The 71,835-nt window shown below is 45.5% G+C and overlaps 2 protein-coding genes and 1 pseudogene across 3 annotated transcripts; all 3 read right to left on the minus strand.

The window, feature by feature from the left end:
- Positions 1-10,276: 10,276 nt before the first annotated feature.
- Positions 10,277-21,536, minus strand: GRP (gastrin releasing peptide). Its single transcript, XM_080683926.1, has 3 exons — positions 21,108-21,536; positions 15,799-16,029; positions 10,277-10,613 (listed from the first exon to the last, which is right to left on the minus strand). Exons 1-2 carry the CDS (start codon positions 21,505-21,507, stop codon positions 15,815-15,817), a joined length of 615 nt encoding a protein of 204 aa, XP_080540052.1. The 5' UTR covers positions 21,508-21,536; the 3' UTR covers positions 10,277-10,613; positions 15,799-15,814.
- Positions 21,537-38,950: 17,414 nt separating this feature from the next.
- Positions 38,951-39,694, minus strand: LOC308256547 (small ribosomal subunit protein eS6-like; annotated as a pseudogene). The gene has a single exon. The product of its transcript is annotated as a small ribosomal subunit protein eS6-like (transcript).
- A 13,014-nt stretch (positions 39,695-52,708) lies between these two features.
- Positions 52,709-68,471, minus strand: SEC11C (SEC11 homolog C, signal peptidase complex subunit). Its single transcript, XM_080684539.1, has 6 exons — positions 68,276-68,471; positions 62,858-62,967; positions 59,146-59,295; positions 56,954-57,073; positions 53,812-53,869; positions 52,709-53,215 (listed from the first exon to the last, which is right to left on the minus strand). Exons 1-6 carry the CDS (start codon positions 68,360-68,362, stop codon positions 53,162-53,164), a joined length of 579 nt encoding a protein of 192 aa, XP_080540665.1. The 5' UTR covers positions 68,363-68,471; the 3' UTR covers positions 52,709-53,161.
- Positions 68,472-71,835: the final 3,364 nt, after the last annotated feature.

The following is a 71,835-nucleotide window of genomic DNA, read 5'->3' on the forward strand; positions in this document are numbered from 1 at the left end:
TTCAAGTACTTGCATTGGAATAATTTTTCTAAATACCATTTTCAACGTGTTGCTCTCTTGCCAGGTGAAACTTTTCAAAGTCAATAAAGATGTCATCAATTCAGCTAACATACATTGCATGCCCACTATCTTAGGCAGTGATAAATACATCCACACACTTTTTCTGCCATTTCAAATCTTAACTCCTCTTTCTGCCTTCAAGGCTCATCTGCATGACTCACTCATTTCCTTTCCCATTGGCCTTCTCAGAAATAGAAACCCTCTGCTCTACACAAATGACCTTGACTGTAGCTTGCTCTCCCCGGTTCCTCCTCTATATTATTGCTCAAGGTGGACAACACCTTTTTATCCAAAATAGCAGACCAGCCTAACGCACCAGCTCTCCTGGAAAAGAGGCAATGGCTTAAATTCACACTGTGAGCTTGTTCCTGCTATTTCACCTAGGTGAATACTACATGCCCTCTGTCTAGGTCGCTTTTTCTTCTTTCCTTGAAGTTTTCTATCCCTAGTTCAAAGCACATCTCCTTCCAGAAGCTCTCGTGGTTTTACATACCTAGTCTTTTCTTACTTTTCCCAGACCGCTCTGTGATTCCTTCCTTAATCCCTCCCCCATCTCTCGCTCTTTTGTAGAGCAAACAAGCCTTCAGTAAATGTAACTGCCTGGCAGTCGACCAAAAGTCTGCTCAAGACTCAAGGATTAGCCTGATAAACTTTGAACCCAAACTCAAACAGCAGCTCTCCTGTCTTTTCTATATTTTGTTTCATTTAGGGTAAGGAGCACTGCTGTCAGATTACTGTCATAGAGCCATGATTGGGTTCCTTGTCAGGAGATCACAGGACCCTCAGTTCTGTCACGGACTTGACATGTGGCCTCAGGCAAGGTGGTCTCACTCGGGCAGAAGTTCTTTGCCTGTGAGACCTAAGGGCTGGACCAGAGGACTTGTAATAAATATCCTCTCAGCGCACAATGCTGATGCTCATTCAGTAACTTAGCTGAGGGTGCCACCTGATGGCTACCTTGAGAACTTCACCTGCTGGTTGTTGCCTGGAAATTTTCTGATAAAATGCCTCCTCCCAGAATCGCCAGAAATGAATGAGAAAGGCCTTTCCTCATCCAAGTAACACCCTCCTCTCTGAGTCCTCCCAAGTCCAGGGGCTTGATGATACCCATGGAGTGGAAAGCCTCCCCTTTTCCTTTCAACACCTCCCCCCGCCCCCAACACACACACACACCAGGTCAACCCAGCCAGGGGATTCTTATATCATTAACTACCTTCAGAGAAACTAGGGGGCCCAGAAAGCTTCTGCTTTTATGTTCCCATGCCCTTCCATCATTAAAGTTAGGCAGGAATTGCTTGTAAATTATGTACATGAATCAAACGTGATTTACCTAACCTCTTAAACCTTTCATGAAAAAATACTTGCATTTTAATAGAATAAGCCCTAAAGGATGGCAATTCTTAATTCAAAGTCAATTAATTAAAATAATTATACTAAGGATAGAATTTTATGTGTCTGGGCAGTAAAAATATTTTATACATGGTATCCTCTTCCTGGTATCCTTCCAAACACAGCAACTAGGTAATAAGTTTAGGCCTATCATTAGACATTATATACTACTTAGAGGCCCAGTGCACAAAATTCATGCATGGGGGGGTGTGTGTGTCCCTCAGCCCAGCCTGCACCCTCTCCAATCTGGGACATCCCTCTCACAATCCAGGACTGCTGGCTCCCAACTGCTCGCATGCCTGCCTTCCTGATTGCCCCTAACTGCTTCTGCCTGCCAGCCTGATCGCCCCCTAACCACTCCCCTGCCAGCCTGATTGATGCCTAACTGTTCCCCTGCAGGCCTGGTCACCCCTAACTGCCCTCCCCTGCAGGCCTGGTCCCCCCCAACTGCTCTCCCCTGCAGGCCTGGTCCCTCCCCCCCAACTGCCCTTCCCTGCAGGCCCGGTCGCCCCCAACTTCCCTCCTCTGCCGGCCTGGTCACCCCTAACTGCCCTCCCCTGCAGGCTTGATCACCCCCAACTGCCCTCCCTTGCAGGCTTGGTCCCTCCCAACTGCCCTCCCCTGCTGGCCATCTTGTGGTAGCCATCTTGTGTCCACATGGGGGCAGCTATCTTTGACCACATGGGGGCAGCCATCTTGTGTGTTGGAGTGACAGTCAATTTGCATATTACTCTTTTATTAGATAGGATAGAGGCCTGGTGCACAGGTGGGGGCTAGCTGGTTTGCCCTGAAAGGTGTCCTGGATCAGGGTGGGGGTTCCCTTGGGGCGTGGGGTGGCCTGGGTGAGGGGCCTGTGGTGGTTTGCAGGCTGGCTATGCCCCCCCGGTGACCCAAGCGGAGGCCCTGGTATCTGGGATTTATTGATCTTCTATAATTGAAACTTTGTAGCCTTGAGCGGAGGCCAGAACAGGCCAGGAACTTGGCTTCCTCCATTGCCAGGGAAACCCAAGCCTCCTGCTCTCTCCGTGGCTGCATCCATCTTGGTTGGGTTAATTCGCATACTCGATCCTGATTGGCTGGTGGGCGTGGCTTGTGGATGTGGCAGAGGTACGGTCAATTTGCATATTGCTCTTATATTAGATAGGACTAGTGCCCTGGTGCATGGATTTGTGCATACTGAAAGGAAATTAACTAGAAGGTGGCTGGTGGGGCGGGACTGGGCGAGATGGGCTGGACATGCCCTGAAACCAACCTCCCTCGGTCCCTCCCCTGCCAGCTGCACCTGGGGCACTGTCACGGCTCAAAGGTCATCTGCAGAGTGAGCAGGGTTCCTCCAGCAGGTGGGGTCCCTCAGCCTGGCCTGCAGTAATTGGGCCAAAACCAGCTCTCCAACATCCCCCAAGGTGTCCCGGGTTGCGAGAGGGAAATTCTCAGGTGATGCACCCTGGAATCGGGCTCCCTCCTGTCTGGTTCAGGGTGTGTCACCCCAGAACCACTGCTGCCGCCAAGTCACTGCAGCTCAGCAGCTCCTGCATTGAGCGTCTGCCCCCTGGTGGTCAGTGCGCATCATAGCTACTGGTCAGATAGTCAAAGGGTCACTTAGCTTTTTATATATATATAGATAAGACTTCCACTCCGGTTAGTTTCTAATACCTGGTATTTAATACCAAGGTATAAATGACTTAAATATCCTAGCATACCAGCCATCTAGAAATATTTACATTTTAAAGGTGTATTTCTGGAGATATAATGACCAAACCAAAGTATAAATCTTGAAGAGTAGAATTTAGGTGTGTAAAAAATCAGGTAGGGAGATGCTTTTAGGTTTAGTGACCTTTATGGCCACCCTCCAATTAGCACAAGTGACCAAGATGCTGGTGATACTTAAGGCTCATGGGCAGAAAAGAATATTAGGAACTGCGCTAAGTTCCTAGACGTTCACTGTCCAGGAAGGGAATTATCTTTTTGGTTCTGGGGTATTTGTAGGAAACAATGTGATATAGTAAAGTGGAACTTGCCTTTGAATTAAAAGAATGGGTCTTATTCCTGTTTTCCCCATTTATAGACCAGATGCCCCTGATGTTGTTCTTAAATTATATAACTGAAGTTACTAATCTGTATAGTGTGCATAATATCTATCTTAAGAGTTGCTTTGAAATTCTAAGGAAGATGATCTATTTGGAATTCCCAGGGGTGTCTTCTGCTCATGCTAAAGTGGTATCTGCTCCTCGTGTTATAGGGAAAATCAAAGGCACATCTTTCCATCCTCTTTTTTAAAGAGACCCATGGCATAGTTCAAGGCTAAACATGGTTTTCTGAGACTGCACCTTCTCATTTCCTATCTTCTCTTCCCAGATATTATGCAAAAGAAACAAAACCCTCAAACACCACTGTCAGTGAAACTAGAAGATAGTTGTGACTTGAAGACAAATGTGTAAGTGTGACCCAAAATTGCTGAGATTGGCATGGAAGCTGTGTGGAACAACAGGAGTGAGGGGACTACTCCAGGAGACTCAAGAAAAAAAATTGACTCCAGATGGACTTTCTTTCAGGAATAGAGGCTGTAGACAAGTTACTCTGAACAAAGAAGAATTCAGGGAATAGTATTCCTTCTTACCAAATTATTAGAGGATGAATTTCAGCCAATCGAGAGATGACTAAGGATAATTCAGCAAGAGAACTGCGGGTGAATGCCATCTACAGAACAGAGGGGAAGCAACTGTGGGACTTTGTGTGACAACACAAAGTAAGCGTTATCTGTACCAACAATATAGAAATGATGTAACCATTTAAAGAGAGAGAGAGAGAGAGATAGATAGAGAGAGAGAGAGAGAGAGAGAGAGAGAATGAAGGAAAGGGATAAGAATTAGAGTCAATTTGCTGATTGCCATCTATGTAATAGCTCAAAGTCAAATAACTTTACTAACAAGTAAAAGAAGTCTAAGTGGCCCTAATCGGTTTGGCTCAGAGAGCGTCGGCCTGTGGACTCAGGGGTCCCAGTTTCGATTCCGGTCAAGGGCATGTACCTTGGTTGTGGGCACATCCCCAGTAGGGGGTGTGCAGGAGGCAGCTGATTGATGTTTCTCTCTCATCAATGTTTCTAACGCTCTCTCCCTCTCTGTAAAAAAAATCAATAAAATATATATTAAAAAAGAAGTGTAAGTGTACTTAATAGTACAAAGCTAAATACCAAAAAGAAAGGTAAGCATACTGACTGATATTGGAGGAAACAATATTATCATTGTTCAGAGTAGGAAATGAATAGACTGCCTGTAGAAATAGATGTCCAAAGATACTATGTAAAGGCATACTTTTTCAAGGTAACCACTCAAACAAAACCACAAACTTTTCTAAATATCTGAAAACTATATACACATGGGGAGGAGGAGACAAAAAAAAATGAGGCTCTAGCTTGTTTGCCTCAGTGGATAGAGCGTCAGCCTGCAGACTAAAGGGTCCCAGGTTCGATTCCGGCCAAGGACACATGCCCGGATTGTGGGCTCGATCCCCAGTGGGGGGTGTGCAGGAGGCAGCCTATCAATGATTCTCTCTCATCATTGATGTTTCTATCTCTTTCTCCCTCTCCCTTCCTCTCTGAAATCAATAAAAATATATTAAAAATGAATAAATAAATAAATTAATTAATTAAAAAACAAACAAAATGAGTATCCATAATGCTAAAAAGAGAAATTCACAAAAAGTATATTTTAAAAAATCTTGGTTGAGTTCTACTAGAAAGTAAATCCATAAGTTACCTCAGAAACCATGTCACTGCCATGGACTTTCTTTCCTTGATTATGTTCTGGAAACCTCAGGCCTGCCCAGCAGTGCCAGAAATGAGGCAGACTTGGGGTTACTCTAGTGATGCACCCCAGCCACAACGGGAGTCTTATTGTCACTTGACTTGCTAGGATGCCGTAACACATTTCCTTTACATTTAAAGTAGTAAATTGCTCCTGTTTAAGTAGCAAGTGATTGGGATTTCATATTTTGGTTTTGGTGAACCCCAAGTAAAGAAAGTCAGCCCACATGGTCCAGAGGAGAGGAAATAAATCAAACATGAAGTCCAGCCTCTCAGCAAAGAGGCAAGAGGTAGGAGGGATGGCGGGAGGCCCCTCGCCCTCCACTGCCTCATCAGGGTCGAGATTGGACACAGACATTTATTAGTGTCTTCAAATATTACAAAGAGATATCTATCTATCTATCTATCTATCTATCTATCTATCTATCTATCTCTATCTCTATCTCTATCTCTATCTCTATCATCTCTCTGTCTCTAACATTTCACCTATCAGAATCATATAGGATCTCTTGAAGTCTTCATGCAAGTTCTATCTCTCAATGTCATTATCCAGAGAACAGTGAAAATTTATATTTGTGATGTTAAAGACTCCAGGCAATGATTGGTTGGTTCTATGAGAACTGTTTACTCGGTCAGCTCAGAAATACATAATCAGGTGGAGCAGAGCAGAGAGAGGTCAAACTGGGGCTTGACTACACAGACCCCAGGAGCTCATCAAGATTCTACATAGGGCCTGCTGCTTGACTTGTTTCAAGAGACAGTGGGCACCTCAGCATACGGGTATCTTGGGAACAGATGGTCTGATCCCACACTCTGCACTAGATTCTATTCCGACTCTGTTCACGTAGTAAGAACCGCTCACCAGCAGCATGCCAGAGTGAATGGCATTGCCTAGAAATTTCTCCTCTTTTTTAACAGTCTTCCTTCCTTAATCCAGTGACCAGCAGGGAAGGGGTGAATCTTCAAAGTCGGCCAGGGAAGCAAATATTATGTGGCAAACACCCTTCTAAAACATTGCACACACACCTAGAGAATCACAAATGTGAGCAGGAATTTCAATATATTGTCGAACAAATCATGAAGTAGTTCCCTTACCCCTGGCATATGTAACAGTTAAACGAGGATCACCAACTCAATGCCTAGAATGGGCAGGCAGGTCATGTAAACAAATAAAGCAGGCAGGGGCATACTAGGGTGTGGTGGGGACTGTGGCAAAGTGGAGAAGGTGGGCCGAATCCACAGGGGCACTGTTGGGCACTGGTTGTCTTCAGGGAAAGTAGACCCAAGAGCTGGTCTTCTAACTTTGCAAACCCTTGCAACCTGGATTTGTATGTGAAATCTCTTGGTTTTTTAAATGTCTGTGGCTGGCTAGTTCTAATTTTTAAAAAACTTTCCAGGCAAGCAGCACCTCTACAGGTAGTACCTGACCAGCAGGCTGCCAATTCCTGACTACGAAGTAAATGGTTTTTCACGTTACTCATTTTTCTTGTTTCCCACATCCTCGGAAGTTAAGTGGGAAGAAAGGACTATACTCAGGCTTTATTTTAAATTCAAGTTTATGTCGGTTGTCCATGTGGCTGTCTATAGCTGAGGCATCTTGCGAAGTTGTCGGGCAGAGGAGAGCACAATTTGAAGCTATTTCCTTTTCATTTCTGTTTATTTCAGCAGTAGAGTCAGAGGAACAATTATGTTGTTACAGTAACAGCCACTTGTCTTGCAAGACTAAGGAAGGAGTAATGGATGAGAGAGGCCCAGACCAGAGAGAGGAGCAGCCTGCCAACCGAAATCACAGCATCAGTGCTTCAAGGAAGAGAAACAGATAACTGCTTGCTCTTAAGGACTCCTGGTCTTAAAACTATCAAAAGGACTTTACACGAGCATCTGCGAACGGATAAAACCTCACTTCACATGTTCACACTTAATAGCAGTGACTAATTTTTGAAATTGCTATACTGGGTGAGATCACAAGAAATGACTTTCATGCTGGTTGCAGTTGCGGTTGAAGGACCATCCCAAATCAATTTCACACTCCTGCCTTACTCAGAGAGCCTTGTCAAGTGTCCTTCCTCCCACATGACTCATTGGTAAATCCTAATTGGTGAGGTCAGCGGTCTAGTTCCCTTTCGTTAGTGATAGGTTTAGGGCAAGCCTGTGATTCAGCTGCTCATTGAGGTGTGAGGGATTTAGAGGTTTCTGGGAAAGGACTCAGAGCTATTAATAAGGGGAAGCCTAAAAAGTGATGACCTCCTTGCTTCGTTGCACGTTGTCTCATCCGGATGCGACACCTGGAACTTCGGCAGCCCTCTTGTGGCCATTGAGAGACATCAGCCTAAGGACAAACCTGAACCATGGTGGCAGAGTGGCAAGATGGAAAAACCATCGTACCTGAAGAAATATTGGAGTCACCAAATTAAGTTGAACTAAACAACCCTGAATCCCACCTCCCTCAGGATTTCTTGTATATGAGTGAGTAGGTATTTTAAATCTTTTACACCAATTTTACTAACAGCTAAAGGTATAGAGAGAACTAAAATTCAACAAAGGAAAACAACCCACTTCAAAAATGGGCAAATGACTTCAAAAAACATTTTTTCTAAAAGATATACAAATGGCCAAGAAGCTAAGCACATGAAAACATGGAGCCCCAAGAGGGAACGCTAGGGGTATTTCCAGTGCATGCGATGGCCTCCATCCTGCTCTGGGGATGGCGATCGTTCATCGTTGTAGGTTGCCCTGGAAGTGCTATTTCATTGTCTATAAAGCAGCTGGTGGCTGAGAAGATGAATAATGTAAACCCCATGTTTTACTTCCATGACTCCCTGCACATTAGAGCTGGGTAAAAATGCTCTGGAATGATCAAATATCCCCAGTAGGACCTAAAAGGCAGGCATTGTGGGGCTGGCAATTATACCATGCTGCCTGAAATGCCTGCTTGGCGTGTCATTGAACCTCTGATTGTAAGGTTACCCTGTAGCACTTAACAAAAAAAGACTGTACTTTAAAAAGAACAGATTTGAAGGTGATATTGCTTCCTTCCCTTTTGGATTCTCCCCCCTTACTATCCTGCTTTGCTGCAAGGATTTCTAAGTATTGTTACCTCTTAAAAGCAATTTTCTGCTCTTGCTGTGTGCATACACCTGGCCCTGCTTTCCTGAAATCCCCAGCTGTGTATTAACTGTTCTCCCGAATAGAAACGGGCAGAAACCAACAAGGAAATTCTTTTGAGGGGTAAAAGGGAAAGAAGACACCTGTAATTTGTGGCTGACCAATCTTTTGAACACTATCTCTTCTTTTTGCTAGGGTCCCATAATTTTAGTCCGATCCTACCAAAGTAGAATATTAAAAACTACATTTCCCAGCTTTCCTCACAGCTAGATACAGGCATGTGACCCAGGTTCCACCAATCAGATAATAGACATTGAAGGCTGATTTGGAAGTAAGCCAAGGCTTTGGGGATATAATGCTGTGGGCAGAGATTATGACAGAGGCCTTGAAAGACAGTGCCAACTCAGGCGGTTGTGCGGAATGCGTTAGGGGGAGCAATGTATGCAATTGCCATCTCATTAACACAATCAGAGGTCTGGCTTTGAGCACTGAACCTGCAAGGTGAGCCTTGAGAACGTTTCCCTGGTCTCCCCTGACTACTATCCTCTCATAAAGTTGTCCTTTTCCTACTTAAGCCAAGGTGGTCGATTCTGTTATCTGCAACTAAAAATGGCCTGACCCGACACGCTCACACAGATATGTGACAAGACTTCACTTGCAAACAGGGGTTCCAGAAAGCTCATCAACTAAAAGATTCTAATCATGACCTGGGCTTGGTACAGAGGAAGGTTTGGGTGAGCTATTCTGGTCTCTTGGTCAGAACTCAGAGAGAAAAAATGATTTCAGCTAAACCGTAGGATCACATCTACTCTCACGAGACAACCAAACAAGTGGCAGTCTAGATGGGACTGTTCTCGGGCATTGCCTTCCTCTCCCTGCTGGAAGTGCCAATCATGCATGTCCTTTGGAGGGAGAATCCTTCTGACAGGGCTTAGCTCTCCATCACAACCCACATGGCAGAAATCAGTTGACACCGCTCAGGATTGAGTTCTTGGAAAAGAGACCCAGGTGAGTCCCAGAAGTGAAAGGTGGTAAGACGCTGAAGCACATTTCACATATTTCCCCAGGTCTGGCTCTGTTGTGAATCAGCATGGTTTTAAAATAAATTAAAAAGAACACATTACATCTTATGTGGTTCTTTGACAATCAAAACAGAGCAAGATAAATATCTTTACTGTTTCAAATGCGATTTCCCTAAATGAAAGAAATCTGAGCATATGGCAAGAAGCTTGAAAATCTGTTAACATCATGTGAATGTCATGATAAAAGTGGGACTGATGAGCGTTATGAGCTGCCAGTCCACATTCTCTGAAAATGGAAGGGAATCTCCTTAATTCATTTTCTCCTAAATCTGGCTGTGGGAACTACTTCTCCAAGACCAGAAATGAAATTTTGAATAAGTGGTGCTACTTAAATATACTGAAAGAGGAGTTTAAAATGAGGTAATGTAGAAACTATTAAATAGTGCAAAAATATCTGGTGTCTTTGGATGTTTGAATCCCAGTTCCATCTATGATGTGATCTTGGGCAAGTCACTTGATCTCTCTAACCCTCTGTTTCCTTATCTATTGGATGATAGTTTATTCTTGGCTTATCAAACTGCTCTAAGGAGAATATCAATAACCTCGGCAAAGTATCTGGTCATGGTTAGGGTAAAGAAATGGTAACCATTAAATGGTGAATAGGGCCAGCCTCTACCTTCAACTTAGTCCATCTGATGGTAATAACAGAGGATGAGCTTCTAGCAGTAGCCTCTAAAGTCTGTAAGTCACTGCAAGTATTCAGTAAGTGGCCTTCCGAAGGAAGAACTCAAAATTCAGCCTTCATCAGTGAGCACATAAGTTCATTATCAAGTTTTTTATTAATCTCTGCCACACTGTCCTCTCATTAGGAATTGAAATAAGAGAACTACCCCCTTTGGACGGTGTGTTTAAGCTTTTATTGTGAATGGTAACAGGTCAGAGACTGGAATGTAATTGACACAGAGGCTAAATTCAAAGAGCATTACTTGGAAGACTCTCTAAGGACAATAATTTCACAGCAAACAAATTCAAACCAGAAGATGCTGCTTGAAAACCACAAATTTAGTCAAGGTTGAAAGATACAAGAATAGTTAAGTATTTTGCACAAAGGAAATCTGGTGGATGAGCCAGGAGAATTGATGCCCATGGAATGCATTCTCAAGGGTTGTTTTGCTTCTTTGAGAGAGGCCATCATTGTCGGTTCAGCTGGGGGTTCCTTCCTTCACATTGAGAACCTGGAGCAGAGAGATCAGCACCACACACACACACACACACACACACACACACACACACACACACACATTAAAAAGAGTTAAGCAAATGTAGTTAGTTATACTTGACGTAACTCCATTCCCAACAAACCATTAGCATCACGTGGAACTAGTTAGCAAGGCAAACTCCTAGGTCACTTTGACGGACTGAATTGGAACCTGGTGGGGGTGAGGCCCAGCAATCTGTGCTTTCACGAGTCTCAGGTGTTCTGAGTGAGCATGTTAATGCTCCAAAGCCATAGCTGTCCCAAGAGAGAAACAAACTTCCTCTCTTTTGAGAGCCACTATATTTTTGGGGTCTTTTTGTTATATCAGCTTAACTTGCACTCTGATATATTTTGACTAATGTTAACAATTAAATGTATTATCCCCAGGAATTGTGACTAAATAGCAACTGGGTAGGGGGACTATTAGGGAATGTGGAATCTTAATTCTTACTTAGTTTCTTTTGGAAATACCTCATTACACGAATCAATTTGTGAATTACACAATTATATAACATAAACCCATGAATATACGTGGTAGCAGTATGAGCAACTTGGGAAGACAAGCCTATATGGGTTTCTGCCAATTCTCCATTTATTGTGGTTTGCTTGTTGTGGCTTCTGTTCAAATTAACTAAGACTGAAGAAGAATGAAAAGCTATCATTTAAAAACCCTTCTTTGTTCCCCTATAGCAGCCTTTACGCACTGAGGTGAGAAAACACTTTTCATCCAGACTAGAGTTTATTATGCTTTTCAAGAGCATAATTCTGGAAATTCAGGTTCTCTGACATCCAGACCAGCAATTTGTTCCTAATAACGAAACTGATTTTCTCAGACCAGAAATTACCTGCTCTACGGCTCAATGCTTGGCCAGGTGTTAATGAGGCCAGGGCCTGGGGTTCAACTCCCACCCAAGCCAATTAGCTTTGCTCTCCTGAAGATGCTGCTACCCACCTGGCATTATGAGCCACAGGTCATAAAAGGGGCCAGCTGAGGATGTGGGAAAGAATCCATAGAAGTCCTCCCATTGACGGAAAATATTGAATTTGAGTGGTTTGGCTCAGGGGAAGGAAGTAAAGCTACAAGGAAAAGAATTGTGTACCCCAGGAAGATCGAGGACCTAGAGGCAGGAGGGGTGTGAGGAGGCCAACATTCCTCTGTTCCTTCATGGAAAGTGTCAGGGTGGTCAGAGGATTTTTAGTTCTTTTTAGTTGCATGTTGCTTTCCCTATATTTGGAGCTTCCTTTGGAGCAGTTCACATGTTAATAAGTAAAACTTTTCTATTCTCTATACTGATTTGATGGGACAATGGGAGCAGTCTCTTAAAAGTGAGGGCAAACTTGCAACATTTCCTTCCTTTCCGTAACAGCTTTGGCAATGCATTCCTCTAGTCCCTTTCCTGTCCACCAAATAAGAGAGAGAAAAACCCTAAGGCTACAAAGAACAATGAACTGGGTCTAAATCACAAGAGGAATGCAAAGGCCAACTTCATCCTTTACTGAAACTCAGGACAATCCACAACCACATGCAGAATTAGGGATTAGGCCCTGGAGTTGGCCAACCTAAACACTGTTTTCTGTTACAGAAACCATAGCATCAAAGTTCCATTCATTTTTGTAAGAAGGATATAGTTAAAATAAAATTAGTTTAACCTTGAAAATGATTGGCCATAATGTTTGATAAAGTTCTGGAGCTTGCTTGCCATGATATCATATCTACCTAGTAGATTCAGTGCACATTTGCACAGATCTTTTCTGAATTAAGTCAATATCCTTGTCATCAAAACCTAGGAAATGCTCAGCATTTCTAACTACAGCTCTGGGAGAGTTGGCAATAGGACTTGATGTCTTTTTACTAAAGTGGGAGAGGAGAGCATATGTGGATAGTTATTAATTTTAAGACAAGTCCTTCAGCCTCTGAGAACTCCTGCTGCTAATTCTGGTAATGCCTCACTAAGTTACTAAACTTCCTTCTAACATGGAGAGATATATGGATTTCTAATAGAAACAATTCTCTTGGCATGCCCTCTTTGTGAATAAAACAATTATAAAATGTTCTCAATTTTTATGACAGCATACTTTCATTGAGGAGGAATTTCCAAAGCCAAGGGAGCTCTAAGCTGTGTGGTCTATGCACATAAAAAACTGTTGAATTCGTTTTTCATATTATCAGGAAATATATTAAAAAGAATGGTAGCAATGTTTACAATAGCTAATTATTCAACTCGAGGTGGACTGAAACAGGATGGGTTTTCTAAACTTGTAACAAGAACAAGGCATAAACAGATATAGTAGAAAAATAAGGCCTGATTATACCAAGCTGACTTTTCAGATCATGTTGAATACTGGTAAATATTGTCATCTTGAAGCAGTCACTCTCTGTGATGGTCCACTCAACCCATCCCATGCTACTGCCACTCAGAGACCTTATTGCAGCTATTCTTTGGTAATTGCCTTGAAGCTTACAGAATATTCTTCTGACTATGATGGGAAAGCCTCCATCCTTGAAGAAGGAGTTGAATTTTCATAACAATCCAAAGTTATGCAAAGCCTGGTTTGGGGGGAAAAGCAACTCAAAGTGGATATTGCTGTTTAATTCAAAAGTGAGGCACTACAGATGAATGCCATGACTGTGTGTGTATTTTACGAATGAGCTATGAAGGTAAGTCCATGTCAGTGTTTGTGAAATTATTTTAGAGGGTTTTGTAGTGGTGATTGGTATTACTCTTCAGACAAAAGAGAAGGCACTGCTGATGGCGATCCATCCATGGGATGTCCCACAAAATACTTGACCAAGAAAAGGTCTGTCCAGCCAGAAGCTAAGGAATCAATCACTAATTGCTAAAGTCCTTAGAGCCCTCAGAGCCCTGTGATACACACACACACACACACGGGAAGCTGGTATCGTACAGATGTGGGCAAGAGAATCACTCAAGGCTTTATGTGGAGTTGTTACTTATTTCTGTATTGGTTGACTTAATCCAGATTTTCTTTCTGAATAAAGGCTTCCAGAGACATTCTCTCTAAGTGATTAATGCAACCAATGAATTTTTGGTTTGAGTTGAGCCCAAAGAATCCACAGTGGACCAAAGGGCAATGAAGCACAGTGCTCCCTCTGGAGAGTAAGCTGAGGGTTGGCGAAGCCAGCCCGAGCCTCTGGAAAGGGACCATCAATTAAAGTGTTAGCCAACATGAAAAAGGGAAGGAGCCAGCTCCCCAAGCTCTGTGACTGAAAATCAGTATTGTTTCTTATCAAAAAAGGGAGGAGCAAGGCGCCCCTGCATCCTGCATCCTTCCTACGTCATATCAAATGGACAGTGCCCAGAAGATGTCTGTCCTGGCGGCACACTGTCCAGGCAGACAACACAGCCTCCTGTCCTGGTTTCACCAGTGAACAGCTGTGTGACCATCTCAGTTTCCTCACGGAGACTCTACAATGGAGAGAATAATAGAATTTTCCCGAATCTTCCTCCTAAGATTGCTGAGCGTATTAGCAGACCAAATGGAAATCAATTGCTTCTCCTAGTACTCAGAGTATAGTAAACACTCAATAAAATTAGCTATTATTAATATTTCTAGTATTCCAATTATTTTGCTTTTTATCATAAATTTCATGGAAACTTCTTAACAGTTAATGGGAATCACTTCATTTTCAGCTGCTTCATCTTTTTCCTACACATTTTCTTCTCTCTTTTAAGTCATTGACTGTCCTTATATCTAAACAATGCCAGTTTGGTAGAATTGTTGTTCTCTGTCCTCCATAAAATCATATACAGGGCAAATCAGTTGCCCTTAGGTATGTTCACCAAGTTTTGAAATATTAGGATGAAACCTGAACTCAGTAATCTTGGAACAAAAATGAAGAAGTGCTATTTTGCATAAAAGGTCACAAACAAGAATGCTCTCTTCTAAAAACATCTACGAAGAGGCCCTTTACTGTGTCTGTCAAAAATACACCATATCTGTAGACCCACAGGGATTTACTCAAAGATGGCCTCACTAGCAAAATATTCTGATTGGGCTGGCAGATTAAAAACATCCCATCCATGCACAATTGCTAATACACACAATTCCTAGTAAAACCCCTAAACTGGAGTTTTGAAACCACAGCATTTTGATGTGCTAAAAGGAAAAATAATACTATCTAATAAAGAGGGAATATGCAAATTGATCATCATGCCATCACAAAGATGGCGGCGCCCACAGGGGAGGCAGGGTTTCTGTAACACAAGATGGCTGCACACACAGCGGAGGCCGAGTTCCCGTATCGAGCCTTAATGAGCAATCAGCAAGGACCTGAGGCTTAGTGGCACTGGGCTGGGGCAGAAGACCTGAAGCTGCGGCCCCTCTCCTGGTGGGGCTTAACAGAGGACCTCAGGCCACACCCCCTGCCCCAACACCAGGCCAGGGAACCTCAGGTCGTGCCCCCTGCCTGGCAGGGCTTGACAGGGGACCTCAAGCCGCACCCCCCTGCCCCAATGCCAGGCCGGCAGATCTGAGGGTGCGTTGGGGGACCTGAGGCTGCGCCCCCCACCCAGCGGGGCTTGACAGAGGACCTGAGGCTGCACCCTCCACCCTGCGGAGCTTGGCGGGGGGACCTGAGGCTGTGCCTCCTGCCCAGTGCGGCTTGACAAGGGTGGGGCCAGAAGGTTTGGATCTTGCCCTATGGGGGTGGGGCCGGCTGGGTCTGGGTCTCGCACGATTTTGAGGTGCCACGGGTGGGAGGGGACTTGACTCTGGGTCCTGCAGCACAACCCAGACTCTGACAGGAGGAAGATTTTCATATACATTTTACTAATTTTCTTTCATCTCTGACACTTCTATTATAGAGAAAGGGCAAATAGCAATATTAAAATATTTCTTCTAAAAAAAAATATTTCTTCTAATTAATCCCCTTTTAATGTGCATGAATTTCATGCACCGGGCCACTAGTCTATTATGGTGAAAAGAAAAGATGGCGTGGCAGTTGTCTACTAATTTCCTTAGCGTGTATTGGGTATTGGCCTAATGCAGTGGCTGTGAAGGTTTGCATTGTAAACAATTTTATTCTTCCCTGCTGGACCTTTCCTCCCAACTCTCCCCAAACACTTCCCACCCTCACCCCCCCCTCACCACCACCACCACTTCCCCAGTAGGTTCCTTATACCGTTGAGTCTTGAACCTACATTTGAAAAGTTGCTGCTATCCTTGGAATCGGAATCCGGAGTAGACTGGAGAATACCCAGGGATGTCCCGCGGAGGTGACTGGTGGCTTCCTGCCCCCTTTCCTTCCATGAGGCTTAGCAGAGTCCTCGCAGCTTCTTCCCACAGGATGTGCTGCCGCAGCTGGTACTTCGGGCTCCCTCCCTCGTAAACAGATGGGGACTCTCCTGTGCTCTTTTTCCCCATCAGGTGCCCTGTAAAAGACAAAAACAAACACAGAATGCCACAAATTTAACCTGGAGCAATGGATGAATGAGAAATTTAAGAGGACCCTAATTATGTTTGTGCTTCTTGCTCTTAAATGCAGAATAAACCGCATTTTATTATTAAGAGTTAGTTCAGAGATGACTGGTTTTGCTTTTTGTTCAAAATGAGAAGTGAACTGGACAGAATTCAGACCTGCAACTCTGGAACCCAGGGTATGGTCCCAGCCCCTCTGCTAACGAGCTAGGTGACCTCTGCCAAGTTATCTAGCCTCCCCAGTCTTCAATTTCTCAAATATAAAATGAACAGGTTGAACTAAATGAAATATAGGGAACCTTCCATATCTAAAATTCTATCACCAATTCTGTGTGCGCCGAGTTCCATTCCCAACTGAATGGTGGAATTGAAACATCCTCCCCAGACGATTGAAATTGCTACTGCGAGAAAAGTCTCGATGCTTTTCTTTGTATGATTTTTAAAAAGGGGTGGGGGTGTTGTTTATCGCTTATCTGTAATACAAATGTACCAAAGGAATTTTTCATTTAAACTTTCTCAGAACTTAGCTGAGATTGAATCTAGGAAGCGTCACCTAGAAATTACAGTTTGTAAAGCATGTAATGAAAAACTGGTTGAAAACAAGCTCTGACCAACACTTCCCAGCCACATAAACGCAGATTTTCTCTTGGACGTCTAACGTGGTTAGCGAACGTCTATCAAAGGCTCCAGGGATGTACACGTGCCGTGTAAATTAACAAAAGTTGTAGTGTAGAAGGCCAAATCACTAAAACCATGGAAATTCATGAATGCAAGTGGGGACAGCCATGGAGTCAAAGGAGGCAGGGAATTCAAGGTCTGCATTCTGAACACTTAAGCCCACTGCTTAAATATTATCACATTATCTTATTTACTTTCTTCATTCGATTTTTCCCATCTCTCTATGATCAGCTTATATAGTATTTTCAAATAAAACTATGGTGTTTTTGATTTAAAGGTCACAAGGCAAGAGCACTCTGTGGCTCCAGTGCTGACTGACATTAGAAGTATTTAAAGCAAACATCATGGGAATAATGTTGGACAGATCTCAGTCATACAAAATAGAAAGAACCCTTTCCCGCCGAAACCCGTTTGGCTCGGTGGATAGAGCGTCGGCCTGCGGATTGAAGGGTCCCGGGTTTGATTCCGGTCAAGGGCATGTACCTTGGCTGCGGGCACATCCCCAGTGGGAAGTGTGCAGGAGGCAGCTGATCGATGTTTCTGACTCTCTATCCCTCTCCCTTCCTCTCTGTAAGGTATCAATAAAATATATATTTAAAAAAAAAAAAAAAAAGAAAGGAAGAACCCTTTCCCAGCATCTCTCTCCACCAAGAGGAGCCCTCACTATGACATCATTGTGTGTTGCAGTGTGCTGTTTACAAGATGTCTAACTGCAGGTCATTTTATTTGAGCCACCCTGTAGTAAGTCTGATGATAAAGAGACTTGCTGGTGGTCACACAGGTAAGCAAAGACTCTAGGATTAAAATCAGCTCACAGTCCAGACTCTACTATACTGCTTCGAAGTCTTTGAACTTCCTAAGAATATAAGGCAGTGAGAAATCATTCTGGGGTCTGTGATAAGAATGAGGTCTGCAAAAGGCTTTCTAATATTATCTTTAAAATAGGAATCATATAGCCATATATCATGATTGATTATGTGACTCAGAAAATAAATTGTGAGTATTGGGGAGCCTTGAACTGAGGTTTCACTGCACAGCAGTGTGAGCACTTGTCAAGTCAAGTCACTTGAGACACGTCACACAATTTCAGGACTCCCTACTGAGGACCCTGTCCCCACTAAAGGAATCCTGAGTGATCGGCTCCTCACTTGTCTGCTTGGCCAACCTGGTGCCCGGATAGCCACTAAATAACCTTGCATTTAGCCGTAACAGTGATTATGTTGCACAACTTCCCAGGAAGTCACAAGGCATTTGGCTTTATTTACATGGAGAAAATTGAATCATGATGATGGAAAAGCAGGATTAGAATCTGATGCTCCCAGTAATGACCTCGGTCCCTCTTGCCTTCCATCACATCCTATCATCCTGTTAGCATGATGGAAAGGAGAAAGGCATTATTGCCAATGAAATAGAGGGGGACTGGAGATATTTTCACAAGTAAGAACTTCATTTTTGTCAGGCCTGAATAATTTTGTGGACTTTTCTAAAAACCATCTGTGATGGATTTCACACATAGGATGTCCCTCAAAAAATGTATACACAACACTTTAAATAATTTTAAAGGCAGTGTTTATTAAAATACACTTTATTTTCAAAATTGAGCTCTCAGCTGTTAACGTATGTATACATTTTTGGGAGACATCCTGTAGACCCTTGGGACCTTTTCTTGAGTTTTTAATATTTGCATATTTGGAGGGTGGGTAGTGTTCTGACTCCCACCTCCAGATCCACAGACTGGTCATTAAGAAGAGGGTACCATCTCTAACATCACAGGGAAACACACATTCCCTGGGTCCTATTTCACTGGTGAGCTGGCACCTGTCCACCAAATAATCATCTCTATGGCAACATGGATGCTATGCCCACTTCCACCTCTTCTCCCATCATCTTTTGTTATCTGTTCCTATCATAACAGTGGAGATCTGAGCACGGCCAAAGGACAGGCACTTGAAAAAAAAGAAAACCGTGGCCAGGGGGAAAAAAAGCTTTTGTCCTTTTCAATCACTTAAAAATACCACTAAAATAGCAGGTTTGAAACATAAATTAACTTTCTTGAACTCAAAACTTGAATTACACAAACTCAAGAAACGACCCATTAAGACCAAGTGCTAAGTACTTATAGGAGCTAGTGTCTCTGGACAGATACTTAAACTTTATTTCAGTTTCTGGAGCAGTGTGACAATGTCAAGCCTGTCTGGAGCTGAGCACAGGTGTTCAGAATCCCTCCTCCCTGATAGAGACCACAGGCATTTCCTTAGGAGACTGGCAAGCTACATTTAAAACCGAACATCATTCCTGCTCGCCAAAGCTCACACTCCCTCCGAGAGCATGTCTACCCAAAGGCAACTTTTGCTCAACCACAATGTCATTTTAGACCCAAATGTGAGTTTCTCCTTCTCCTTTCTCTTTCCTTTTTTCTTCCTCAACTCTGCACAGACAGCCAAGGGAGAAAAAGGGAAGAGTGTGTCTGAGGGCAATAAGAAAATTTAAGGTTGCCACTGGTCTGTATGCTTTTGGGTGAGGAATGCCCAAGCACCACCACAAAGGGTGATTAATGCCAGGAACCCTAACTCCCTGGAGACAGATATACTCTGGAACTACGGCAATCAGGTTGGCTTGCACCAGAAATAACATGGTTAGCTGCTCAGCTAACTCTCTTGTCCTCCTTTTGGCCTGCAAGGGTTACCTAATAATAAAGCCTTTTTAGGACAAAAAAGAGGTTGGAAATATGGAAGTTTCATTTCACCCTCCCAGGCCACCAGGTGGTGGCTGGACTGGACATTGGCCACTAGCTCTAAGGTCCCAGGAGCCCTTTTAAGCATCAGTCTTAGGTTTGGCTTCCTCAATACCCAAGTGTCCTTTCTTGGTTGTTTTTGTTTTTGCTTTTCACCTTCGCTAATCCCAGCCTTTCCTCTCCATACCAGACTTCTGGGTTCCCATGCCCCTCAGAGATCACAAATGCTTTCATCGAGGCTGCCGGCCTTGGCCAATGACTCAGCAACAATACGAACTACTCTGCTACAATCAGGAGCTTTCCAATTCTCTGACAGAAGCGGCCGCAACACGGAAATGCTGAGGAAGTGACATTCCAGCCTCACCGCTTTCCATGAATTCATCCTGTCTTCTCACAGAGAACATGAGAGTTGTCTGATGTATATGAACTAGCAAGTGTCTTTCCAATACACCCTCCCCTTCTCTACACAGATAACTAAGGAAATAGAAACAAACATATAAAAACACCATCACCACCACCATTACCACCAGCATCACCACCACCATCATCACCAGCATCACCACCACCATCACCACCATCATCACCACCACCATCACCACCACCATCACCATCACCACCATCATCACCACCACCATCACCACTATCACCACCCCACCACCACCCTTAAATCTCATGAGTGATGACCAGCCCCCCCCCTCAGGAAATGTTGGGGTTGCTGTAGTTTGCTTAATAGGGAGGTTTCTGAGGAAGTTGGGCGCTTTGCATTTGCCAGAGGTTGTTTGATGTGGCCGAGATTCCCAGGGTGGTATTGGGTGAGCGCAAGGTTTCAGAACCGCTACCTGCCTCCCCGTTACTTGTTGCTGGGAGCCCTGGGGCCAGGATGAGTGAACCTCCAAGCGCATGCCTGGAGAGGCAGAAGAAAAGAAAAAGGAGCTAGGGGAGAGGGTGAGGTTGTCTAGGTCTAGAGGGATGGAGGAAAGCAGGGCTCAGGGGGCAGAGAGCCCGGGATCAGCGTGGAGAGCAGGCGCGATTACCTGAGCGCAGACTTCTGGATGGAAAGCGGGAGGGCTGGGCAGAAGGGCAGAGAAAAAAACAATCGCTGCAGAGGCAGGAGGAGGACCGAGAAAATTCAGAAGAGCCACAAAGGCAAGATTCAGGCACTGCTCGCTGAACAGGTTTAAAGTCCCCCACCTGGGGCTTTGCCGGGCGCAAAGGCGCAGCCTAGGTTCACGCCGGGCTGGACCAGAGGTCCGAGATGCTCTCGGGGACCCGGCTTCCTAAAGTTGTTCAGGGATAGATGGTGCTGGAGAAAGGAGATGTTGGGTAGATGTGGAGGGAAGATGATCTTCGCGTGGCGTTGGGTGCTTTGGAGAGCTGCGCGCTGGCTCGGGTACCCTGGGGAAGAGGGAAGACCCAGGGACCAGCCCTTGGCTGCTGAGGGTCTGACGGCTTGCCAGGACGGGGAAGAATGGGGAGTTTGGGGAGAAAGGGCTGGTGTTTGGGTATAAAGGTCGGAGCAAACCCAGCCCTCAAAGCCGGGACCCAGAAACGCTGGGAGAGGGGAGACGGCCCCCAGCTCTGACTGGTCCTGCCCAAGGCTAGCGCGCGCCGGACACTCACCCACCGCCCAGTGGTTGCCGCGCGGGTACATCTTGGCCAGCACTGTCTCTCCGGCCGCCGGCACCGGGGCGGCGGGTGCCCGGGGCGCCTGGCAGAGGACCAGTGCCAGCAGGACGAGCGGCAGCTCGCGGCCGCGCATGGTCCCGACGGGCAGCTCCCGGAGCGCGCCGAAAGATGGGAGGAGGGTGCGCTTTCCCAGCCGAGGAGCGACCGCAGGACGTGGACCTCGGAGAGCTCCACCGTCGTCGTCCGCGCCGGTGCTGCAGCCTTCTCCAAGCCCCGACTTTATATGGGAGCCCGGTCGGGGGGGGGGTCGGGGGCTCCTCCACCGCGGACCGGAGCGCTCTGACGTCTCCCTATAGCGAGCCCGGGCGCCTAGACAACCGTCCGTGAAAACCATCCATCTTCCCGCGGGATAATGAAAAGCATGAGTGTACACCGTCCCTCTCCCTTTCCCTCGTAGTCCCGGCCGCCTTCCCCACATGGGATTAATTCTTCTCATCCCCGACGCCTTCGCTCCAACACTATTCAGAGAACTCCCTCCCCAGCCTTACCTGGATGCCTCCCGCCTTAGCTGCCTTCCGATCCTGCAAGAGGGAGCGGTGGCCGGTGCATGAGCAAACAGGAAACATTGCTTTGGGTTCAACTTTGCTGGAAGGGGATTGGAACCCGGATTGCAAGGACTTCTGATTCTCAGACCTTTCCCACTCCGTGGACCACCTCCCTCCCTGCAGTCCAGCCCACAGACCGCCAGACCCTTGTCTCCCCTCCCCCCACCCCTTCTCACCACCACCACCACCACCACCAGCAACACCCTCACCCCAGCTGGGTGTTCAGGGCGCCCCTGAGATGGAGGATGGGGCAGGAAGAATCTGCTCTGTGAACAGAGCTAACAATAGTTGTACTACACACTCGGCCCCTTTCACAAGCATACAGCTTCCAGATAATAGATGAAGCTTTCATGTTAATTTCCCAGGCTGTGTCTCCCAGAAAGCTCAAGTTGTCCTTAAAGCGCTATCCACACGCCTCTACAGAGTTGCCCAGCTTTCCTCTGTTCCTTCCGTTCCCAGATGTGGAGAATGGTCATAGGCCCACTCCCTGGGTTCTCAATGGCATGGATACAAAGGGAATGGGAACCACAGCGATGCCACAGTTAACAGAAACTGACAGGACGCTGTGGCCGCCTTCCGGCTGCCAGAGCTGGGGGTGTATTTGTGTTCCTGCAGGCCTCTTCCTCACCAGTTCTGGTGCATTGTCTTGCTGGTAGGTCCCTGGTATTGCATGTCAGTACTGGTGATGAAACCAATTAAACTGAAATCGTACAATTTTCTCAGAATACCTGGTGATTCAATGCATTTGTGCCATTCTTAGATGATTACATGTGCACCTTACATGACTGAATATTCTTGGCCTTATTTTTAAAAAATATGCTTTTATTGATTTCAGAGAGAGGAAGGGAGAGGAAGCGAGAGAAACATCAGTGATGAGTGAGAGTCATTGTTTGGCTGCCTCCAGTACACCCCCTACTGGGAATTGAGCCCAAAATCTCTGGCATGTACCCTGACCAGGAATTGAACCTCAACCACTGAGCCACATCGGCTGGGTCTTTGGCCTCATTAATTTGACCCAGCCACACAGGTTAGAGATTTCTCAACAGCTTATAGTAAATCCAGACTGTTCCATTTCACAGGGCACTGGGCAGGGCAGTGTTTCCTTAAAAGAAGTGGGCAGGGTGGGCACCTGAATGTCTCATTCATGCACGTGCCCTTCTCCCAGATCCTCAGTCACACGTTGTTATGTGCCTGATATTCTATGATTTGTGCTGTGTCTTTTTTGTTCAGTGATTCCCAGACATTTCAGCATGAAGGGCATTTTTTATTTCTCCCATGGAGTTCAAGTTGGACTTTTTAAAAAATATATATTATTGAATTTACTAGAGGCCCAATGCATTAAATTTGTGTGGGTGGGGGGGAGGGGAGACCCTCAGCCCAGCCTGTGCCCTCTCACAATCCGGGACCCCTTGCTCCTAACCACCTGCCTGCTTGCTCCTTACCACTTGGCTCACTGCTCCTTAGTGCTGCCACGGAGGCGGGAGAGGCTCCCACACCGCTGCTGCGCTCACCAGCTGTGAGCCCAGCTTCTGGCTGAGTGGCACTCCAGCTGTGGGAGCACAATGATCACCAGGGGGCAGCTCCTGCGTTGAGCATCTGCCCCCTGGTGATCAGTGCACATCATAGCGACCAGTCATTCTGGTCGTTCCTCCGGAAACGGTTGCTGGGCTTTTATTATATAGACTAGGGGCCCAGTGCACGAATTCGTGCACCTTCCAAGGAACTGTGGACTGCGAGACTGTGGTGGGCACAGGGGTGGGTCTCAGCCCATCCTCCATGCCCCTGCCCAGCCCCTCCCACCACGGCTCCTGGTCCCCTGTCGGCCAGCAGCTCTGATCCCGCCACTACTGCTCCCATGTGCTGACGGCGCTGACCCCACTCGCACCTGCCGATGGCATGGAGAGATTGGGGCCGGCGCCATCAGTGGGTACGAGCAGGGCCAGCACTGTCAGTGGCTGTGAGCAGAGGCTGCTGCCCCGATCACCCCTCAGGAGCAAGGGGAGGTGGAGAAACCCTCAGGGGCAATAGGGACTGGTGCTGGGTGGCAGCAGCAGGTGCGAGCAGAGCCATCTCCAGCAGCGGATGTGAGAGGCAGCTGCCAGCCCAATTGCCCATCAGGAGCAGGGGGAGGTGGAGAAGCCCTGAGGGGCAATCAGAGCCAGCAGCCACCACTTGCACCCGCTGATGACGCTGAGCATTTGGGGCCGGCGCCGGGTGCTGGCAGCAGGTGTGAGTGGTGGCTCCGGCACCGGCAGCAGGTGCAAGCGGGGCTGGCACTGGCAGCAGGTGCGAGCGCCGGGCGGGACCATGGTGCGTGGGAGCAAAGAATTTTCAGTAACCACCAGAGGCTCTCCCTGATGATAGCGACTGGCAACCCGCCTTGGTCTGGCACCCCTGCTCACCTACTCCACCATCCGCTGCAGCCAACACCCGCCATGTTTCGTGCGCGTGCCCCCTGGTGGTCATTGCACGTCATAGCAACCTGTTGTTCAGTTGTTCGGTTGTTTGGTTGTTTGCCATTCAGTCTATTTGCATATTAGGGTTATATATGTAGCCTAGAGGCCCGGTGCATGAAATTTGTGCATGGGGGGTTATCTCCAATCTAGGACCCCTTGGGGGATGTCCAACAGCCGGTTTAGGCCCAATCCCATGGATCAGGCCTAAAGATGCAGTTGGACATCCCTCTCACAATCCTGGACTGCTAGCTCCTAACTGTTTGCCTGTCTGCCAGCCTGATCACCTCTAACTGCCCCCTCCCTGCCGGCCTGGTCACCCCCAACTGCACCACCCCCCTGCTGGCCTGGTTGCCTCTCACTGACCCCCTGCTGGCCTGGTCGCCCCCAACTGCCCTCCCCCTGCCAGCCTGGTCGCCCCACACAGCCAGCTGTTCAGTCATTTGGTCATCCCTCACTAACCCCCCTGCTGGCCTGGTCGCCCCACACAGCCTGCTTGTTTAATCATCTGGTCATCCCTCACTAACCCCCTTGCTGGCCTGGTCGCCCCACGCAGCCTGCTTTGTTCACTCGTTTGGTTGTCCCTCACTAACCTCCCTGCCGGCCTGGTCGCCCCACATAGCCTGCTTGTTCAGTCATTTGGTTGTCCCTCACTAACCCCCCTGCCGACCTGGTTGACCCATGCAGCCTGCTTGTTCAGTTGTTTGGTCATCCTTCACTAACCCCCCTGCCGGCCTGGTCTCCCCATGCAGCCTCCTTATTTAGTCATTTGGACGTCCCTCACTAACCCCCCTGCCAGCCTGGTTGCCCCACACAGCCTGCTTGTTCAGTTGTTTGGTAGTCCCTCACTAACTCCCCTGCCAGCCTGGTCGTAGGCAGCCATCTTGTGAGGGTGTGATGGTCAATTTGCATATTACCTCTTTATTATATAGGATTGAGGTGACATTGATTAGAGGTTGGACTTTTTACTATGAAATAGGCCATACTGTTTAGATTTCCCATTTTTGTTCATCAAAGACATAAGGAACCATCCTTCAGTTTCTACTGAGGTTGAAATAACCAGTATTACCACAGAGAGTTGATTTACATAATTGCAGCTTAGATCCATGAAGCATTGCATTTTAGTTCATCTTTTCAGGCTTCATCAAGAGTACATGTATGTTTTCCGGGTGGCTTTTTAAAATATAGAAAATAACTCGCACATCTCTATCATTGCCCGAAGGGGATCCCAGGTTGGGAGTCATTTTTGCTGTAACTGGTCATTTATATGCTGGTGCCTGGGGAGCTTTGAGGGCAGGTCTTGCTGCAGTGAGAGGCCCCAGGACCAGGTCAGGGCAAAGAAGCAGGCTGAGAAGGGTGATTGGGGTGGGGGGAGACAACAGGGAGGCAGTGGTGTCCTGCACATGCGTGGTTCTAATTCTGCTTCTGCCACAAGGAGCTACTCTGTGACCTCAGGCCAGTCACAGCATCTACAAGCTACTTTTTATTTTAATGAATAAGAATAGAGAGCTATAATGAAGGCAAGTTAATTTTTGTCTTAGATTGTGAGTTTGAAGATGGCATAATTTTATTGATCAGTGCCTAAACCAATGCCACATGTTATTTTGAGGACAATCATACAAATACTAGCTGCCACTTAGTGAGCATCTATTATGCACCAGGCATGGCATGTGGTTGTACCTACATTTGCTCGTGTAATCCTCACAGCTGCCCTATGAAGATGTAATTCGTCCCATTTTATAAAGAGAAAACTGGGGCTCCGAAAAGTTGGAAAATTTACCCGATGCCCAGATAGGAATAGGCAGAGCCCAGAGATGCCCTCAGATCCATCTGATTCTTGGGATCTGGGTGTGGTAAATCTGGAGAAAATGAAGTTCTTTGTAATTCTAGGAATTTTCTAGGGGTTGGTACATTTCATCACCCAGAAGGCATGAAAGTACATTTAAAGAATCAGGGAGAATTTTTAGAGGCCTTTGGGTAAGATCACACTGTGGATTCCTCTGCATGTTTTCAACTATTCTCCTCCCACTCCCCACCCAACCCTGCCTCTAGATTTGTGCACTTGCTGCCAACTTCCATGTGGAAGTAGGTGGAAGTGGTTGGAACCCATATATTTGCTCTTTGGAGAATAACAGCCTCATAGTTTGGGCTATAGTAGGGATACCCAGAGTCCCAAAATATAGCTCACGATGTCTGAAACTGAAAAATATTTCTGAGATGTGTGCACTTGAATAGCCTACTGCATAATCCTCCTTGAAATTTGGATATTCCTGGCATTCCATCAATTACCTTCCGTGGTCTTCTGAATTACGGGACAGACTGAAGGGTGATTATCCAACTCCAGACTCACAATTTTTCTCCAGGGTGTTTCAACCTCCTCGCTTTTATATTTGGAGGCTGGATAATTTTTTGGTGTGGGGTCTGTCCTGGGCATTGCAAGATGTTTGGCAGCATCCCCGGCCTCTCCCCAATAGATGCTAATAGCCACCCCCTCTGTTGTGACCACTCAGATTGTCTGCAACATTGCTAATATCCTCTTGGTGTGGGGAAATCACCTCATGTTGGAACCTCTGGTCTAATGTAACTGCTCATCCTCCTTAGCTACTTCCTTGCCCACTTTTCCTTGTGTCCACCTTGAATATCTCCAGTGCTGGGGAACTCACTCCTTCTCCTCTTTAGAGAACACTCATGTTCTAAAACTCTTCCTTACTTTGAACCTAAACATGTTTCTCTAGCTTCCTATTCTGCCCTGCCTGGTCCTTCTGATTCTCCGTCAAGTGTTTACAGACCATCATGCCACTCTGAATCTTCTCTATAGCAGCCATTTACTGTCTCGTCAATAGTTCCTCAAATGCAATGATTGCTCCTTCTCTTCCCATGATGACTGGTCTGAACGTCCTCCACTGTAACTGTGTCCCCTTCAAAGTGGAGAAAGTGAGAGACTGGTGCTGAGTCTGACCACAAATGAATCACTTCCTTGGATCACCCCCAGAGGGAGCTGAACTTCAGTCAAGGGATCTGCTGAGCAAGGGGCACTATTTTCTAGAACTTTCCACAGTTATATGCCTATGTCTCTTGCCCTCCTGGGGAAATGAAAGTCACTGTACTGGCAGCCGCCTGCACCAGGTCAAACCTGCCTGGAAGACTGGGAGGCTTCCGATGTTATTCCCACACCTCAGGTAGTATCCAGGTGAGCACCGTGGCAGCAGGAGGGGGCTTGATGGGGCTGCTGGGTTCGGGGCCTGAGCAACTCTGGTTCTTTCTTCTAAGGACCTGTCCACAGAGGCTGTCCTCCTTATCTTGCCTCTTTCCTGGGATATTTACTAGCATAAGGACAAAAATGAAGAAGATCATGAATGTGAAACCACTGTATGGATTCTATGTGAAGAGCTGACTGCACAAATGTAACCATGGTTATCTCCGAATCATCACCCCCACCCCCACCCCCGCCAGCTGACGTCTCCTGGCAATGGTCTCTCAACTCTAGCCAGGCCAAGCTGCAACCGACTTCAGTAGTGAGTTCCTAAGAAAAAAAATGTGTTCAAAAATATCTCTGAAATACCATTAGTTTAATCTGATTTGCCTTATCAAATTAAAATACATCTATCCATCTCTCTCATGGTCCTTCACATGGCGCCTAGCACCGTGGCACCCAGGTATTCAGACGGGTAGATTGCATTACAGCAGAAAGGAGAGTGGCTGGTGGGTCAAGTACACTGCGGAGCCTCCCAGCACAGCCTCTTGGGAATGTTGGACTCCTCCATGGGTGTCGAGTCCTGCAGAGGGAGAGCTTTCCAGAAACGGTTCCTACAGATTTGTGATTTACCTTCCCTTAGGTACACTCAACTGAAAGGGAACGGGAGGAGGTTCACACCTTAGCCAGAGCTCGTCAGCTGCTCATATCACGGCACTGCAGGAATCCGGGTAATTGGTTTCAGGGAAGAGAGAAGAAGGCTGTTGTAGATACATTTAGGCGCCTACCCAATACCTACTTCTCCTTGGAAGGTTGGCCTGATAACGTAGCATCTTGTGTTTTAAGGAGATTTTGCAGCAGGAAGTGGTAGGGTACAGCTCATCTACCACCTCCCCGACCTCTCCCAGAGCTATCGGATTACTGGGACGTCAAGTGTAATCAAACCCAACCACGTAATAGTTTCCTCTTTCTCATTAAATTTCATCTTATTTAGTTCTGACTAAGGTTCTAAAATGTCCAGGTCCTTTGGTAATTTCAACTTTAATTTATCTTCTGTATTTACCATTTCTCACTCATTTTGCATTTTCTGCAAATTTAATCTAAGTTGAATTTACTTTCTCCTCCGGATTGTTAATGAGCACCATATATTAGATAATATGGTTTCCTGTACCGAGTCCTATGGGATCCTTCTTGATTCTTATTCCCATTCCGATCTAATTTAAGATGCCACTAATTATTACTTGTACTGACCATTTGGCAACAAAACCCAAAACTACATTACCGTTAAGTCTTCCAGACCCTACGTCTTTAATTGCTCTATGAATTGCTTGGGTCAGAGGTTTCACATCAAATAAATGTTTAAATGAATTCCCCTGTGGGGTTTCAAGTCTGTAATTGTGTTCAAAAATGGCTGTGCCGGTATTAGGGAGAATAATTGAGGCCTTTGAATCTGCCTAGCTTGTTGCTCATTAGATTCTCTTTCACCATATGCGGACAGATCAATTTTCTTATTAAATTTCTTAAATTCTTACCTGGAAGGACAGGCAGACCATGAGAACACTCATTTCCTGAGTCATCATGTTGACGAATGTTCTGTTGCTTCCGGAATTTGGAACTATCCCAGATCCCAAGATTGTGGGTCTCTCCACGGTGTATACAGTGGCTTTGAGTACCCCGAAAGCCTGAAATGTCCTCCATTCCTGTGTAAGCACTGGGCTTTAATTACTCCTAACCTAGTTAGTAGCCAGTCATTAGATTATCTTTTAATCCAGTATTTCTCAACGTTGGCCAATTTTTCACCCACCTCTCACCTCCTCACCCCCAGCCCCAGTCCCAGGACATTTGGCGATACCTAGAGACACTTTTTGGTTGCCAACATAAAGGCAGAGAGTGGAGAGATGGGTGGTGGTGGTGGAGGGGGGGAGTGTCAATGCTACAGACATCAAATGGGTAGAGGCCAGAATCTGGCTAATCATCTTACAATGCACAGGACTATCCAACAAAGGATTTTCTGGTCCCAAATGTCAATAGTGCCGAGGTTGAGGAATCTTGTCAAATCTAAGCTATTCTCAAAGCTACCGCCTCCTCCCCCATCAGCACCACCAAGAAGGAGGGAGTAGTTAACCTTGCTAAGGAGTGAAGAGAGCTGCTCCCTGCTGGCTGGTCACTTGCCTCTCTGGACTGCAGTCCTTTCACCATCAAGTTTGGGTGGGAGTTGGGGACTGAATTAGGGACTGTATATTTCTAAACCCCATTTCAGTTTCCTTCCTTCCCTCCCTTCCTCCCTCCCTCCTTCCCTCCCTCCCTTCCTTTCTTTCTTCCTTCCTCCCTTCCTTCTTTCCTTCTTCCCTGCTTCTCTCCCTCCCTCCCTGCCTTCTTTCTTCTTTCAACAAATATTTACTGGGTGCCAACCAGTAAAGCACTTTTATAGACACTGTAGATACAGACATTAACAAGACGATGAAATCCCTACCGATAGGGAGCTGACGTTCTAGCCGGGGAGTGAGCCCGTGCTCAAGAAGAGATGGTTCGGAGGTTGAGGAAAGAAGGCAGGGTTCTGTGATTTAACTATGACTACCCATTTCAGGGGCAGAAACCCAGTTTTGAAGGAATGGAGGCCGAATGCTTCCCCCCAGAGATGTGTTGTTGTTGTTGTTATTTTAGTAAGACTATTTTTTTTTAAATATATATTTTATTGATTTTTTACAGAGAGGAAGGGAGAGGGATAGAGAGTTAGAAACATCGATGAGAGAGAAACATCGATCAGCTGCCTCCTGCACACCCCCTACTGGGGATGTGCCCGCAACCAAGGTACATGCCCTTGACCGGAATCGAACCCGGGACCTTTCAGTCCGCAGGCTGACGCTCTATCCACTGAGCCAAACCGGTTTTGGCAAGACTATTTTTTATTACATATATTAAGACCTAGCTGCTTTCCACGGAGAAGAAACTTTCTAGCATAAACAGCAAATTTAAGCTGTACCTTATTTGCACAGTGACCATCAAGACCATGCAAAAGCTTATGGAGAGAGAGACAGGGGAATTTGACATCTGGGCTTGCTACTTATGAGCTGTGTGACCTTGGGCAAATTTCTTCAGCTCTCTGAGGTTTAGATTCCAAGAAAATAATGACACCTACTCATTAAGCTGCTGTAAGGATTTAATGAGATGTTGTGTATTGAGAATTTAGCATATTTTCTAGTACTTTGCATAGCTCTCAATAAAGGACTTACAATGTTCATGTGGGGGCGGGGGGACCTCTTGCATATTTCGGTTCTTTTGCATGATGAGCCACCACTACCCTCTTCTTTCTCTGGTGTTTACTGGGAGGCAGAGACTTAGCAACTACCATTAGGGTAAATGCAAGGCCTCTCCACCCCATGATCATGGCTATCACCCAGACCAAGTTTCCCCTCACCAGCAGTGCCAAAGAGAAACAGAGGTGGACAGCTGTTAAAGGCAAGACAGATCTTATTCAGACTACTGCAGTAAGGGAGAGAGATTTCAATACAGAACAGAGCTCAATTCTACTAAAAATAAAAGGCAGGAGACTTTTAAAACACTGGGTTGTGCTAAAGGAAAGTACTAAAGGACATAAGAGGGTGGGGGTCACTGTGATTAGGCCATCTGTGTTTGCTAATTAGCACTTATGAAGGAGTAACAAACTTCTCATATTTTTATGACAGGAGGTAGTTTTGCAAATTGGAGCAAGGCAGCCACCAAGTTAGATTCCTATCCTCCCACAAGGCTGGGAGATCCTTCGGTGTGTGAATTTCATTAAGGAGACTCCCAGATACTTGAGGAGACATTTCTGAGTGATAGAAGATTTACATCCCAAAGTGGCAGAGACAGTACTTACTATAGCAAGTTTTCTCTCTAAGGAAGGGGATGTCAGGGACCTATAGTCACATTTTAGCTGAAACAAACAGTAAATTCTTTTGACAGTGTCAAGCCTTCCTATTTAGGCATTTTAACGGGGCTGCGGTCAGAGGGACATGGCCTTGGGAGGTAGGAAACGTCCTAGAGTTGGTCAGCCTCTTAGTGCGGAGGGCTGGACGGAGTCGCCCTGAGAGTAGGCATGGCTTTCCTGTGGACCAAAGCCTCCCTGTCTGGGAGGAGAGCCTTGAGTATCTTGAGGGCCTAATTGAACTGATAAATACGTCACTCTTCATTGACCCCTATCAACCAAGGACTTGTCACGTGTTGTCATCTGTTAATAAAGGGCTTCTAATTGAGAGAGAACACTGTTAAGATCTGTTTAAACATGCTTGCACAAAATAGAAAATAGTCTGGAAGTAAATGTAGCAAAAATTAAAGTTCCCCTTTCCTCCAAGTCCAGCTCCCCAGAGTTGATCATTATTAATAATTAGTTTGAAATTTTGTCTGAAAGTCTAGCATCTGCCTGTGAGGTAGTTGCTCTATTATTCCATTTTACAGATAAGTAAAACAAAGTCTCCTCACGTGTCCATGGTGCCCAGCTGGTAAGTAGTAGAGCTGGGATTTGAACGCAGGCAGTCTGTCTGCAGGGTGTATGCCGTTTTCCACAATGCCTTGTGTAAATGCTTTTATTTTTTTATGGCTATTACCTGGACCAGGTTTCTCCTCACCGGCAGTGCCAAAGAGACAGATTAAATAAGGGATACCTTCACACAAACGGGGAATATTCAGAAAAATTGTCAAACAAATTATTAGTAATGATCAACTCTGGGGAGCTGGACTTGGAGGAAAGGGGACTTTAATTTGGCACTCTGCTCAGAAGCTTGCTTTAGTCACTAGACCAGTGGTCGGCAAACTCAGTCAACCGAGCGGCAAATCACAGCTTGCGAGCCGCATGTGGCTCACAAGCCCCAGTTTGCCGACCACTGCACTAGACAATACACACCAAGGATGCTTTCCTGTCACTACTCAGAAATCTACCTTCTTCTTGAAAGAATCTTACTTCTTTGTGTGAAGGTATGGCTTATTTATTCTGTTCCTGATTGGTGGGAACAGATTAAAAAATGTGTACATCATCGCCCACTTCTTGCTCTTGCAAGCCATGCTGTGATAAGTATCGTGGTACATGACCTTTGTGCACAGTCGTGAGCATCACTGTATGGAACAGTCCTAAGAATGGACTTTCCATTCATCTGAATAAGTGCACATTTGGAATTTTCTGGTCATTTCCAAATTGCTTAGAGAACACCTTTGAAATAGTACTGTGTGTCTGGGACCCGGCGATGCCTCACGTGTTTCACTTTTGCCTGAAATAGTTGACCCTCCATGCACGGACTTCTCAAGTAAAGCAGCTGGTTGCTGTCAGGGCATTCATGTTGGGTCTGAGCACCTGTTTATACTGATTTTGAAGTTACATCTTTATCAATAAGTAGTAGAATGTGTTAACTGTTCATCCTTATTAATGAAGTAGGGGCTATAAACTTGGCTTCAGCTTGGTGGGAGGGGACCCGGATCACCTTCCACAATTCCTCAATACAAGCATAAATGTAATCACAATTCAAACTCTAACTCTCCCTTGGCGTTAAGTTTTATTCTTTATCTGAGACTTACATGTCCTAACAAAACAGGGTGAATTAACAGTGGAGTTGGACATGAGGAAATTGACCAAATAACCATGACCTCTTAATCTTCCTATAATCTAAAAAAAACAGATAAACCAATTTTAATTGACTTTAAAAATATGAATACCAAGGAATGCTCTCCTAGTTTGAAGGAAGTTGCTTTACTGTTTGGTTCTCTCTCTATTTTTTTAACCTCTGGCAAAATGGTCCAGGAATGAGCTTGGGGACAGGAAGACATAAGTGGCTTTAATGCCAATAATCTCGTTGCTTGGTATGTATGGAAATGACAAGAATAGAAGGCTAAAACTGCCACATGTTTGTCATTCTGCTTACAAAATGGTAGCCACCATGACTTCTGAAGGACAGGGCTGATAAGATCCAAATGTACTAGAATCACACACTAAAGGACACAGTTTGATGCAATGGAGGGAAATAGCCAGAAAAGAAAAAAGAAACATACCAGTTCAGTCTCTTTCTTTCTTTTTTTAACATGAGTGGACTTACTGATTTCCCAAAAGTCTGTGATCTTTATGGAGAGTTAGATGAAGTTACATCTTTATTAGCAGTAGAATGTGTTAGCCCTTTAAACAAAGAAGGAGCAAGCAAGAAACCTCCCACTTCACTTGCCATTTCCCCTACTTTGTCTTCCCCAACTTAAGTGCTAACTTGCACATGGCAGGACTTGCCACATTCTGACCCCACTCACCCGGGTCCTGCTTGTCCAGGCATTTCCGGAGGCAGTTCCCTCGGCCTGGATGCCCCACTTCCATCTGCCTGCCCTTCCATGCTGCCTTCCCTGCCCTCAGGAAATAACCGAGTCTCTCACCACCCCTGACTCTGAGCTGCATGCTGTCAGAACCTTCTCTAGGTATGGCCTCAGCAGGGACTGTGTCCCCAGTGCCCCTGCACCTGCATATCGTTCCAGGGAAGCAGGTCTCCCTGCTGTGTTATGCAGGCTCCCGTTTTATTCTTGCTGCTCTGCCAGCAGGAATGCCCTTCCCACTGGTTCTGGTTGTGCAGACCCTGCTCTTCAAGGCTCAGCTCAAAGGGCCACCCCTGCTGCCAGGCTCTGGCTGGCCTGGCCCCAGCACCTACTTCCAATGCACCTTCCCAGTACACTTGTCACTATCTTCTCGTTGTTTTTCTGGTTCTTAATCACTCCACCCAGACAGTACATGGCTTGAGGGCACAGACTAAGTCTCAACCTGGAATATATTTCAATACCAATTGACCTGGAATGAGGTCCCTTTACCCAAGTCAAATATCCAAGGAAATTATTAGAAACTAGAGGCCCGGTGCATGAAATTCGTGGAAGGGGGGGTCCCCTCAGCCCAGCCTGCACCCTCTCCAATCCAGGACCACTGGCTCCTAATCGTTCACCTGCCTGCCTGCCGGGTCGCCCCTAACTGCGCCCCCCCCCCCCCCGCCGCCAGCCTGATCACCCCTCACTGCCTCTTGTGTGCTAGCCTGATCACCCATAACTGCCCCCCCACACTGGCCTAGTTGCCCCCAACTGCCCCCTCCCTGCCTGCCTGGTCGCCTCTAACTGCCCCCTGCCCCCACCGGCCTGGTTGCCCCCCACTGCTCCCCTGCTGGTCTGGTCACCCCCAACTGCCCCCCTTGCTGGCCTGGTCACCCCTCACGGCCCCCACCGGCCTGGTCACCCCACACACCCTGCTTGTTCAGTCGTTTGGTCGTCCCTCACTAACCCCCCTGCCAGCCTGGTGGTAGGCAGCCATCTTGTGAGGGCATGAGAGTTAATTTGCATATTACCTCTTTATTATATAGGATTGAGCCACCTGCTTCAGTGACTGAGTGTGGCCCATGCCTTGAACCCGCACATGGAAACAGAAATGCCTCTGGGCAGGTTGGGAACCTTGGTGACCGCCCTTAGTTGTCTGTGCTGCTTTCCCTTCCTTTCTCCCTCTTGCTTCTTCTCCCCCTCTAAGGCCCTCAGTGTACTCTGAATTCTCTTTGCTTCTTCTTTTATGTAAATAGAAAGCCTGTCACTCGTGTTAATGAATGAAACTTCTACACTCATTTGCATGGATGGACTCATAATAGCTGCTCTTTGTTGATGGTTTACCCACATGATTCTACAAAAAATCCAGTGGCTCCTTAATCCCTACAAGGCTTTAAAGGCTCAGAGAGTGACAGAAATTGCCCAGGAGCAAATGGCAGAGTGGGATGGGTCCCAGGCCTCACCCAAATCCAGAGCCTGGGCTTCCACCCTCCTTGTGGGGTTGTCTCTCTCCATGGGACCTGCTGAGTTTTGGGCCTTACCTCAAACTGTGGGATAAAAGTATTTCTCTTTGCTACAGACATTTTAGTCATTGACCAAACCAGAAATCATTTTTTTTTTTATGGAGAAGGAGGGGGGACACAGGAGGTCCCTGACATTGTTATTGGCTAAGTTTTCAGGGCTGCCTCCAAATCCCATGGGCTGCCAGACCCTCTTTATAGGCAGGCCCCTGCCCCACTAGGAAGCCTCTCTGTGGTTAATAACCCCTTGTGTTAGGGTTATAAGGGAACCTGCATCCTTTTTCATAGTCTCTCTCAGCACCTGGGACACCCCCTCCAATGCTACCCCACACTCCCTACCCACTCCCTACCCTCATTCAAAGTCTCCTGGCAGCTGGTTCAAAAACCAGGTCTCTCTCTCATTGCAAACCCAAAACTTCCTTTCATCTGCACCCAAAACTCCTGGGTACCAAATGCGTGTGGGCAGGTGTGCGTGTGTGCGTGTATGTTCACATGTGCATGTGTGTGTGTGTGTGTGTGTGTGTGTGTGTGTGATTCACATTTAAAGATTACTCCTGTAGTTCCTCATATACAAACACACTGGCCGCCTCATTCCCTCTCTGCCTCCTATCTTATTTCTACCTTTGCCCAGATATTTCTCAGAGGGCAGCCTGCCCCTGCAGCACAATGGGCTCATCAGCTGAAAAACCTCAGCATCTTGCCTGGGTCCCCACAGCAATGCAAGGAGAGAAGAGCCCAGGAATCGAGCGGGAGTCAATAAGCATCACCTAGCAGCAAGAATGAGCACCAGGCCAGGGAAAAGCAGGTCTCTGTTTGCTCCTGTTGCATAAGCAGAAAACTTGCACACAGACAGCCCTGAAGTCCTCAGAGAAGCAGGAAAATGCCAGCAGGAAACACATATATTTATCTCAACCAGCTACAACACAGTGAGTCGTCATTCTGCCCCCAGACATAGCCCAGGCTGGAATCGTGGGTCCCTGCTGTCAGGTATTTTAGAGGCCGCACCATGAACACCCTTCCTCTGACTGGCATCTCCAGAGGGTCAATTTCTAGGTATTGATTAGCAGCCTGGCAGCTGAATAACTTCCATTTCTTTCCTGTCTATAAACACCATCTGTTTGGGGAAAAACAGTAACAGGAAAAGGAAAGTGTGCTAAGCAACTAGTGAAAGGCAAGCCATGAGCGTGTGTGTGTGTGTGTGTGTGTGTGTGTGAAAGAGGGTACACTTTGCTTAGGAACAAGCTCCAGAGAGAGGCAGACGGGATTGGATTTTCCCAAGCACCTTGGATTCCACCAATGAAGCCATGGTGGGGGAAAACAATGGCATTGAATAACCTCCAATGTGTCCTTGAGTACTGCCTGTATTCAATTAAGAGAATTATTTTATGTCAGGAGAATGTGGGGGATCCAGACAGGTTAAGTAAAGTGCCAATGGCCAAAATCAGATTGCCATGAGAATTGGAATAAACTTAACCTTGGCAAAATTGTGACCTAGGCAGAAGTATTTTTTAGTATTATTACCCACAGTATTTTAATTTACTTTTTAAACATATAGAAAAGTACTGAATAATATAATATCTACTGCATGCATACACCAGGATAATTGAACAAATTTTAATTATATTCTTTTTATTACTTAGCCTCAAACTCATCCTATCTAATAAAAGAGTAATATGCAAATTTACCGTACCTCTGCTACACCCACCAGCCACACCCACCAGCCAATCAGGAGGGAATATCCAACCAAGATGGCTGCAGCCACAGAGAGCAGGAGGGAGGCTTGGGTTTCCCTGGCAATGGAGGAAGCCAAGCTTTCCACCTGCCCTTGCCAGCCCAGGCCTCCACTCAATGCTACAAAGTTTCAATTATAGAAAATAAATAAAGCCCAACAGAAATGGCGGCAGCCACAGAGCTGGAGAGAGCAGGAGGCTAGGGTTGCCTGTGGCAATGGAGGAAGCCAAGCTTCTGCAGCCCTGGCCTGCTTTGGCCTCCGCTTAAGGCTACAAAGTTTCAATTGTAGAAGATAAACAAACCCCAGATCCCAGGGCCTCTGCTTGGGTCGCCGGGGGGTGTGGCTGGCCTGGAAACCACCACAGGCCCCTCACCCAGGCCGCCCCACACCCCAAGGGAACCCCCACTCTGATCCGGGACACCCTTCAGGGCAAACCAGCTGGCCCCCACCTGTGCACCAGGCCTCTATCCTATCTAATAAAAGAGTAATATGCAGATTGATCATCGCTCCAACACACAAGATGGCTGCCCCATGTGGTCAAAGATTCTGCCCCCATGTGGACACAAGATGGCTGCCACAAGATGGCCAGCAGGGGAGGGCAGTTGGGAGGGACCAGGCCTGCAAGGGAGGGCAGTTGTGGGCAATCAGGCCAGCAGGGGAGGGCAGTTGGGAGGGACCAGGCCTGCAAGGGAGGGCAGTTGTGGGCAATCAGGCCAGCAGGGGAGGGCAGTTAGGAGGGACCAGGCCTGCAAGGGAGGGCAGTTGGGGGCGATCAAGCTGGCAGAGGAGGGAAGTTGGGGGTGACTGGGTCTGCAGGCAAGGGCAGTTGGGAGGGACCCAGGCCTGTAGGGGAGAGCAGTTGGGGGGTACCAGGCCTGCAGGGGAGGGCTGTTAGGGGTGACCAGGCCTGCAGGGGAAGGCAGTTAGGGGCAATCAGGCTGGCAGGGGAGTGGTTAGGGGGTGATCAGGCTGGCAGGCAGAAGCGGTTAGGGGCAATCAGGAAGGCAAGCAGGCGAGCAGTTGGGAACCAGCAGTCCTGGATTGTGAGAGGGATGTCCGACTGCCCGTTTAGGCCTGATCCCAGTGGGCAGTTGGACATCCCTCAAGGGGTCCCAGATTGGAGAGGGTGCAGGCTGGGCTGAGGGACAACCCCCCACCACGTGCACGAATTTCGTGCACCGGGCCTCTAGTATAACATAATTTCTATTGTACCCCATTGGCAGAGTAATTCCATGTCCCTTGTAAATGCTAACCAAAGGGCAGAAGAGGCTCTTACTTATTTGTTCAAGTTCCATGAATATAGTCTCTCTCTCTCTCTCTCTCTTTCTCTCTCTCTCTCTCTCTCAAAATATTGAATCATACTGTACTCACCCTTCTTCTTATTGTGATGATGTGAGATGATAAAATGCCTACGTGATGAGAATAAGTGAGGGGAATGATGGAGGCATTGTGAAGTAGTGTTAGGCTACTATTGACCTTCTGACCACACGTCAGAAGGAGGATCATCTGCTTCTGGTGATCCTGGATTATGGCACCATCATGATGTCAATGGTTGAGTATCAGGAGCAGATGATGTCGGTGATTGGGGAAATGTAACCTTTTTAAACTGTGGTTGGCTATCGGTAACTGAACCTGTACAAGCAAAACTGCAGGTAAGTGGGGACTACTATAGTAACATGTTTGGCATAAAATTATTCATAGTATTCATTAGTGATTTTTAAAATCACTACTGCTCCTATTTTCATTCCCTACATTGTTTAGTGTTACTTCAACTTTATACTTTATCCTTTTTTCTGTCTTGACAGAGAATTATTGTCCCCAAAGAATTACCTTCAATTTTGTTCACCTCTACTATTTCTTTGTTTCCTATTTCATTAGTTTTTTCTCTTGATTTTTATTAATTTTCTTCTATGTTCTTTGGGTTTACTCTACTGTCCTTTTACTAGATGCTTGAATTTACAGTTTTACTTATTCTTTATCTTCTTTTTCTTTTTTTAATCTTTGTTCTTTTTTATTTGTTACTCTTACAAAATCTCAGTTTTGACTGAACTCAGAGGTAGAAGCTCTCAGAGGGGACAGCCTACGTCTCTTGGCGGTGTGTTCCTGGCGTTTCTCTTTGGCCTCCTTCATTCTCTTAGCCAAAAGTTTAGCATATTCTGCGGCCTCTTCCTTATTTTTCTTAGTACGTTGTTTCTTCAGGGCAATACTCTGATGTTTGTGCTGCAGGACGTGTGGAGTAACCAGACGCTGAATCTAGGGTGCTTTAGTCCTAGTTTCTGACCTTCTTTGTTTAGGAGCTTTCTCATAACATATTGGCGGACATCATCTTCTTTAGAGAGATTGAAAAGTTTGCGGATTCTGCCAGCTCTTTTGGGGCCCAGGCGCTGAGGCACAGTGGTATCAGCGAGACCAGGATTATCTTTCTCCCCTTTTTTTACAAGGCCCAAGTTGAGAACACTGAGATTGGCATCCACAATGCAACCCCGAAGAGATTTGCATTTTCTCTCTCCAGTTCTCCTTGGTCTATAACAGGAGTGCCCCTTATTCAGCAGCAGGCAGATGTGGCCATGTGTCAAGACACCCTGCTTCATGGGGAAATCATGTCTGTCATACCCACTACTGATTCAAACCCCATAACCCTTCCATTCTTCTCTCAGAGCGTCAGCAACAGCTTCTGTGGCCATAACGCTTCTCATAAAAAGTACGAAGTTTGTGTTCATCATCCACTTCAGTGAGTTTCTCGCAGCCAGTGGCTGGGAAAGAGATGTTCAGCTTCATCCTGAAGCAGCTGGCGGCCTCCAAGGCCCCAGGTCTTTATTTTCTTAATGTGAACATAAGGCTATAAACTCACCTCCAAGCATCACAGTGTGTGGTTCCACTATTTACATCCACTTCTAAGTATCTGGTCACCTTCACCATGAAACTACCTTTAACCCATGAGTCCTTTAGTAGTGCAGGCTTTAGTTTTCAAGTATTAAACATTTCATTTAATTTTTCACTTAATTGCTTTTAACAATAAAAACTTGTTTTAAGATTATGTCCTAATATATGATCATTTTATTAATGTTTTATTTGTTCTTTAAAGGAGTATATATTGTCCATTTTAACTGGATGCAGACCTGTATATCTGTATCTCTTATGCCAAATTTTTTATCATGTTGAACCAATATTTCATAGATTGTTCAACCATTGTTTACTTCATCTAGCAGTTTCTAATAGAAGTGTGTTAAAAACTTCCACTCTGGTTATGGTTTAGTTAATTTCTAATTGTTTTAGTTTTTCCATGGTATATATTATAAGGTTTTATGTTGTGTGCATACATGATTATGCTTGCTGTATCTTGTGGATTGTTTTGTAGTATGTTTCTTTAGTCTTAGTAATTCTTTTTTTATTAATTAAATTCTATTTTACTTGTCAATACTGTAAATGCTTCAGTAGATTAATACATGCCTTCAATATCATTTCCCAAACTTTTCTTTTTAACCTTTCACTGTTCTAGAACTTTTTGGTTTGTTGTTGTTCATTTGTTTTCATCCAATTTGATGGTTTCTGTCCTTTAATAGATAGATTGATTCAATTATATTTATTGTGATTACATTTGAACTTATTTCTACCATCTGGTTTCTCGTTATTAGCTTTTTACTGATATTAGGGGTAATACAGAGCCTGTCACAGAATCAGACAGCAGTTTAGCTCGAGTCCTACTTGTAAGGATGTGTCTAAATCCTCCTACCTTCCTTCCGAGGCTTGCAGTTACGAAAAACCAGAAACCTAGTCAACTGTTGCTGCCATTTATCTGTCCCAAGGGGAAGCCCCACCCCAGCTCTGCTCTTAGGCAGAGCCCCTAGTTCCATTTCCCTGCCACGTAGCACACGTAATCCCCTGTGGCTCTCCAGGAACGCCACCCCAGCCCAGCACTGCCCACTTATGGCCAAGAGCCTAGCCAGTGCCTGCTAGTGTTTAGTGCAGAGGTGGTGCTAACGAGAGGCAAAGTCTTCAGAGCGTGACACAGTGCCACCAACGTCCAGTCATCTCCCTGTTTGGGCAGACTCTCCCCTGACACGCAGATGGTGTCACAACATCTCCAAATAGCACATCACACCAGGTCTTCCCTCCCTGCCTTCAAAACATACCATTCTTAGGTATCATTCTCTTGGAGCCCTGATCTCTTCTGTGCGAAAGCTAACTGAACTTCCCTAATTCTACCCTCACCGCAGCTGTGAAAAGTATACTTAGGGAAGGGGTAGTCACAGGGAGACTTTAGGTTTGTATGTGGCTCTGGGTTCCATGATGGAGGAAATCATTCAGGGGAAAAGAGAGGGAGAAAGAGATAGAAACATTGATGAGAGGGAAACATCGATTGGCTACCTCCTGCACTCCCCCTCTTGGAGATTGAGCCTGCAACCCCAACATGTGCCCTGGTCAGGAATCAAACCAGCAACACTGGTTCAAATGGGATGACCCTCAAACAACTGAGCCACACCAGCCAGGCTGAAGGAAACCATTTTTAAGACCAACTCCAATATCAATTAGACAAAGCTCTGATGTCATCCTATATAATAAAGAGGTAATATGCAAATTGACCACTCCAACCCGCAAGATGGCTGCCCCCATGTGGTCAAAGATGGCCACCCCCATGTGGACACAAGATGGCCACCACAAGATGGCCAGCAGGGGAGGGCAGTTAGGGGTGACCAGGCCAGCAGAGGAGGGCAGTTGGGAGTGACCAGACCTGCAAGGGAGGACAGTTGTGGGGGGGACCAGGCATGCAGGGGAGAGCAGTTAGGGGCAACCAGGCCTGCAGGGAGGGCATTTAGGGGTGACCAGGCCAGCAGGGGAGGGCAGTTAGGGGTGACTAGGCCGTCAGGGGAGGGAAGTTAGGGGCAATTGGGCCAGCAGGGGAGGGCAGTTAAGGGTGACCAGGCTGGCAAGGGAGAGAAGTTAGGGGCAACCAGGCCTGCAGGGGAGGGTAGTTGGGGGCGACCAGGCCGGCAGGGGAGGGCAGTTAGGGGCCACCAGGCCTGCAGGGGAGGAGAGTTGGGGGCGACCAGGCTGGCAGGGGAGGGCAGTTAGGGGTAATCAGGCAGGCAGGTAGGCTAGCAGTTGGGAGCCAGCAGTCCTGGATTGTGAGAGGGATGTCCCACCGGGATTGGGCCTAATCGGGCAGTTGGACATCCCTCAAGGGGTCCCAGATTGGAGAGGGTGCAGGCTGGGCTGAGGGACACCCCCCCCATGCACGAATTTCGTGCACCAGGCCTCTAGTCATTGTAATAATACTCCACAAATATCTGAGTTGCCATTTTATTTTATTTCATTCATTTATTTCATTTACCTGTTTTGTTTTTTTCAGATACTTAAATATGTCATGGTTAACAACATTAGCCTTTTTCTATGACTGGAAAATTAAAGGACTCCATTCATTTATTAATGTCTTATTCAGACAGTTTGACAAGGATATTCATATGTCTCAAGCAAGAGGTCTGGTGTTCATTAAAGTCATTGCTACCCCTCAGCAAGTGAAAATATATTTAGATTTCCACATAGAGGTTTTGTTTGTACATATTGTAAGGACCAGTATCAGATTCCATTGAGTACTGACCTTTACTTAATTCACAAGGTCACACCATCTAACGGTCCTTTGTACTTGATGATAAAAATAGGACCTGGATGGATTTGTTTTTTAATTTAAAAAAATGATACTTATAATTGTTATACTTATTCTCGATCTTTAGCTATAATGGAGTAGCATCAAGTATGCATGTCATAGATGGCAGCAACCAAGAAGGGCACAGAGGTCTGCATCCACCGTAGATCGCCCAGAAGCCTCCGGTTGGCAAGCATTAAACAGTAATTCTAATATTCTCTAGCATTCTTGGTATTCTTTGCCTGCCACACTTTTTTCCAGCAGGACTTTTAATAAGTAAACACTAACCACATTGATTTGAGTTTCATCTCCCTTCATTTTTCTCCTTTTCTTTTTTCTTTTTAAAAATATATTTTTATTGATTTGAGAGAGAGAGGAAGGGAAAGGGGGAGAGAGAGAGAGAGAGAGAGAAGAGAGAGAAACACACACCTCTGCTGGGGGTGGAGCTCACAGCCTGAGTATGTGCCCTGACTGGGAAGCGGACCAGCCACCTTTCGGTGCATGGGATGACACTCAGCCAGCTGACCCACACCAGCCAGGCCATTTTCCCTCTTTACTCACATCAGCCGGAAGCAGGCAGCAGGAGAGTTCAAACGTGAGCCATTTACAGACTAAATGTGCTACTTATTTGTTTTTTTACAGAATTAAAAAATGGAGATAGAGCCAGTGTTTCTGAAGGACAATAAAACAAGGAAATTAGAAGTGTAATATGTTGACCTATCGTCATCAAAGGATTCTGATACAGCCAATTGAAATCAAGCACACGTTTGCAAATTCCAAGGGACAAAGGCAATGACTTTCGTGCAGGTTCTAAATATGGCTTTGCTATCTATCACTTACCGCTATGCTCTGGGCTATAATACTTTTTTATTAATGTTCCAGTTTTCCCCTGGTCCAGGAGCTCCACTCTGTCATTCTTAATATCTCTGCTGTACTTGGGCTGTCAGTAGTCATTTCCTTGTGGTGAGAGATGCAAATAGCATCCGCCTTCCTCAGAGGGTCGCCAAGGCCCTGCCTAATTCCTCTGCCGGGGAACAGGCTTAATGAAGAGACGCTGGGAAGACGAGCAGATTGAAAACTCAGCAGCTAGTGTTTGGGGAAGAAATGAGATCAAAGGAACCCTCCTAGTGGTGGCTATGATGGCGATGTTTGCAGCACTGGGCCCTGCTTAATATTTCCTGTTCAACGACACCGCTGGGTCCTGGTGCTGGTGCTTTGGAAATGGTGAGTGGAATATTCGAGCGAATTACTTTGTTCACATTCATCCACCAAATGTATTTGGAGCGCACACACTCAGCTCGAGGCTTTTACGTACCTTGCTTCCTACGATCTCTCCCGGAGCTCTAAGGAAACAGGCAGAGTCGGAACTGGAACGTGTGGGAAAGGACAGGTGGCAGCAGGGGACTCCAGTAGAATCAGGTCAGCGTGCGTACACATGGCAGTCTTCCATGGGCAGTCACGGAGGGCGTGGGCGGCAGAGGGACCATCCTTCTGTGTTACCTTGAGGTCCAGGTTGATGTTCTGTGGATAAGCCACCGCCCAGGCGAGGACACACCTTCCCACTGGGCTCTAGTCTTAGTGTAGCATCGAGTCCGCAGCCTTATCTGAGCCAAATCAGCATTCTGGTCACATCCTACCCCAACCAAGTCTCCAGATCCCCCATTCCTGGTACCCTCACTTATGAAGCCACCTAACCCAACTGGTCCAAATTGAAACCCCCAAAACTTCGGTGGACAGGGCAGAGAGAAGCAGCATCCCTGGGCCTTGCTATTCCAGGCGGGACCAGCAGCATCAGCACCCCCTGGGAAGTCGCTAGACATGCAGACTCTGAGGCCCCACCCAAGCCTCTGGCATCAGAAGCTGCACTTCACAGGGCCCCCTGGTGAGTCCTATGCACCATCAAATTTTGAGAAGCACTGACTTGAGGGCACTTATAAGAGTGGGGAGCGAAGTGCCAGCATCCCTCCCCTCCCCAACTTTTTCATACCCTCCCCCCAAGTACCTTCTCAGATAGTGACTTGCTGCTAGCAGCGAGGGGTTTGGTGAGACCACCCAAGGAGGTGGGTGGAGAAGGGGGCTTTCAGGGAAGGGCATGGCCCCAGGATAAAGGCCGGGTGCTCAGGTCAGCTGAGAGGCCTGGGGCGCAGGGACCTCTTGCCCTGGAAGTGTCCCCTGGGAAAGAGGAGGAGAAGGCAGAATGGACACTCTTCTATGCAGGGATGAGAAGGACGCTCGCATGTCAGGACATGCAGACCTGGCTGCCCAGTAGCATCACCTGGGAGTTTTATAAACTCCTACGTCCAGTCCCATATACAGACTCTCTTTCCGATGGTGGGAATGGAGCCCAGGAACCCTGATGCTCACAGTGCCCAGGTGACTCTAAAGGAAGGCCAGGGCCGAAAACCACTGATGATGGGGAACTGAGATATTAAATATAGAAAATTACGTTAGAAAACCCAGGGCCTGCTCCACCTGTTCCCTTCCCACGGCCGGCCCTTTCCCTCGCTAACTTCCCCTTGGCAAAGGCTGAAGGGCGGGAGAAATGTGGGCTTGAAGAGTGTAGGTCTCGGGGCGGACAGGTCTGTCACATCCGCCTGCTGCAAGCCAGCCCAATCCTCAGGGACTGTCAGGATCCACCGCCACACAGTTTGTGACTTCTCTTTTTATCTTTGGCAATTTGTTTTTCAAATTTCCTCTTCAATCTCTATTTCCCTCTTACCTGTCAGAGTCCCCACTGGGAGTCTTACTTTGGAAGTTCCTGTCAGTTGCCTGAATGATACAAATTCATTACTTTGAATTTTTTTGGACTGAAATTTTAAACTAGGCAATCCATCCAAAACCACTTAAGTGCATGTGTGTGGGCGTGTATGAGTGTGTGTGTGTGTGTGTGTGTGTGTGTGTGTCAGGACCTATGTGTCTGTGTTTTCCTATGACTCTACCCTGTGAGTGTTAGGAGAGTAGAGCCCTCCTCCCAACTACAGAAGCTAAAAATGTGAGAAATTTACTTCCCGGCCTCCCTTTCAGCAGGGCACACACTTGTGGCCTAGGCTCAGTCAAGTACGTGAAATCCATCTGGATAGTTTGCCTCTGGAGAAGCAGAGACAGAAGGACGTGGCCAAGTCAGCCACACCCAGTGCTCAGAGACACCCTCGCTGCGCCCACCGTCCAGGGTCTCGGTTACAGGCGAGAGCACAGGGTCCCTGAGCCATGGTGATGGACCCCGTAAGCATAGGTCTGTTCTCTGGAAGACTTTTCTTTTCTTTCCTTTTTTTTTTTTTTGAGGTTCTGGAAACTTAACCTCCCTTTGTTCCTCCACTTTCTGAGCCTGGCTGTCCAGCTTTCATAGGAATTTCATGAGCTACCAAGCAATCTTCCAGAGAACTGCTTTTCTGGTGGAAGGAGAATCAGGTTCGGTTACTTGCAATGTAGACTGGACAGATATGTCGCATAACATCTGACAAGTTAAAAAATATTGTGGCAATAAAACTAGGATTGAAAAAAATAATATCTACTTCTAGTCCAAATGGGACAAGATTTATCTTCCTGCTTTGAGCAACTAGAAAACGGGACAAAATAGAGGGAACGAGGATGTCACACACCGGCTGGCGGGCAGTGCGAGCCTGTGGTCCGGAGAGAAGGGAGCCAGCTGCCGGCTGATTGACTGGGCACAGTTTCCAGGCCACAGAGGAGAACATTTTCCAGGAGAACCAACTTATTCCACGTAGTTTTTCAAGAGCCAAGGTGACTCATGATGACTTCGAACGCGGCAGCCACCTCGCTCCCCGTGGCAGGAGGGCACCTAACAAGCAAGCACTTTAAACACTGGAACTTTCTCTGTACATGTAAGGAAGCTCTTTTATGGGGCTTTGCTCCATTTTAAAATGTTTCACAGCAGTGGATTCACTTAGCCATTAAAAAACAGAAGCATAAAAATGTTCAAGTACAACAAGGTGAAAATGATTTTGCAATGCTGTTTTCCATTTTTGGGCCCCATGTTGAGTTGGCGAGGCATCTGGCCTGTGTCCATGCATGAAGCAGGACCACGGGCCAAAGCGTTGCGCTTGCAGAGTTCAAACTGTCCCATCACAAGGATGATTTGTTAAACTTGAGAATCAGCAGGCCCCTTTGGGTCTTGAATCCACTGACAAGATCCCACTGACTGTTCTCTGCGCTCCCAGTAGGGGCTGTAAATGACAGCCTGATTCTGTTAGGATCCGATTTTTCCTTAGTGAGAAGTCAAAGTCAATCTCTCTGCCTTTAAATCCACTGATCTAATCAAGAGCTCTTGAAATTGACAGCCAGGACGACGGGGGACTGTACACCCAAGCACAACAGATAAACCGGATGCTGTGGAGGATATCAAGCATGTCAGTGCAAAATAGAAAAATAACAGAAGCAGCTCCCAGTGAATCTCGGGCTGGCAGGGGGGCGGGGGGGATGGGGGTGGAGGCGGCTCAGATGTTTCTATACCAATGCACAAATCAGGGGAACGCAGATACAAATCACCTTGAGATTTTAAAGAAGGCAAGAATTCTCCCTCATAGGTGGGCTCGAGGAATAAAACTTACAAAGGAATGTGGCAATGGAAGATTGTATGTTTTTTCCAAATATGAATATCTAGTAAAAATCCTGCAGTGTGGATATTGACAAAATGATTCTAACTTTTATATGGAGAGAAAAAAAGACTTAGAATAGCCAAGATAATATTGAAGGAGAACAAAGTTGAGGGCTGACACTCCTGCCTTCAAGACTTGCTATAAAGCTACAGTAATCAAGGCCTGTGGTATTGGTGAAAGAACAAACAAATGGATCAATAGAACGGAATAGGAAGCCAAGAAATAGTCCCCCATAAATACAGTCAACTCATCTTTGAAAAAGGAGCTAAGGCAACATAATGGAACAAAAACAGTCTTTTCAAAACAAATGGTGTTAAGACAACTGAACAGTCACATGCAAAAACATAAATCTAGACATAGGCCTTTTACCCTCTATAAAAATGAACTCAAAATGGATGATAGACCTAAATGTAAAATAAAAAACAATAAAAGCTCTAGAAAATACCATAGGAGAAAAATCTAGATGACCTTGGAAACAGCGATATCTTTTCAGATAAACACCAAAGGCATAATTCATGAAAGAAATAACTGAGAAGCTAGACTTCATTAAAATTCAAAACTTCTGCTCAGTGGAAGACAAAGTCAAGAGAAATAGGCAAGCCACGCTGGGAGAAAATATTTGCAAAAGACATATCTGATAAAGAACTATTGTTCAAAATATATAAAGAACTCTTAAACTCAATAATAAAAACAACCCAATTTCTAAATGAGCCCAAGACCTTAACAGACCCTCACCAAAGAAGATATTCAGATGGCAAATAAGTTATGAAAAGGTGTTCCACACCATGTCATCAGGGAAATGCAAATTAAAATAACAACGAGCTACCACTACACGCCCAGTAGAATGGCCCAAATCTGGAACACTGACAGACACCAAATGCTGGGGAGGATGTGGAGCAACAGGAACTCTCATTCACTGCTGTTGGGAACGCAAAGTGGTACAGCGACTTTGGAGGACAGTTTGGTGGTTTCCTACAAAGCTAAACATATCGTAACCATATGATCCTTAGGATTTACCCAAATAAATTGAACACATGTCCATACAAAAACCTGTACATGGATGTTTATAGCAGCTTTATTCATTATCAAAACTTGGAAGCAACCAAAATAAACTTCAGGAAGTGAATGGATAAACTATGATACATCCATACAATGGAATATTATTCAGTGCTAAAAAGAAATGCGCTATCAAGACATGAAAAGATATGGAGGGACCTTAAATGCATATTACTAAGTGAAAGAAGCCAATCTGAAAAGCTACATACTGTTTGATTCCCAGAATATGACATTCTAGAAAAGGCAAAACTGTGGAGGCAACAGTTGCCAGACGTGGGGGCGGGAGGGTGAACAGGCAGAGCAGAGGATTTTTAGGCGGTGAAACTACTCTGTGATACTATGGTGAATACATGTCATTATTCATCAAAAACCATAGAACGTACAACACCAAGAGTGAACCCAGATCTAAACCATGGACTTTGGGGTGATCATGGCTTTGTTTTATAATATATATTTTTTATCTCAGAGAGGAATAGAGAGGGAGAGAGAGATAGAAACATCAATGATGAGAGAGAGTCATTAATCGGCTGCCTCCTGCACGCCCCACACTGGGGATCGAGCCCACAACCCATGCATGTGCCCTGACCGGGAATTGTACTGTGACTTCCTGGTTCATAGGTTGATGCTCAACCACTGAGCCATGCCCAATGGGCTGATCATGACATTTTTTTTTTCAAATTTTTATTGAGGTATTATATGTGTACATATCTTACCATTGCCCCCCCACCCCACTCCCATACCTGCCCTCACCCCCCAATGTTTTGCATCCGTTGGTTACTCTTATATGCATGCATACAAGTCCTTCAGTTGATCTCTTATTTCCCCCACCTCTCCCTAACCTTACCGCTGTAATTAGACACTCTGTTTGATGCTTTGATCATGACATTTTAATAAGGTTCAATAATTGTAACAAATATACTACTGTGATGCAGGATGTTGATAGTGGGGATATCAATGTTGGTAGATGTGTCTATGTGGGGACAGGGAATATGTGGCAACTTCTAGTACTTTATACTTGATTTTGCTTTACACCCAAAACTGCTCTAAAAAATTGTCTCTTAAGAATAATTCCTGCCGTATGGCAAAAGCTAACCACCTTTTCAGGGGAAACCATGAAGCTGACAAGGAGCACGTGGTGGATAGTGTTGGGGTGGGATTGAAAAGGAGAGGAAACCCTGTGACAGAAGGTTTCACCGCAAACGGCATGTAGGGGATGCTTCCCAGGCCCAGGCTGGCACAGCACCCAGGCAGATGCAAGGCCAAGGGTAAAGGGGGCTTCGCTCTCTGACATCATCCCGAAGCTCCATGTTGCCAAAAGCAGATTCTCCAGGGGAGAATGTCCCTGTCATAGAGCTGTCTGCAACAATGCAGGGAAGCAGATTAAACATTCAGAGGAAACATGAGTGTAATTTCATGGCCGGTGATTATAGAGGAGAATGTTCAAGAGGATTGGGAAGTTGGAAAAATAAGTAAATAAGCTATACATATCCAAACTCAAGTGATCTTGAGGAAGAAAGGGTTAAACTCTATTTGATTCAAACTGAGCATCTAACAAACTCGTGACCTGCCTTGACACTAATTCTGGAGATAAGGAAACTGAGTTGAGTTAATGACAGACCACATATCTGGTGGATGGAGGCAGGGCTTAAACCTCAGAGTGACTCCAAGTTCCTGTTTCCACCGCACACCGCCCACTCCATGCCTCTCACTGGAAACTGAGGGGACCCACTGAACCAAGAGTGGGGGAGGATGGATCTCCTGCCCCCAGAATGTCAGGAGGAGACTGAGCTGAGTGTCCCTGAGCGGGCCAAAGGCGACTTCATATGGTGAGGCAGGTGCTCCAGAAGAAACCAGACCACCAGGAATAAGATGTCGGTCGGCATCAGTTTGGTGTGGGTACGGTGGCGAAAGGGTGGCACATAGATATGGCATGTTCTCTGATTCTTTCCTATCATAAAATCTGAAAATGATTTCAGGGAAATGAGGAAGGAGATATGAATAAGCAAGCATCCTAATCATGTTTATTCCCAACTAATTTAGATGCAGATGTTTCTCAGTGGTGGCTTGACCCTGGTTGCATATGAGTCACCGAGGGAGTTTCCACGAAGTGCAGATGTCCAGCCCCTCTGCCCCTGATTGACAGGTTCTCATACCTGTCTTATTGCAAACAGTCCTTCACTTCACATTCATGCTTTGTTTGCCCCCTTGCTGGGGACAGTGGCAGGCCCAGCATTTTTATAGAGGAGCAGTTGGAGCCCATGATCTGGCAGTTGCAGTGTGTGTGTGTGTGTGTGTGTGTGTGTGTGTGTGCTCATCCGCCCTCACACACATACTTGAAGTTGTTTGTCTAGTATTTGCATGAGACCCACACCCACACGTTCATTGTCAAAGGGAAAGAGCAGGACTAAGGCGTGTGGGCTGGGAAACCTGAGGCTCCACCGCCAATGTTTTTCAGAAACTGAAGCTTATTTCCTTAATAGAAACTTTCCAGATTTTTATGGAAACCTAAACCGATCTTAAACACAGTCCAGCAACCGCCACTGAACTCTTCGTAAGTGCCCTCTCATAACACTATGAGGCCTCTGTGAGCGGGAACGCGGGCTGTCTGACCCTACACCAGGTGGTGTCTTGAAACCCTTGCACCTGATCTTACACGGTCTTCTCCCTTCTTGTTCATATCTCTTGTTCGGCCAGTGTCCTCCACACACCTTCTACGATGCTTCCATGCTGCTGTGAAGTGGGAAGGCTGTGGCCCAGGCACGTGAGAAAGGAGCACATGAGAGCTCCCAGCAGAGGTTCTCCCTGAGGAATAACGCGACTTTGATGTTGCAGGGCTGATTCTGTCTCGTGGGGACAGGCCTGGTGTTTGTTGATATGGTCCAGACATGAGGCTGCCACCGAGCCCCAGCTAAAAGAACTTGGACCCCACATTAACCCCATCACTTTTACTCTGTAAGGACCAATAGGATCGATCAAAGAGGCCCGACGACATGGAGCTTTCTAAGCAGCCACAATTGAATGGCGCCAGCTGAGTGAAACACGTCAGAGCTCTTAGGTATCTTTGTAAAGATTGTTTCAGAATGATAGGCATGTTCAAAGAATCACCGAAAAGTTTCTCCAACATAAACGCTTCTTGGTAGGTTATCTTAACCAACTGTAGAACCCAGGAAGAAGATAAAATAAAGTTGTGACCCAACATGTTTAAATTCCATTTTAAGTTAAGGGAAGAAAAACCTGTTTTTCTTAAGAGTTTATTAAAGGGCACAAGAGAATAATGTTTTTAGAAAGTATCTTACCAATTTTTTTTCTTTCACTTTGCTGATCTCAACAGGATGAGGGCAGTATGGTTGCAATAGCCCATTTGAGTAGGGATAAAGGATGGCCTGGCAAGCCGCCCCCCACAGATCACTCCTGCTGGCCCTTAACCAAATCAGGGGTTCCCTCAGAAGTCACCCCAGGTGCTCAAGGGGTGCGTGTTTACTGGGAAAACCAAAACACGCAACAGTGGATAATGTTTATGGAGCACATGCTCAGAGCATTCAATGGATGATCTACTTACTACTCAGGACAACCAGGGAGGGAAGTGTCCTTCTATCCTCCACAGAAGGCTGAGAGGAGTTAAGTAACTTGCTCCAGGCCCATAGGTGGGTAGTAAGTTCGGGGGATTCTAAACTCTCAGATCAGTACTGGACAGACCTCAAAGAGCAAGGCAGATTCATAAGTTCTGACGGAAACCATGTCACCATCACACTGTGCGGTAAAGAGCCCATTTTTGTACAACTGGAGTGTGTTTGAAACCATCGCTGGCCTCCTTTGTGTTCCTCTGACGCTTTGCTATGCACAGTGGTCCAGGCACCAGCAGCACCAGCATCCCCTGGGCATGTGCGGGGAGTGCAGAACCTCAGGCCTCACCTACTTCCTGAGTCAGATCTGCAGCCAATAGCAGCCGGGGCTCTGTGCTCACCAAAGCTAGAGAACATGCCCTTGTGGGGGTCTCACATTTGCTGCAACGCTCTCCAACATTTACATGCCTCCTTCCCTCTCATTTCTCTTAACTCTGCTCAATGCCCCTCCCTCAGAGGACTTCCCTGACCTCCTATGAAAAGCAATGTGGTCTTTCACCCTCTATCTGCTTACCCCACTTTATGTTTCCTCATCGCAACTGTCACCACTGAAATCGAGTGTCAATTTCTGTTCCTCCCACTTGTCTGCAAACTCCATCCAGGCTGGGACTTTGAATCCCCATCACTGAAGACAGTAGCTGGGATAGAAGTGCTTGATAACTATTTAATGAAGGACTATATACGATGCAATAAATAAAATGTGGAGATGCCTGAGAATGTGAGAAATGGGACAGGTCCCTTTTACACTTCTGTGCTTTTTGCAATTTGTCAAATGATTGTGCACTGTGTTTATTAAACACTTTCAAATAAGTGATCCAACCACCTCAAGATATACCAGACCACAAAAACAAAGCAGATTATACCTTTCTTTTTAAAAACAGTTACAGGCTTTACGAATGATCAGATTCCATTTTAATAAAGAGGAAGCCACCTGTTTTCAAGGGCCTGCTCGTTTCCCCCTGAAATTGCAAAGACTTTCATTTTTGAAACTCGGACATGACAACTATGTCACGTGGGCCATACCCTGCCCCTCGCAGGCCTAGAAGTGGCCGCCTGGTTTCTGGAGTGGCACAGCCCCACCCTCGGATCAGAACAACTGCCACAAGGGGCAGGTACACTGAGCAGATTCAAATCAGAGCCCACAGAAGAAAACAATGTTTACTGATGAGTCATTTATTTGGACAAGACACAAACGTCTCCGCATTGTTTCCCTTGTATACAGAAAGTGGAACATTTCAAATATATTAGTTTTTCTCTTTTTCAGTAGAATTCATTTCAATCTTCATCCCAGGAACCGCTTCTCACTTTAGGATTCACGTTTTAGTAACACATATGCGCCCATTACAGCCAAAAGAGCATACTGTAAAGAAAAGAGGATGGAAAATCACTGCGAGGGCTACAGAGACATTTGGGTTGCAAATGTGTTCAGATGAAGTCTGTTCAATACTGGACCGAGGACGGAATCAAAAGGTGACCTCTCCCCTCTTGTTCTCCACATTAGCTGTTAATGCCACATTGTGGTTAAAAACCCAAAAATCTATTCAAGAACTAAGGCTCAAACCCCAGCACACACAGCTAATGCACTTCTCATCCCACGTAGGTTTCCTATTGTTCTTCAAGTGTTTTTTTTTTTTTTTTTAAATATAGACACCATTTTCACTGACGCTGGGAAATTAGCATTACTGAGTTTATTGTACTTCTTTGTTTCTTTAAATATTTCCATAATAAAAAGCAACAAACATATAGGTGCCATATTAAAACACATTATGAACATAAAAGATAAAAGTAGCTATTTTAAATCTATAATTGAAATGATTATGTTCCTTTGTAGTTAACAACAAATACGCTGTAGAAAACATAACTAGCAAAACATTTTAAACAAACTGAATCTTTATAGCTGCACATGTAAAAAGCTCCAATATTTTTTTAAATACAGACACACATATAAATTCCTACCTTGAATTTTGGATAGTCATTCATTATTATGGTGACCATACCAACATATGGTAAAAACCTAAATTGTGAGATAAAAGGTCAGAGATATCAAAATTGTTTGTAATATGAAAGTAACCTTTGAAAACACCATAAACCAGCTTTAGGAAACAAGTCCTACTTGGGAATGGCATGATTGGGGCTGTCAGAGCAATGGTCTCTCCTGTCTCAAAGGCTTTCTCAGTAAAAAGCACCAGAGCTGACAGTCAGGACAATTTTTAATCAGGCCCTGGATTTTGGCTGGAGATGCTACTTGTCTCCACTAGCAGCATTCTCCACAACATAATTAAAATAAATAGCCGAGCCACTTGTACAAATGGAATGGGCAACTTTCATCAGCCTCATTTTCATCTTTTAGTACCGCAGTAAGATTCAGATCTCACTCTAAGAACTGCTGTTAGAGAAAGCATTTAAAGTACATGGGTAATTCTACATCTAGAATCGTCATCGTTTTCATCCCACAGTGCTTTTCAGATGTAACAAACAAGTGTACTGGGCAGTGAATACAAATCTATATGACTCTCACAACTATGATCTATGATCCCAGAGAGAGAAGGCTGGGAGCACAGGCTGGCCAATGATCACGCTGACAAAATTAATGCCATTAATGGGAAACAAGGCAATACACCCTTAGTCCCCTCCAGTCCCTTTCAATCGGTGGCTTGGAGCTCCCACTTATACAAAACCTATACCAGAGTTTCTAAAAATACAGGACTGACCAAGTGGAAGTCTCTCTCATCTCCTGCAGACATTCATGTGGAAATGCAATAGAGTAAAAATGGTTGAAAGGTGAGCAGAGAGAGAAAAGGGGTAGAAAGGGGCTTTACACTACAATTTGATGAATAAAGCTGGATCTTAGAAAATGGGAACCAGTGTTCTCCAGCCTCACACAGCTGGTGGGATTTAGATAAGATTTTAAAAAGGCATTTCTAACAAGGGTTAACATAAAAGGGTCACCAAAAGACAGGAGGTTGCCCTCCCCCTTTTTTTTTCCTAATAAGAGGATATACTATCTGGGGTCAATCAGAAGCAGAACTCATTGCTGAAACAGTTATTCCAAGATGACTATTAAAAGATTTATCACATAACTGTTTTTATTAGTGAAATACAGGAAATCACCTGAATATCCACCAAAAGAGGATTAGTTAAATAAGTGGCGATTCTGTGGCCATTTAAAAAGATGTAGATTTGACACTGAAAGCTAGTTCCAACTTCCTGTTGGGTTAAAAATAAATTAAACTCTTCTATGTAAAATTATATATTACACTAGAGGTCCGGTGCACGAAATTCGTGCATGGGGGGGGGTGTCCCTCAGCCCAGCCTGCACCATCTCCAATCTGGGACCCCTTGAGGGATGTCCAACTGCCCGTTTAGGGCAGTCGGACATCCCTCTCACAATCCAGGACTGCTGGCTCCCAACTGCTTGCCTGCCTGCCTTCCTGATTGCCCCTAACCGCTTCTGCCTGCCAGCCTGATCACCTCCTAACCACTCCCCTGCCAGCCTGATTGATGCCTAACTGCTCCCCTGCCAGCCTGTTTTCCCCTAACTGCCCTCCCCTGCAGGCCTGGTCACCCCTAACTGCCCTCCCCTGCAAGCCTGGTCACCCCTAACTGCCCTCCCCTGCAGGCCTGGTACCCCCCCAACTGCTCTCCCCTGCAGGCCTGGGTCCCCCCCAACTTCCCTCCCCTGTAGGCCTGGTTACCCCTAACTGCCCTCCCCTGTAGGCCTGGTACCCCCCAACTGCTCTCCCCTGCAGGCCTGGGTCCCTCCCAACTGCCTTTCCCTGCAGGCCTGGTCGCCCCCAACTTCCCTCCTCTGCCAGCTTGGTCACCCCTAACTGCCCTCCCTGCAGTCTTGATCGCCCTCAACTACCCTCCGTTGCAGGCCTGGTCCCTCCCAACTGCCCTCCCCTGCTGGCCTCATCGCCCACAACTGCCCTCCCTTGCACGCTTGGTCCCTCCCAACTGCCCTCCCCTGCTGGCCATTTTGTGGTGGCCATCTTGTGTCCACGTGGGGGCAGGATCTTTGACCACATGGGGGCAGCCATCTTGTGTGTTGGAGTGATGGTCAATCTGCATATTACTCTTTTATTAGATAGGATAGAGGCCTGGTGCACAGGTGGGGGCCAGCTGGTTTGCCCTGAAGGGTGTCCTGGATCAGGGTGGGGGTTCCCTTGGGGTGTGGGCGGCCTGGGTGAGGGGCCTGTGGTGGTTTGCAGGCCGGCCACGCCCCCTGGCGACCCAAGCAGAGGCCCTGGTATCTGGGGTTTATTTATCTTCTACAATTGAAACTTTGTAGCCTGGAGCGGAGCCAAGCCTTCTGCTTGCTCCGTGGTGGCAGCCATATTTTGGGGGATTTATGTATCTTCTATAATTGAAACTTTGTAGCCTTAAGCGGAGGCCTGGGCCGGCCAGGGTGTGTGTAAAGCTTGGCTTCCTCCATCGCCGGGGGCAACCCTAGCCTCCTGCTCTTTCCAGCTCCATGGCTGCTGCCATTTCTGTTGGGATTTATGTATCTTCTATCATTGAAACTTTGTAGCCTTGAGTGGAGGCCTAGGCCAGCCAGGGTATGCGGAAAGCTTGGCTTCCTCCATTGCCAGGGAAACCAAAGCCTCCCTCCTGCTCTCTGTGGCTCTAGCCATCTTGGTTGGGTTTATTTGCATATTCACTCCTGATTGGCTGGTGGGCGAGGCTGGTGGGTGTGGCGGAGTGATGGTTAATTTGCATATTACTCTTTTATTAGATAGGATATGCAAGCACATCTGCACAGGGACAGGAAGTATCTAGAATATTCACCAAGTGTTAAACAGTGGTTATCTCTGAGCAGATCTCTTGTCACTGTTATTTAAGACCAACAAATAACTACTCTCTGGGTGAGGAATTATTTCAAAACAGAATCAAACCCATGACATAGATAACACATTTGCACTCAGCTTTGATGTTAGGTCCTGGGTCAGTCCTGAGTTTTATTTTGTTATCACAATACAAACCAGAACTCTGACAGCTCTCCTCACATGTACTACTTACAATGAATGATCCTATTATCTCAGACAGTTAGCTTCTCTGGTTTCCGAATCTTCTATACAACTTAAAAGGTAATCCTCACCCTCTGGCTCTTCCCACCACATCCTTCTTTTCCAGCCAATTCTGGCCTTCTTTGTATAAGCCTCTGTCATCAACTTCATTATTATCTCCTTTAGTCAGAAATTTGATGTCTCCATTATCTCTGGAAAGTAAAACAATGTCCTTTCAAAAATTATTTCCAACACAGCAGCATTAGCAAAAATTAGTTTATCCCAGTGGTCGGCAAACTGCGGCTTGCGAGCCGCAGTTTGCCGCTCTGTTGACTAATGAGTTTGCCGACCACTGACCTAGACTCTTGATTCCAAAAATTACAGGCTGTTGTTGTTCCTTGTGATTAAGCCCCTATCCCAGTGGTCGGCAAACTCATTAGTCAACAGAGCGGCAAACCACGGCTCGCGAGCCGCATGTGGCTCGCGAGCCGCAGTTTGCCAACCACTGGTTTATCCAACACTTTACAGCCAGATATGGGCATTTAGAAAGCAGTCTAAGATAACCTGATTTTCCTTGGTCTAAGATGATTGCTTATAGATAACCATTCAACTAAAGCACAAATCTAATGACAATTTTATAGACTTAATTCTAAAACACTCAAGTTACCCTGACAACTGCAAAGCACACGAGCACCAGTAAGGCAGTGTTGAGCTTCCAGCAACTGTTTTCACGTGGATTATATTCTTCACTCTAGAAATGAATCTGATCTGAGTACAGATCTGAGCACAAACTAAGTCAAATGCAAGGGTTCCTTTACCTCTACTTCCTTTTCCTTGCCAGCTGCAGAATGTGTTAATGCATTAGTTCCTTCACCACTGAGCACAGTGGTGTAAAATCCAGTTTGCAAAGAAACAGGAATCACAAATGGCATAAAACCAGCATTAAAGAGACACATGGGATTCATTTTAAACATCTAAACTGGTGCTTACATTGCCTTGACACTCGAAACACAGTATTACAGCATTGTAGAGCTATAAAGAGTCTTCTTTCAATGGTCAAGTGAAAAAAAATGCACTATTATAATTTGATAAAAGCTTAAAAGTCCACAAAGACTTGAAACCACACCAAAAGGAGCAAGCTGATTTGCAGCCATGGTCATAAAGGAAATCAAGAGGATAAAAATCCGGGTGGTCTCTCACAAGTCATGCAAATTACCGCAAGTCATCGTAATTTCCTCCACTTTGAACAGTTTCTCATCTTGTTTTAAATCTGATGAGAATACTGTCACATTATGACTGAGCGTATTTCCTCAACAGTAAGTTAACAAGTAGACATCAAGTAACATTTGTATATTAACAAAGACTTGAAACAGGGACATTCTAATGTTTAGAGTAAAATGAAGTAAATATTTTTAAGTATCAACATCTTTGGGGAACCTGAAAGCAGTGAATGGAATGGGACTCTAAACACCAGAAATGTACAAATAGGTATGGTGCATGCACATACACCCTGGATGAGTAATGTGCCATCAAAAACACAAATATACAAACCTAAATTTAATTCCATAACTCATGCAGGTAATAATGCCACACTAATAAGCCTACATAGGGTAAGTGAATAAACAAGCATATAAAATGTAACATTTTCACAAATCATGTGACTATAGTACCTCATGGAAACTTAATGTATTTGAGCTAGAAGTCATTCTTTTTGGTTCTCAAGATGTCTTAATAAGTAATCACTGGCATTTAAAGGAAAGGAAAGGCCATTTTGGGGAATGGGGGGGGGGAGAATTAATGCAGGATATGCAAGGATGGAATCATGGGATGAGTTGGGGAAAGAAATTTTTATCCATCCTGGGTTAATATTACTGTTGGGAATACCACTTGGTCCAAAGTGACATAAAATGGAAAACAGGTAGCTTTCTGTATTTCAGAAATGAATTCTCATATCAAAATAATCCTCAATTACAAGGGAATTTGATTTTCTAGGGGAGTCCTTCAAATAACTAATATTATGTCGCCATACATTCCATCTCACTACGTTCAAGGTCTTTAATGAATGTCAGTTCCACAGTTCTCATAACCACCCTGTGAGTTACTGTGAGTAAAGTATATCATTCCCATCTTACAGACTGAGCTACGTAGCAGGTCCAAAGTCACCCAACTAGTAAATGGCAGAACTAGGAACATAATTCAGTGCTTTTGCACTTTTTAATCAACCATTAACACAGTCTACCAAAAATTTACAAAACAACACCGAAAAGAAGAACAGTCTCTTTACTTTTCATGAACTTTGATTACTCTGTGAACTATTGGAATGTCTCGTCCTTCGACCTTAAAAACCACGATTTCACCAGCTCTAATAGGGTCTTCCCGGAAGTTTGTCAGGAACAGAAGGTCACCCCTGTGAAAGGCTGGCTCCATGCTGCCACTAGAAAGAAACACAAAAGCACATCCAAATCACCCTGGGGTCACAGGTGAACATTTCAATTCACAATAAATATAATGATAAACATATGAGTTAGAATTTCAACTTTCATCAATAGTCCTGTAGGCCTATGAGCTATGAAACAAGCCGTAGTGTTTCCTTCTGACTGTGCAAGGTGATAACAGTAAGTCAGTGGTCGGCAAACGGCAGCTTGTGAGCCACATGCGGCTTGCGAGCCGCGGTTTGCTGCTCTGTTGACTAATGAGTTTGCCAACCACTGTCATATACTACCCTTTACCTCTTTGCACACAATATGCCACAATTGCCTAATCCTCACAGCTTCCAACTACATGGTAACATTTAGTCTAGTCCAGTGGTCGGCAAACTCGTTAGTCAACAGAGTGGCAAACCGCGGCTTGCAAGCCGCATGTGGCTTGTGAGCCGCAGTTTGCTGACCACTGCATTAAGTGAAAAGAAGATGATTTCTTCTTAGACTTAAGTCTGAGAAGGGCCAATATTTAGCCTTAAAAAAGTCCACATCTATAAACACATTACTATTTTCATTCAGAATGGCAGACTGCAAGCTGGTTAACGCTCGAGAACAGTTCTTCCATTTCATGGTGTATCCCCAGCACCAAGGACACGACATACTTGTTCAAGGAATGAGAAACAAATAAACGAATGCACTTAGGAGGATGAGCTATCCGCCAGCCAAACTGAGGGTTGGAACAAAATTCAAACCCGAGTCTTTTGGCTCCTGCAATGCCATCCTTTTGACCATATTCTAGAGAAAGCCCAATTCTAACCAATAATTTTGATGTGAAGGTCAATAAATAATCCCACATGATACCAGTTTAAACCCATGCCAAAAATCTCCACTGGATTCAAGTCAATTGTAATCTAGTGGAAATTGAAATTATCAAAATATAATTCATTTTACATATGCTCATGCTTTGTTTAATGCATGAGAGAATAAATAAGACTTAGCCATATGGCTATGCAGGTGTCATACAAGCAATGCTGACTGAGGGCTGGAAGGAAAATGAACCACATTGGTGAAGAAATAAGGAGCTTTAAAGGAAAACGTGGAGTCACCATGGAAGCAGTTTGAGAAGTTGGCTCCCATCCCTCCCAGCCCAGCACACCTTCAACTTGTCAGCACCCACAGAACACAGCAAGGAGAAGCACAGTGGAGACTGGCCTGGCACTAAATACCTGCTGATGTGTTTATTTTTAAGTGAAACCAGTGATACTCAGTTTGGTAATAGATCTAGCACTCAAAAATAGGAGATCTGACAAAAAAGGTAGAAAGGGCTAGAAATGAGTTTAAACAAACTCATTGTGTTGTTGCTGTTGTGTTTTTAATCTCCCAACTTGGAAGTTTATTTTGTCTTCTTCTGAAAATAAAACATAATTGGTTCAGGACTTTGTCTCCTTTTAAAGAATAATGACTAAAATGCTTAAGATAATTTCTTCATCGACTGCTTCATCTCTCCTCTTTCAGCAAAACTGATGAAGACACACAATGGGAAGATGTTTTTAGAAAGCCACCTCGGTCTCCAGTAACAATTAGGAATTGCAGCTAGAAAGACAGTTCCTGGATGGGTCTCAGAGGCAGGCGAGTGCACTGGAGTCTGGCATTCAGAGCCACTGTCATGTCCCATGAGGAAACCAGTTCTTTGAAACGTCTTACTAACATCAACTTACACTTGCTTTCCTCATGGGTCAGGCATTCCCCCAAGGTCAGTGTTCCCCAAGGTCACACACCTCTCATGATGTCAATACTTTATGTTGACAAGCCAAATTGCTTTAGAATTGTAAAAGTTGCTTTTTAAAAAGTCTCTACACACTGCAGTTTCACAATTTCTGAATACAAGTGTGTGTGTGCGCGCGCATGTGTGTGTGTGATTTAAGAAGCAGCAGAACATCTCAGATATAGTCATGGCTCTGCCAAAGTGACTATGAGATGCAAGTGCCCTGGCGTAGCTGGGCCTCAGGTTCCCTATCTGTTACATGAGAGGGCCCATCGGGACTTGAGATTTTTAGTCAGAGAAAGACAAGTACCATATGATTTCACTTACATGTGGAATCTAATAAACAAAATAAACTAACAAAGCAAAACAGAAACAGACTCATAGATACAGAGAACAGACTGATAGCTGTGAGTGGGGAAGGGGTTGGGGGTTGAATGAAAAAGATGAAGGGAGTAAAGAAACAAACAAAAAAAACAACAACAACTCATAGACATAACAGTATGGTGATTACCGAGGGAAGAGGGGGGAGAGGTAAGAGAGGGTAAAGAGTCTGGCATCAAAGGGTAAAGGGAGAATAAATGGTGATGGAAGGAGACTTGACTTGGGGTGGTGAACACACAATGATGTCGTACAGAATTATACCCCTGAAACCTATATAATTTTATTAACCAATGTCACCCCAATAAATTCAATAAAAAATAGAAATTAAAAAATAAAATAAATTCGAGGTTTTTAATTTCTTCTTTTTTTCAAAAGCCATTAAATCCATCCTTCCAATGAAATCTTCCTAGGAAGTCTAACATATGATACTTGAAGTAAAGCTGTCATGACTGAAGCAAGGCTGGGGGGACTAAAATCCATGAACTTGGGCCCCATTCTCTCCTAAGGGGCTCCATTCCCGCCCACATAAGTAAGACTTCATGATCTAAGACACATGTACAGAGAGCATCTTGAAGCACCTAAGGGCTCCCAAACATGGCTATTCAATTTCAAACTGATTGCTAAGTGTTTCCCCTTGGATGACTTTGTGGCTACATGACATTAACTAAAGTATCAACTCTTCTAAAATAAATAGGCTGTGCTGTATAAGAGTAATAGTCTGAGAAGAGAGTAGCCACCTACCCAATACTGCAGGGGAAGCTTAAAAATATACTCAAGCCCTAGCCAGTTTGGCTCAGTGGATAGAAATTCAACCTGCGGACCAAAGGGTCCCAGGTTCAATTCTGGTCAAGGGCACATACCTTGGTTGCAGGCTCCTCCCCAGCCCAGGCCCTAGTCGGGCATGTGCAGGAGGCAACCAATCAGTGTGTTTCTCTCACATCAGTGTTTCTCTCTGTCTTTCCCTCTCTCTTCCACTCTCTCTAAAAAAGCAATGGAAAAATATCCTCAGGTGAGGATCAACAACAACAACAAAAAACCCATACTCAGTACTCTGCTAGGCACTGGGATGCCTGTTTGCTGCAATCAAGTAACAGTTTTAAATCACCTCTGTTTAAAAATCAATTTGTACATAAATAATGCATTAATACCATTTTGTTAAACTGTCCTTTTACCTGGATTAAAACATTAAAATACAAACGTGAATGTTTTGCACAGGAGCATCAGCATCACCATGTAAAAACGCTAACATGTCTGTTGGAAAAAATAAGATTTCCAACAAAAGCCAGAAAAAATAAAATATTCTCAAACAGATATCAATAAAGAAGACTTCTGTCCAATTACAGTACTGAGTCTGGGTTGTCATGCAGGCTTGCCCGCAAGGTGACCCCGCTCCTGGGTCCGGGCAGAAGTGTCCAGCTCGTGGGACCTACCTCAGCACCACCACGATGGGGCTCTCGCTGCCAGTGAGGACGATCAAGCCCTTCCAGATCATTAGTGCAGAAGACACGATCATGGCGAAGTTCAAGACCTGGTAATACAACTGGAACAAGACAGGCCGACCCAGCGTTAAAACCAAAGGTGGAGCGTGCTAACCCTGAGCTGCATGTGTGCTTCTGTAAAATCCCACATCTGTCCATGGAATGAGCCTTCCATATATGTCTCTCCTTCAGTGAGAGAAAAGGGAGAGGGAAGCCAGAGCATTCCATGGGACCTGCTTTGTTAAAGCCTCACTAAGACTGCACTTCTCCGGGATTTCCCAGCGCCTCCCACCTGTGAGGGCCCCGCCACTCAAACTGCTGGGTGGGCCTCCGCTGTAGTGCAAGCACACAAGCCTGACCTGAGCACCTGGCACCCGCAGCACAGATCACCTAGAGCCACTCCTCAGCCCCCTGACCCAAGAGGCCCCAAATGAGGCATTGGGCCCTACAGTTCTTAGCAATGACACTCTTCGCTATCTGAAAGACATGTTAAAAGTCAACAAAAAGTTTAAACAGCTGGATGCTTAGATTTTCCATAAATGGAAAGTCACATGAGTTAATACATCATTCTGAGCTGACCTCGCCCCACCTAAGACCACTGAGTTAAGACCCACAGGGCTTGTCTTCATCCCTCCCTGTCCCTCGCATGCTGAAGCACAAGGCTCCTCCTTGCTGACCAATGCCTGCCACACCACCAACCCCTGGGGACTGAGGGGAAACGCAGCACCTGTCCACAGCACATATCCCTGTGCAGCTGTGGCTGCACTGTTGGTCCAAATGCCCACTGTCCTCCAAGAGACTATGGGGACAGACGCCACTGTGCCTAGTCTACTGGAAATGTAAGCCCTCGGAGCACCTGCCCTACTGCCCTCTGGATGGCTCCTTACTCGGGTACCTGCCTCAGTCTCCTTCACAATCCCTGTGGCTGCCCGCGGTGATCTGCGGAGCCCTGTGGCTGGCCCACCCAACACTCTGGTGTCTCAATTCCTCCTCGTCTCCAACAACCTTCTCCCGCTACCTGAGCCATCCTCTCAGCCACACACCTGGGACTGTAACTGCTTGATCTCCATGTCTCTAACCCCCTCTACCTGACCGCATGTGCCTGTCTTCTGGCCTATGTGCTCACCTACGTGGGTCTGTTCCTCCCAGACTTCCACCCTTCACTGTGTCTCCATCATCAGCATGCAGTCCCTCAAAGCCCAGTATGCACATCCTCCACTAGGCCTGGAAGCCGTACTCCAGGACCCTCCCAAGAATAAACTTCCAGACCCCCACCAGGGAGAGGAAATCCTCTGAGGGCTCTGGCAGGGACAGCTGGGGATCTGGTTCTCTTTCACCCCCACTTTCCCTTCACCCCCAGTTCCAGAGACACGGGAACTACCAATTCGTGAGTCTGAGGATTCTGCAGCACAAACAGTGAAGTTTTTCCTCAGTTTCCCCCACCGCTGGCTTAGGATTTTGCCTTTTTCTAGCTGTCAGCACTCTTTCATCTGTTTTCTAGTTTCTACTTTTTGACTGATCTTGTTCCCTTTCTTGTCTTGGAACAAAAAGGAAGTAAAGGCTTAAAACTATTAATTTTCCAGAGAAGAATTGCAAGTAGTAAATAAACATTTAAAGTGCTTAAACCAAATCCTGCCTTCACCCTCCTGGTCCCCACTTTTTCTGCCTAACAAATTTAAGGTTTGGGGTTTTTTTAAATACTAATAATCAGTTCTTGGCAAAGGCGCATTTGGGATGCAAGGTGACATAACCATCCAGAAAGCAATTTAGTATCAAGAGGTCATTACCCTTGGCCCAGTAATTCTACTTCTCAGAATTCAGTCTAAAATAAAGGCAGATACGGGGCTATGACACAGGATAGTCTTATTTCTAACAACGGGGAAAAGGAAATAAATGAGCAATAACAGAGAAGTGGTTTGTGTAATGGCAAGTTACTGCACTATTTAAAACAATGCAAAAAAAATTCAGTGACATGAAAACACTTAAGATATATTAAGTGGCCCAGCTGGCGTGGCTCAGTGATTGAGCATCAACCCATGAACCAGGAGGTCACGGTTTGATTCCTGGTCCGGGCACATGCCCAGGTTGAGGGCTGGATCTCCAGTCGGGGATGTGCAGGAGGCAACCGATCAATGATTCACATCATTGATGTTTCTATATCTCTCTCCCTCTCCCTTTCTGAAATCAATAAAAAAATATATTTTAAAAAAGGTATGTTAAGTGAAAAATGTAGGCTGTAATAGGATCCCCACAAACTATAAAACAGTTTAGAAAATACACACAGGGAAATGCCCTCAAGATACTAACAGAGGCTAGCGACCTTAGCACAGTGGAATGATGAAGGATTCCATTTTCTCCTTTCAACTATTCTCTATGCTTTATAATTCCTATGATGGGCATGGATTAATTCCAAAATGGGGTGGGGGTTTAAAGGAAGTGCAACTGACAGGATATTAACTGCAATTAAAATAATCATTTTAAAGAGTGTGACAAACATGAAAACGTATTCTGATGTGATACAGAGCTCAAACCTGTCCCTTGCTAATATTACACCTATGTGAACTTATGTAATTCAAGTTAATTAGGAAGGATATGACTGAAAGTGGGAATATAAAAAGTGAATTAAAATAACTGAATATATTTTGATGTAATAAATAAAAACAGGAAAATAAATGTAACTCAAAATTAAAGTTACACACCATTTTTTAAAAACTCTTTGGCTACTGTGTCAACATCAAATTATGAAAGGACCCTTAAATTCCCAGGAGAGCAGAAAAGGAACCTGGAGTGCTAAGCGGATACTGTTGAAGTACTGGGCAAAATGTTGCTTCCAAAGTGAAACTGGTCTCCTCACATCCGTCTAAAGCAGAAGCTCCTCACTGCAGTTCACCAAAAACTTCTCCACCTGCTCTGTCTGAATGGAAGGATTTGATAAACAAACTTCGTTTCATTATGAATTACAGATCTGATTAGGAAAGCCCCAAGTCAGGGTTTTAAACAGAGATTGTCATTTTCAGAGAGGTTTTCAAACCACCAGGCTTCACCTTGAAGAAAGCACACTACAAAACCTTGTGATTTACCTAACAAAGGCTGGGTACTAAGAATATACTTTCCAATATGATTTCCTATGCTTGAAATATTCATCAAGGGGAAGTGAAATCAATTATTCAAAAAACTTCCTTTGAGCAAGATATCTTTTTGCTAAAGAAAGGGGCAATTATATAAAAACTGAATCAAGCTAATTGCAAAAGCACAGATCCCACTTCCAACACCCTGTCTTGAAGGAACCTACTAATCTGAGTCCAGGATTGAAATCCAAAAACATAATTTTGATTGAGCGATGACAAGCTGACTTGAACAACAAGGTGCCCTTGTTGTTCATCTCTGCCTACCAACTTTGTATGCTTGGCACCTAATAACCCAGCCGAGTTTAGAAGCAAGCCCACACTCAGTCTTTGTCAACCAATGATAAAACAGCCAATGTCTGAGGGTTCTCGACAAACATTCGAGACTAGAAATTCTGGCTGACAGAGCAGCAGAAATGCCAGTAGCTGTATTTCTTCCTCTCTTCCTCACTGCAGAAACAAAGAGTCCTTTTTTTTTGCATGTAGCTCTCGCCTTAATTAAGCATGAGCAGGGGCAGCAGAGAAAGGAGGTCCCTCTTCCAGGGCTGGTGGAGCATGGATGCCTGACAAGGTGTCACAGCTTACTATTTTGGAGGGAAAAAGAGAGAAGTAAAAGGACAAAGCTTTAAAAAATAATACCAGGAGACAGATTTGAGCTTCTTAATATTAATTAAAAGATTAGCAAACATAGGCAATGCAACAGCTACTAATAGTTCTTATCACTGAGCCTGGGATTATACCGATCCTTCAAAATAGCTTAGGGATTGATACATTCAAGGCCTTCTCTGATAGTCTGCCATGATAATCATCTGTAATCATACCATTTTAAAGACATTTTTAAAACCTAGCCAATTACGTCTAGATTTTTAAATAAATCTTGAGGGCAGTATCAATGCTCAGGACAATAGCTGTTGGTTTTTCAAGCTCGTGATAATCACTGCCACAACTCATCTTAATCACAGACACTCCCAGGAGCTCATCTGCTATGCACACCTAGAAACGACCAGACTCTTAAACACAGTTCATGAAATTCAAGTCACCAAACTCTCCCACATTACTGCATTAGTCTGAAATTCCACTTGGGGGTCGGGTGGGGTGGGGAGGGAACTAAACCACATGCCCAAAGGAATAAGTTGTGCCCTGCCATGGGCACCACCTCACTCCTCGATATAATTGGACAAAAGAAACAGGATGCCATCAAAACCATGAGAATTAATACCATTCTCAAAGATAATTGCAACTTCCCAGTAGGAAAGTTCCATTTTTCTTAGCACACTTTATTATTAGTATCAATAGAATTAATTCATATCCATCATGGTATTAATATCCATTCATGGTATTTGTGCCCTGCAGATCCTAAACTCTAGAAGTTTAAGCAATCTCATTTTTCTTGGAGGAAAGAGCCTCATTTCCAGTCCCTACTCCTCTTGGTTTATATTGAAGAGAAAGACCCAAAGACAGTGATATAGGACTAACTAAGGACAGAGCAAGAAGGAAGTTTTCCTCTGAGGGCACAGAAGAGTGAGAAATCAACCCCAGCTGCCCAAAGACCACATGCTAACTGCCTCCTATATTCGAGGTACAGCCAGACCAGAGAATCTGAGAAAGAAGTTAAGCCTGATACTAACATAATTTTGTAAGTTAATTATACTTCAATTAAAAAACAAAAAGAAGGGAGTTAGAGACTTCTCGAATCCCTTCCGAACACCGATTCAGTCCACAATGACTGAGCACCACCACTGCGCTCTCTGAGCACAAGGAGCTGTGTTTAGTCCTGGTGATGGCTGGGAAAACACTTCCCAGAATGGGAGGCACTACTGTACAGTTCCCATTGTCACAAAGTTATTTCCTTTCGCCTGCCTTTCTGCCCCTTCCATCGGCGGGCAGCATTCCTCTGGGCGTCAGGCCTCAGGAGACCCACAGAGAATCCGTTCCCCCTTCCACGGGGTGGCCCTTTAAATACCTGCAGACAGCTGTCACTCACGGCCAAGTCAACCCTCCCCGCTTTCTCAACCACATCTGACATCCATAGGACTAGATTTACACTTTCTTACCCTTTCTGACCACCCTCCCCTAATTGGACTCTTGAAGTGCAAGAAAGCACACACACGTGCCCACAGGTGCGTCGGTGCGGATTTGAACCCAGGACCGAGAACCCGGCGCGGGAGTTGCGGCGCTGTCCTTGCTGTAGCCATGCCCAGGATGCCCTGACTCCCAGGGCGCAACCCCCACGCGGGCCTCTTACCTGGCGCTTGTTCATCTTTCTCAAGTCCCCGAAGATGTCCAAGCCGGACGTGGGGAGATGCGTCCCCACGACGCCCGCGCGCACCATGCCGGGGTCTCCGGGCCAAGGGGGCCCCGCGGGCTCGTGGAGTCCCAGACAGCTGTGAAGCTCCCGCCGGGCCCCCGCCCACCAGCCCCGCGTCCTTGCTGGCCACGTGTCCAGCATTCGCTCAGAAGTCTGGGAATCGTAGTCCCGCGAGTCTTGGCCTCCAGTGTACCGGGAAGGAACCGGGGGAAGAAAACTACTACTCCCAGAATTCTGCGGGGCGAGAGCCTCGTCCAGTGAAGACCCAGGGCTCGTAGGTAGGGCAGCGACGGGGCTCAGGAGCCTTGTCCTACCCTTCTGAGGGAAGTTGGGGGAATGGGTGATGCTGCATTTCGTAGGGGTAACTCGGGGAAGTGACTACTCAAGAGGAACGGAATTCCCCAAGACTCTGGTCAGGCGCCAAGAGGACACCTAAAACTCCCTCCATTAACCTAGCCGTGTATCTTGGCCATTGGATGACTGCACGAGAAAGGCGGGGCTTCTACACTAGCCGCGGGCTGTGATGACTCGGGGAGGAGCCTAAAGATGGGCCTGGTGGATGGGCGGGGCTTGGAAGAGGCGGGACTTTTGAAGCCTCTGAGTTTCATGCTCTGCAAGGTCGGTAGGATTTGAATATAAGGGAGCAGGAGGATACAAAGATGTATCCTCTTAATCATAGCTGTGTAGCAACGGGTATTAATTGAATGAATAAATAACCAATTAACTTAATACACGAGGAAACAGGCCAAGGTTAAGTGGCAGTCTGGACTAAAATTCAAATTTTCAAATTTGTAAATCCTGGATTACTTCAGTCCTGACCCTAGATTCTGTTTAGTTCATTCTCTCACTCATTTATGCATTATTTATTTCATTCATTTATGCACAAATATTTTTGGAGCACCTATTTGCACCTGACCCTATTTTAGACACCTGAGAAACATCAGTGAACAAAACAAGCAAAGATCCTTGCCCTCATTAAGCTTACATTCTAGCAGGGGAAGACATAAGTAAATTATACAGTACCTAGAGGAAATAGGAAAAAGCAAGTAGGAGGAATAAGAAGCTCTGGGGGAAGAAGGCAGGTTGCAATTTAAAATATTCCAGAAGCTGACTTACCATGAAGCTAATGAAACATGAGCTTTAAGACACTTCCTTTGCTAAGGCTCATTCCAAAGCCTTGAAGAAAAATGGTCATATAGTTTTGTACAACTTTCAAAGCAAGATATTTGAATTGGTTGACTCTTGTTTCTTTGCATTCCAACTTCCCCTCCATCATACTTTCCCTCATGTTGGAGGGACAAAGAACATTTTGAGTTAGAGGTATATTTAGTTTGTGTCTATTGGATATATGTATGTGGTTCATGGTCATTTCCTGACACCCTTGTATAGGAATGGCTTCTAAGAATACTGCCACCCATTTGTGCCAACTCACTTGATATTCTGGCAGGAAGTTGCACTAGAGAGGTGGTTTCCTGATATGAGGGTAGCCTACATCACTTGGTCTTGGAAGTATCCTATCTAATAAAAGGGTAATATGCAAATTAACCATCACTCCATCACAAAGATGGCAGCGCCCATAGCCACAAGGTGGCGGTGCTCAGTCCTCTCAGCCCCGCCGGAGTCCCCCAGTCCCGGGGGTGGGGGGGGCGGCCGCTGAGAGCGGGCAGCGTGAGCAGCCTGGCAGAATGCTTGCTTTGTCGCTGCGGCGACGAGGCAAGCATTCCGCGCCCGGCTGCAGATGGGCCTCTGGGCCACAGAGAGCCTCTGGGCAGTGGGTGTGGAGCGGCCAGGCCCCGTTGAGAGCTACTGGTGCATGGATTTGTGCGCAGGGCTACTAGTGTGGATAATAAAGGAGAAACAAGGTTTTAAATGTTTGGATCCAGAAGCTAATCTGTGTAAAATTCTTTCAAACATCACATGTATAAAATCAAAAGTGGGGCAGCCTGGCCAGTGTGACTCAGTGGTTGAGTGTCGAACAAAGAGGTCACTGTTCGCTTCCTGGTCGGGGCACATGCCCGGGTTTTGGGCTTGATCCCCAGTAGGAGACATGCAGGAGACAGCCGATCAATGATTCTCTCTCATTATTGATGTTTCTATATCTCTCTCCCTCTCCCTTCCTATCTGAAATCAATAAAAATATTTTTTAATTGGAAGATTCAGTTCTCTTCAGTCCATCAGAATAATACATTGATAGTTAAAGTTAACACAAATAGTTGCTTGAATTATCATAGGTGGTAGTGGAGATGTTTAGATGTGTTCAGATTCTGGATATATTTTCAAGATAGAGTCTTCAGGATTTTTGAAAGATGGATATAGTAGGCTATGAGATAAAAGAAAGGAAGTTCAGGCTGACTCCAGGGTTTCTAGCCTGACAACTAGAAGGATAGAGTCCTCCTCAGCTGAGACACAGAAAGCTATAGGTGGAGCAGGTTTGTGGGACAAAGTAACCAGGTCCTTGGTTTTACCAGCCCAGTGTCCTCAGGCCACAGCCTTTGGGCTGCCTACATGCTCCTGCTTAGGCTGAGCACTGTGTAAGGAGTGATGCAAAAAGAAATATATAGGGTGGAAATCCCCGAGTACTGTCCAATCTAGGATGAGTTCATTAACTTCCATGAACCCTTTTCCTCATCTATAAACTAAAAACTATTTTGGTGATAGCCATTTTGGAAGGCAGTTTGGCAGTTTCTTATAAAACTAAGCATACTCTTGCCATACAATCCTGCAGTCATGCTCCTTGGTATTTATCCAGAGGAGTTGAACACTTATGTCCACAAACCGGCACACAATGTTAATATCAGTTCTTTTCATAACTGTCAAAACTTTGAAGCAACAAGATGTCCTTCAGTAGGCAAATGAATAAATTATGGAATATTCCATTGTCAACCAGACAATGGAATATTATTCAGTGCTGAAAAGAAATGAACCATCAAGACATGAAAAAATATGAAGGAACCTTAAAAGTATATTATTACATGAAAGAAGCTGATTTTAAAGGCTATATACTGTATGATTCCAACTACATGACATTCTGGAAGAGACAAAACTATGAAGACCGTAAAAATATCAGTGGTTGCCTGGGGTTAGTGGAAGGGATGAGTAGGCAGGGCACAGAGGATTTTTAGGCCAGTGAAACTACTCTGGGTGATGCTGTAATGGTGGAAACATGGCATTATACATTTGTCAAACCTATAGGATCTACAACACCAAGAGTGGGCCTAATGTACACTATGGGTTATAATAATGTGTTAATGTAGGCCCATCAATTATAACAAATGTAGCACTCTGGTGGGGAATATTGAGAATAAGAAGGCTGGCAGTATGTGGAAAATCACTTTCCCTGGCACAAGAACAGACATATAGATCAATGGAATAGAATAGAGAACCCAGAAATCGACCCAAGCCACTATGCTCAATTAATATTTGACAAAGGAGGCATGAACATACAATGGAGTCAAGACAGTCTCTTCAATAAATGGTGTTGGGAAAATTGGACAGAT

Source organism: Plecotus auritus (assembly GCF_963455305.1).
Source record: "Plecotus auritus genome assembly, chromosome: 8".
Classification (NCBI taxonomy): domain Eukaryota; kingdom Metazoa; phylum Chordata; class Mammalia; order Chiroptera; family Vespertilionidae; genus Plecotus; species Plecotus auritus.

Bases quoted from the DNA above. Each gene is read 5' to 3' on its own strand.
- GRP (XM_080683926.1), bottom strand. From the start codon at position 21,507: ATGGTTTTCACGGACGGTTGTCTAGGCGCCCGGGCTCGCTATAGGGAG. The intron at 16,030-21,107 runs GTGAGTGTCCGG...TGTCTTTTACAG, and splicing joins CGGCAACCACTGGGCGGTGG to GGCACCTGATGGGGAAAAAG.
- SEC11C (XM_080684539.1), bottom strand. From the start codon at position 68,362: ATGGTGCGCGCGGGCGTCGTGGGGACGCATCTCCCCACGTCCGGCTTG. The intron at 57,074-59,145 runs GTAAAGAGACTG...TTTACTTTCCAG, and splicing joins GTAATCAAAGTTCATGAAAA to AGATAATGGAGACATCAAAT. The intron at 53,216-53,811 runs GTAGGAATTTAT...TTTTCTTTACAG, and splicing joins ATGACTATCCAAAATTCAAG to TATGCTCTTTTGGCTGTAAT.